The sequence below is a fragment of the Marmota flaviventris genome, chromosome 12, assembly GCF_047511675.1.
Source record: "Marmota flaviventris isolate mMarFla1 chromosome 12, mMarFla1.hap1, whole genome shotgun sequence".
Classification (NCBI taxonomy): domain Eukaryota; kingdom Metazoa; phylum Chordata; class Mammalia; order Rodentia; family Sciuridae; genus Marmota; species Marmota flaviventris.
The window spans coordinates 45,055,240-45,127,328 of NC_092509.1; positions in this window are offsets into that span (position 1 = coordinate 45,055,240).

The window sequence follows — 72,089 nt, forward strand, 5'->3', positions numbered from 1 at the left end:
CCCTTTATAAGCAGTCCCTCCCCTTAATATTATCACTGCATGCTACCATCACATTCACAAGTAATTGAATTGGGACTGCTTATAAAGGGCTGGAAAGAACTAGATAGTCCCCTTTTTACTTGTGAATGTGATGGTAGCATGCAGTGATAATATTAAGGGGAGGGACTGCTTATAAAGGGCTGGAAAGAACTAGATAGTCCCCTTTTGCTATTCAGTCCTTTTGGCCACATGAGGATTCAGAGTTCAAGATCCCATCTTGGAAGAAGAGATCCAGCCCTCACTAGGGACCAATCCTGCCAGCACCTTCATCTTGGACTTCCCAGTCCCTGGAAGTATGAGAAATACATTTCTATTATTTATAAATTACCCAGCTTCAGGCATTTTATTATTGCAGGACAAATGGACTAAAATAGAAGTAGAAGCAAAAGAAATAACATGTGAAAAAAATTATAACATATTGTTTATGAATAAAGGAACTTTATTCAGTATATAAGCCGAGATTGTTTAACCTTATGATATAGATGTGCCTTCATATAGGAAAAAACATAGAATAATATACATGAAATTGTTAGTTTTGTTATTTGGCATGTAAAATTCTGGAGTATTTCACTTTTATTTTCTATGTGTCATTATTTGAGTTATTTTACTCTGAATATATATTATTTTACTCTATTTATTTTGTGGTACTGGGGATTGAGCCCAGGGCCTTGTGCATCCTAGGCAAGGCCTCTGCCACTGAACTACATCCCAAGCACCTGAACATATATTATTTTTATGGTCATGAAAAGGAAATTACAGTCATAATTAAAATTAAGACAGCTTCCTCAGACCGGAAATGTTTCTTTTGAGTGTCAGTCTCCTTTCTCCCTCCCTCTCATTTTTCCTTCCATCTTTTTCTTTCTATTCTCTCTCTCTAGAAATTCCTGTACCACCACCACTGTTGGGCCATCTTGTGACAATTATGGTTGTATCATCAGTGAAGGCTGGAGCCTTATCTTACAGTTGTACTGAATTAGCCTCAGTTAGTACTTAATGATTAAGAAGTTGACCAAGTGGCACTTGCTAACATATCTGCTTTCGACTACTCCATTGTGTGACTAATGACACTTGTTCTGGGCCTATGAAGAGCTTAAGAAACCTGAATGCTCAAAATAAATTTGTTGAAGGGCCCACAAGAAAATGCAGGGTATCTTAGACCTGTATTTGGTCATCTATTTGCCTGGTGCTCGGCATGGAAGTCACATTGTACACAGTCAATAAATATTGGATAAATGAATAAATGAAAAAACTGAATAAATATCAACATATCTTGCAAAACATTTGCAGTTCCTGAAATACATTTGATAATACCATAAAATAGACTTTGCTACTTAAAAGTGATGTCTGAGGACTAGCATCCTTGACATTGTGTGGGAGCTCCTTAGAAATATAGACTCTTGCCACCTGCCTGGTGAATCAAATCTGCATTTATACGTGATCCACAGTAATTCGTATGCACATTAAAACTTGAAAAACACTGCTTCAGAGGGAAAGTATTTGGCTGCTGTTTGTTGTTGTTGTTGTTGTTGCTTGTTTTTTTAGTGTCTAGGTTTAATGTTCTTCCTATCTCTTAGTACCTGATTATGGGATTTAAAGGTTGTGCTTGAGAATGAACTAGAAGAGATACCTGCAAACTTTTGCCAGCCAGGAGAGATTTTTTTAGAGGGATATTTTTTTCTTAATCAAGTATAAAATAGCTGAGTTCCCATGTTGTAGCTGGTCTTCCACTTTGCCTCAGCTTAGCTTGGTTCTAGCTTCTCCTGGGATGGCCAGGATTAAGGCAAGAAGGCTCCCTGTTTAGGTGGGCTCAGCATGCTGACTGTGTACTCTCCACAGCCTGTGCCTGAACCAAAGCTGGGTGGTCTTAAGAAGCTACCTGTGGGAGTTGGGGGAAGTCCATCTGGGAAGTAGCTCAGAGTCCAGTTCAACTTTTCCAGGGACCAAAAAAAAAAAAAAACAAGGCTGCAGTCTGGACCTTATCCCTGCTGGCCCACACTATTAAAGCCCCATGAAATCGGTCCCTGCCAGCCAACTCTTCTCAGACAGGCCAGGGCAGCCTCTGCAAGGGTGTCCAGGATTATGATTGAGGGCTCCTGGCAGGGAGGAGTGGAAAACAAGGTCTTGATTCCAAGCCCAAGCTTTTGCCACTTTCAGACAGAGCACTAATGCAAGCTGTCCTCAGCCAGGGTTCTGAGCCTGGTCTTCTGACCCTCCCAGCAAGTCCCAGGGCAGCATCTGCTCAGGTGGCACCCTTACCCTACAGGGAGGTAGGTTGCTCTGGTTAAAGGGCAGGTCCATAATGAATCACAGGGACACAGGCTCTATGTGTTGAGAAGCTCAGGAAGTAGACCAGCTTCTTCCCCAACTCCCTTCCTCCAGCCTATCCTTCAACTCCTGTCTTTCTGACCCTTTAGTCTAAAACAGAGCTGAGCTAGGCTATGATTATTCTGTCTAGCTGCAGAAACTGGATTTTGTGACTGGTATAGAAAGTGTTGTCAGAATAAGGTTTCAAAGAGATGGCTTCTCTACCATCTTGAATTTGTCCAGTGGACTTCTGCCAGTATGTCTGGAATAACAGAGATAAGTATAATCCCATTTTAATTGTATCCAAGGTCACTGGCTAAAGTTGGAATTTGATATCAAAAGAGGCAAAATAGTATTGCAACATGGGAAAATTTCTGAAGGTTCAGGAGCGCATTATAAATACATTATATGCAAATTCTAGCTGCTTTTTTGAACAAAGGGCCCAACCAAGTGTAGACACATAAAATCAAATCCAAACCAACATAGACTCATAGTCCCATCAGCTAGTGACTTGAGCTGCTAATAATTCAGCTTGTGGTCTGTCACTCATTTATTTGCTGGAGAACCTTGAACACTGGCAAAAACTGAATTCAATAGTTCTCTAAAGAGCAAAGCAAATATTATTCTGCCATTCACTGTTGAGAAGGCAGTTCTGATTAGAAGCAATAATCATTCTGTTTTTCCTTTGGAAATAAGGAAGCAAGGTGTTTTTCATGTGATCTCTAGGCAAAGAGAAAGAGATGCCCACCTACAGGAAGGCAGGTGTGCTGAGAGGCACATAGGCTTAGGAGAGAGAGATGAATGAGCATTTTAACTTTGCTTTTATAAGCTGTGAGATCTGGTGTAGAAGTCATCCTTTTTGAGTTTCAGCTTCCTTAATTGTGAAATGGGAATAACTGTGTGTTAGTCGGTTGTTACTATGTAAAACACACCTGAGAGGATCAGTGTTTAAGAAGGTGCAGTGCATCCTAGTGGGAGCTCATGATGGAGGAGGCCTGTTCACCTCACGGTAGCCACAAAGTGAAAGAGAGGAAAGGAGGGACCTGGGTCCTAATATACCCTTCAAAGGCACACCCCCCAAAGACCTAACTTCCTTCCAGTAGGCTCCACCTCCTAAGGGTTCCCCACCTCCCAATAGTAACACAGGCCAAGGAGTAAGCCTTCAACACATGGGCCTTCAGAGAACACCTCAGATCCAAACATTGCACCATGCCTATTGCAAAAATTTATTTAAAAGAGGAAACATTCTTATGGCACCTAATTCCGTGTCTGCCACACTGTTTTTCCTAGAAAATATTAGTCCTCTTTACTGACATTCTCCATGGAGGTTCTCCATGGAGATGTGTAAAGTGGGGGCTTTACAATGACTTTTTAAAAGTCTGCTTACCTCTATCCCTCCAACTAACCAAATGCCTCCAGCCAAGTATTCAAGTATAATTCCCTAGTCCCTCATCTAGGTCCTTGAAAATCATGACAGGCATCACCAACCTCTCTAATGGGAATAGGCCTATTTCAAAAGTGTGAATTCTTCCCTTGAGGAGAAGCATGGTGAGTTCCCAGAACTACAGAATGGATGAATGTTTTGGATATGTTTTTCTGATCCCTGGAAGTGCTTTGTCTTCCAGAGAAGACTGAGTGGTGGTGGGAGAAAGTGCTGATGAGTAAAAGGAGCCAGGAAGGGAAAGATCAGAAAAGGGAACCCTGGGCGTCATAAAATTGACATAAGTTCTCTCTCTGATGCCAGAACATTTGTTTGGTAGATGATAAACTTGATGTTTTTATAGTGGAATCTCTTCCCACACTGGCCATTATATTTTGTAAAGATATCTTTAAGTGAACTCAGTAGAATTTTGTAGTTTTATAGGGAACCAAATTTTTACCACATAATGTTATCTCAAAAAACATCTCGGGGGGGTGGGGCTGGGGTTGTGGCTCAGCTGTAGAGCATGAGGCGCTGGGTTTAATCCTCAGCACCACATAAAAATAAATAAATAAAATAAAGGCATTGTGCCTGACTACAACTAAAAATATATTTAAAAAAATATCTACAGATTCCTGTATATAAATTTCAATACCACATTTTTCTTTCATATATAACAGAAATATTTAGAAAACATTTTAGAAATAATTTTTAGAAGCTTAAAAATTTTTGTCTTCCATCCTTAAAATTCATTAATTATTAAAAACACTAAAAATGGAATAAAGAATATTACAATGAATATACTCATCTTCTGATCAACCAGTTTAATTTTTTAGAGTTTACTGTGGTTTGGATCTTGAATGTCTCCAAAGGTCCCTATGTTAAAGGCTTGGTTCCCATTGTAGGCTATTGGGAGGTGACAGAGCCTTTAATAGGGAGGGTTTGTGGTCATTGGAGTATGTCTCAAAGGGGATGTGGGACCCTGGCCCCTTCCTATTCCTTCCTTTTTGCTTCTTGGCCATGAGGTAGGCAGTTTTGCTTGGCCACATATTCCCACCATGACATGCTGTCTCTCCACAGGCTTGAAGCCATGGAGCCAACTGAACATGGACTAGAACCTCCAAAACTGAGAGTCAGAATAAACGTTTTTCTCTTTGTAAGTTCATTATTTCAGGTATTTTGTTATAGTGAAGAAAAGATGACTAAGACATAGTTAAAAACAAAATATTAAAATAATTTCCTATAAGACACACTGATAAGGTAAAATATAAAAAGGAAAGCAAAAGAATAATGAAGACAGACTCCAGGGTGGTGGTTACTTTGTATGGAAAGGCAAGGAGTTAGGGCAAGACCACAGAGCTTGAGGGGATTGTCCAGATCTTAGCCTTCCCAGAAGGTGTCATGAACCAGTCTACTAAAAATGCTGCCATGAAAATTCTATGAAGGCATCCTCTAAAAGACTTATAGCCCAAGTCAGAGAAAATTCTCAATCTCAAATTTACAGATCAAAGGAAGAACTTGTATTCTTTGGGGTAATACTTCATTCAGTGACTATGAAATGTAGATTCATAAAACAATAGGCCAGTCTTAGAACTGGATATAGTGAAATGACTTAAATTTTCTGTACTTCAGCTTAGGTGTGCAAAACAGAGAATGCTTAAGTAGAGCTCTTCTATTTAGGCAACCAAAGAAGAGTTAAACAAACTATGCCAGGGGCATAAAATAAAGCTCACATGGGCAGCACACATGTAACTTTATATTATAGATCATTTCCCCATCTTTTCAAAGGAAAGGAATTTCCATAAAGTGAGTGTGTTTACTATACATCTGGAATCAGACCTATTCAAGATTGTTATAAAAAGATTATTTATAACTCAATAGCTACTCTTGTTTACTACATAGATTACATCATCATCCCATATTGTTACATTAAATCAGCGTTTCTCCACATTTATTGCATTTGTTATCAAGCCTGTGGCTAAGGCAAAAATGTCTTATAAAGGCAGTCCTAAGGTAATAAATAACATGAAATTCCAATCTGCCCTGGTTTTAAGTTTTTTTTCCAGCTGGGTGCACTCTCGGTCCAGAACAGAAGACCTTTTTTCAGTTCCCTTATGCACTCATCCCCTTAGCAGGAACATCTTTCTTAGAGGAGGGGGTGATACCATCATAGATACAGAGCCTTGCAAATATACAAAGTTGCTTGTGTTTGTTTTCCATTACTGTCATGAAATACCTGAGGCTAGATACTTTATAAAACAAAATAGTTTTATTTAGCTCATGGGTCCTGGAGGTTCAAGAGCATGGCACTAACCTCTGCTTGGCACTGGTGAAGGCCTTATGGCAGATGGAATCATAACGTCAGAATTATTTTTGAGAGGCAGAGATCACATGGAAAGAGAGGAAGCCAGTGGGATAGAAGTGGCCAGCTCCTTTTATAGCAGTCTTCCTCTAAGAACCAATCAAGGTCCCATAGGACTCCATTAATCTCTTCTGAGGGCAGCCCCACCACTGACTGAAGGACTTCTCACTGGGTCTTGCCTTTTAAATTCCCATCACCTCTTAACAGTGCCATACTTGGGACCAGCTGTCCAACACATGAACCTTGGAGGGATAAATCATATCCAAACCATAGTTCTCCTATGGAGCTTAGACAGTAAAAGATTCTGGACAGGCACTGGGCAGTGCTGAGGAGTGGGCATTTGCTGTTCTTGTGTTGCCAGCACTCATCCCACCTTCTTTGGTAACAACATCCCAATTTGGGGGAAGGAGGGTAGAATTCCTCCTCTTTATGAGGTAGGTTTTATGAGGCTGATATTTAACACACCATGACTTTCTCTAGTTAAGGGATGTTCATTTGGCACAGCTAGACCAAGTGAGCTCCTCAGGATCCAAGATCCTCTCTGTGATTTGAATTCCAATCATTCCTTGTGTAGGGGAAAGAACTGAACATGGACTAGACCTCCAAAACTGAGAGTCAGAATAAACATTTTTCTCTTTGTAAGTTCATTATTTCAGGTATTTTGTTATAGTGAAGGAACAGATTGAAGAAAAGATAGAAAGTCAGTCAGTAGAGTTTATTTATTTTAGTGGTACTACTTGGGTAGGACTGTCTCTAATTTCTAAAACCTTGAGAGTTCTGATTCCTCTTCTGTATAAGCCTTATTGTAAAATTCTACACATTTCTCTCAAACTCTTCCAGTGAATTCCCTTTATTGCTAACTGATCCTGAGTCTCTGTCTATTGATTGCCACCAGAGAACTTGTAGTTCAAACCCCAGGGCTGCCACCTCTTAACTGTGAGGTCTTGAACAACCTACTACACTTACCTGTAAAACAAATATGATACAACTGTCCTTTGGAGTCTATCACTTCATCTCCAACCAGGAAGTTTGCAAGTAATACAGAGTGAATTCACACTCCAGACACACTGCAAAACCTCCTCAGAGCTGTATATTGTATATAGAATCAATTTCAACTGCAAATGAATGCTGACTGCCTCTATCATCAGTTCAGTATTATGCATCTTTTCCCTCCCATTGGGAAAAAAACAGTCAGTTGTAACATTGTTCCCTCCTTCCAGTAAAGAAATTCTGAGGTGAATCCTGAGGTTGCCCTATAAACTTCCTCATATTGTTGTTTTCCTTCTCCTTCCCCATCCCACCCCTTTGAAAAAAACCACCAAGCTTCAAGCCATTTAATAGCAACAGGAAATCCATTGCCCATGTCTTTCATCTCCTGGCATCTCCAGGAAGCAACAACTAGAAAGGGAGTCTGCCTCAGGCTGGGCTGTGGCTCAGTGGCAGAGTGCTTGCCTAATATGTGTGAGGCACTGGGTTCCATTCTCAGCACCACATATCAATAAATAAAATAAAGGTCCATTGACAGCTAAAAAAAAAATATTAAAAAAAGAAAGGGAGTCTACCACCACTACTTCCTTCCAAACCTGGCTCAGGAATTTTCCAGGGCCAGGTTGCCTTCATGGAAGGTATTGAAGGACTGGAGAAATCAATGTTCTTATGAAAGCAAGACCCACCACAAGACTAGAGAAGCTGCCTTGGAGCTGGAGTTGCAGTGCCTCTTAGGAGCCCCTCCAGTATTCCTGCACCTTACTAGTCACTAGGGAAAGTCCTTATTCTTATTTTTTAACATTTATTTAACCAACAAAGTACTCTGTATTAATATGAATTGTAGGAAAGATGCTGAGACAACATCTCAGTTACTGATGCTGTGTGAAAAAGCACCCCCAGAAGGTTGTGGTATGACACATCTTTTGACATCATCTCATTGATAGGAATCATGGACTGGCCTTGGCCAGGGTGCCTTGTCCCTACTGAATTTTTATCCCAGGAACAATGAATTTCAAGCTTTTACAACTGTTTCTCTGAGTTAGACTTTTAACCTGCACTACTAGTTTCCTGACTGCCTGACTGCTGCATCGTCCCAAGTCTCTGATTAAGTCACACTAAACATTCTGCTATGACTAATTATCATTAAAACCTATAAAAAACAAACCACTCCTGTAACCAGTTTCCATTTTTCTTCCCAGAAAATGTGCTATTCCATTGCTACTTAATAAAGACAGCTTGCTGATGTGTTTGAGGTCTGCTCCTGTTTTGGTTATTTTTGCTTACAACTTCCACTATATACTATTAGTGGGCACAGTCAGGCTGGCCCTGATTCAGGAGAGGGGTGGAATCCCCACCTCAGAGGAAGAGTATCAGGGAATTTGGACTACGTTTTTAAACTGCCAGAGGCTAGTGAGTGATTTTCTGGATTACTTGTAGATGAAGGCAGGAGAACAGGACTTCCCTCATAGAATGAGGGAGAATGGAGAAGCCTGGATTCTATCATTATAAGCATTCACACACAGACCCCTAATCTGGGCTCCAGGTATAACTCCAAACACTTTTCTGTAGTTCCCTTTAGCCTGCCATGTTGGAATGCAACAACCTGGTTAGCCATATGTTACCCAGCTTGACAAGGATCACAGGGCCCCAAAAGGATGCCATCCTATATTTTTTCAGCACTGGGGGAAGCCTCAGTGGGGAGGGATGCCGAGGGGCTGATCCTAGCCAAGTATGAAATGGGAGAGGACAATTTTTATTGCCTTTGTACCTTATCTCTCCAACCCCTACTGCTATCTGACTCTAATTTGCATGATCTCACAGAAGTTCAGAACATGGGACCCTGGTGACTTCTGCCTGCTGAATGTACAACTCTGGTAATCTGTAGACCTTGTCACTCAAACCACATAGTCTGGACCCATTCCCCATCTTTAGCTGGGAAGTTCCAGAATGAGTGAAGTCTTCAGAGGATGGGTTTGTGAGAATATGGGGGACTCTGTGAAAGGCTGAGAACTGAGCAGCGATGGGACTGCTGCCACCTGTCTGCACACTGGCACTAAGCACTGAATGTACATGAGGACCATGGTTTCATCTTGCCAGATCCATTGGTGGCATGGCAGGTTGACATGAAACTTTAAATAGAAAAGCAAGAAAGGAGTAATGCATATGGAAAGGGTAGGGAAAATGTTAAAATCGGAGCTTTTAAAAAATAATTTAAAAACCTGCTCCTAAGAATGAAGTTCCAAAGTGTTGGTCAGATTAAAAAGTAGAGGATATTAGTGTCAAGGAAGAGGGCCTCACAGAACACAGAGAAGTTTACAGTCAGCACCTGCTCACCCCAGCCACTTGCAGAAGTACCCCTTGAAGCCAGACAGATGGGGCCATCTCTCAGGACTCTCTCCCTTCTGGGTTGCATAGGGTGCTGTCAGTCCATTTGTCCCTAAGTATGACTGTCCCTAGAGCCAGCTCTATGCTCTTTGCAACTTCCCTCATAGAATGAGCCTTGTGAAAGGCCATGGCCTGGCTTATTGCACTGATATTTCCCATAGGCCCAATTGTGCAACAAGATAAAAACACAAGTATAGAATTGTAACACTTCAGGAAGTTTATGTTACATAATACTATTGAGGGCTCCAAGATAGAGCTCAGGGTTCCTCCTATTGGGTGGGTAACTCTTGTCTATTCAGCCTGCTGAGACTCCATCACATCTTGTTTATCCATTCACCCATTGAGGGACAATTGGGCTGCTTCCACCTTTTAGTTATTGCAAGTAATTCTGCTAAGAACATGGTTGTTCAAAAGGCTGATTCTCCTTAGCTATGATGTATTCAGGTGGTAGACAAATGCCACAAGCTGTGTTTTAGAAGATGATCAAAGGGAAAATGGACAAACCATGACATTTCCCTTCTGTCAGGATGGAAGTGAAGGAGAAGCATAAGAGAATAAGTGCCTCAGCACTTGAACAACTTTTTTCAAAAAATTTCTCATTTCTAACCTGACACCTCTTAAGCCTTTGGTTGGTTTATAGCTAAGCATTACAGAAAGTTTTCAGTCTCTTCCTTTGAAAATTCTGCATAGGTAGTCCTGTCAATCATCTCCAAACTTGGTCTTTATCATTTCCCTTTCTCCTGGGACATGCATCCTGCTCCACTTGTGAAGAAGTGGAGGCTATTCCTGCCATGACCCTTCAAACCTGGGATGGCCCTGTGGTTCACAGTGACTAATAGGACTTGCAGATGCTGTGCCATTGAGAGGGCTATTCCTTATGTGACCTGGCCTATTCAGCTTCCTTTCCAGGGGCACTCGCAGCCATATAAGAAGACTGTCAACCTGGACCACCATACTGCAACAAAGTCAAAGGCAGCCATGTGGAGAACATAGGCAAAGGAGAATTGAGGAACCAAATAGACAGAAGAATCAAGCTCTAGTCAGATGACCCAGTGGAGCCATCTCATCCATCCCCCTATTGTGTGGCCTTCCAGCTGAGACCCTGCATATCCATGGAGACAAACTATTTCCTCTGTACCTTATACAAATTTACAAGCCAAAGAAATTTTGAGGAAATAAGAATTGTTTTACACTGTTAAGTTTTGGTCTGTTCTTGTTATGCAGCAGTAGATAACCTGAAGCAGTGGTCTAGCACTTCAGTTTAAATGGAGGTATAGTCAGTGTTTACTGTCTTATTGTTATTTTTTTTAATCTCAGGAGAAAATAGACAAAGTGACATTTTAACATCCTAGTATATAATTTCAAAATAGTCTGAGAAAATGTAGATGTGATGCTTTGTTAATCTTTAACAGCTTCTCTTAAAATATACTATCATCAGGTAGGAGCCTTTAAAAGCAAAATTCTTACAATCAACAACAGGCTGTATCCTGAAATTTCAGGACCCAAGGCAGGAGTACAAATAGAGACACACACATACCACACGTCTAGATACTTAAAGGCTATAAATCAGATTAACAACCCATTAAATAAAATGAAATATGTTCTAGCTTGTTTTGCAAGAAGAAACAAAAAGAAAAAATGAAAACTTCATAATAACCTCAAAGTCCAAGTTCAATGTTAGGATTCTGAACCCTTGGGAATTCTGTGTAGGAATACAGTAGTATTGAGAGAGCTGGACCTGGTTCCTGGCCTTTGTTCCATAGCTTGCTCCTTTGTCCTCTCTTTTATTGTCACACTCATGTGGACATCCCAGAACTCACACCCAACTCCACTCACCCACCCAACCAGGAGTGTGATCCAGGAGGGTGAAAAGTGTGTCATCTAGCTGGGTACTTTTTATTTTAGGGGGAGAAGCAAAACTGGAGACAAGAGCCAGTATTTACCCTGCTAAATGAGGGGGCTACAGAAGAGTCTGGCAAATTGCAAAGACTGCAGAAAAGTCCCACAGGATTGTCCTTCAGATAACACAAGTTCAGCTGTACCTTGGACCATGAACTTTTGAGGAATAAACATATACAAACCATAGCAAGTTATTCTGCAGTCCTTGATGGACAGACCACTTCTGGAGGACTCTGCCTAGCATTTGGTTTCATATTTTAACCATCAGGTTCAGAGGGGGGTAGTTCAAATGATGATGACTCTGGAAATTACATAATTTAGAATTGATGGAAGAAACTCAGGGTTTTCAGTCTGAAAAGAGGTTTGGAGGAGACTTGCTAGATGTCTCCTAAAATTTGAGGGCCATCATGGAGAAAAGGTATACATTTATTCTATGATGCTCTAGGGATGAGATTAGGATGCATGAATGGAAATTACAGGAAGGGATTCAACTCAATACAGGAAAGACTTTTCCAAAATTAATGCCTTATATAGTAGTTAGCTTTCCATGCCTGGAAATGTCCACCCAGGAATATTACAGAGAAGCTTTTTGGAATGCAGGGAGATACAATATCTGAACACAATGGACAATCCCTAATGGTGGAAATTTTAAGCACCACAGCAGACTGCAATCCTCATCAAATTAGACCATGAAGGCAGCTGTCTACTTCCCCACCAGTAACTAAGCGATGGCTCTGGTCCCAGAATTAGATTACTTTCCCCCTTTAGTTTTGAAGGTTTGTAATAAATCAATAGCTCTGTGAGCCTGGACTGAGGTTCTGGCTTTTCACATTGGCAACAACAGCCTCTCATTTGACTGTAGTGCAACTGGAATAAAATTAACTCACTTTCCATATGGTCAGGTGTGCAGAAAGTCCACGTCCTTATTCACTTTTCCTGAATTGTGATTCTTTGTATGTCTCAAACATCTGCACTGCTCAAGGTCTCCCATTTATAGTTGATGAGATGTTGAGATGGCCCAGGGGCTGACTTCTTATACTCATTCCTCCATAAAGCTCCCAGCGGCTGTAAAAACTGGCTATTTTCTAGAAATTGTACCTCTATTATTTTTCATATATACAGTGTGACACCTGCAAAGATATATCTGTGCTGACCTTGTAAAAGTTTGCCTTGGCTTTTCTTTTCACTTACAAAGAGTACATTTGATGAAAATCAGATGGAGTTTGAGGTCATAAGTGGTAGTTTGCCAATGGAGTTGTGCTCAAGGGATGGGAAAATAACAATAGATGCACATGTCTTCAGTCTAAGACACTAATTATTATGAAATGGACATTTTCTGAGGCAATATGAAAATTTACAAATTTGCATAAATTTAAGAATTCTCTTGAGTATTTTGGAGTCTGCAGAGGTGGATAAAAAAATTCTCAAATAATTACAAGACTGACTTTCCTGAGACTGTGACTTGATTTCTCTGTATATTTACCCATGTCACGATGGCTCAGATGGACATATGCTACAGCAAATGCTCAGAGATGATCATGAAAAAAAATAATAATAGTGGATGATCATGCTGATAATGCTATTTCCAGCCTCAGAGCATGCTCTCTTCATTAGCTAATATCAGTGCATCAAAATGAAGCTTATTATGTTTGGCAATACAATAAATTATAATTGCATTTACTTTCATTCCCCCATCAACCTTTTTTTTCCTACATTTAAAATGGCTTTTCAAAGTTTTTAGAATTTCTAAAAGTCTGAGAAAAAAAAAAGAAACTTCTTGATGCCACATGCAGTGTTTTACCTTATTGATGAGCTGTGGGTAAGTACTAATCAGAAAGGATACTCAATATTCTCAAAAAGTTAATCAAGAATTTACCTCATACCCTTGCCCCCATCTTTTTCCTTTAAGCCCTTAGAGGGACAAGAATGACAGCATTGAAATACCGTTGGAAGTTGTGACAGGACATCATGGAAACATCCAGCTCTCTGCAGGCAGAGTCCAGCTGCATGCAGATGCATGTGCGTACACAGGTGTGCACCTGTGAAAGCCAGAGGTATGTGTAGGTGGACTGGGTAGCTCTATTCTGGCAGTAAAAATTGGCCAAATACAAGTATTCTTGGCTCCAGACTCTGAATTTAGAACTAAAAAGGGACTTAGAAAAAATCTTGCTACAGTTGATTTCTGCTGGAGAGTTTGAAAAAACCTCTACCATTGCTTGGGCTGTAAACCAGACCACTTAAATAGGAATTTCTGGGGGAAAGGCCCAGACATCTGTATTTTCTAAACTTCACTGGTAATTCTGATGTACATTAAGATCAAAGAACCACTGATCCTGGTCCAATTCCATTATCTTACATACCAAGGTCACACAGTTAACTAGGACCAGAATTGAAGGTAGAATCCTTAGGTATGTTCTGAATTGAATTTTGGTTAAGCATCCCTTAATCAAAATGCTTAGACCAGAAGTGTTTTAGACTTAGGATTTTTTCCTTGGGTTTTGGAACATTTGCATATATATAATGAGATAACTTGAGGAGGGGATTCAAGCGTAAACAACAAATTCATGTTTCCTATATACCTTACACACACAGCCTGTAGTTAATTTTACATAATATTTTAGTGTACCTGCATTTTAGCTATAACCCATTCATGAGGACAGATGTGGAACTTTCCACTGTGGCATCATGTCAGTGCTCAAAATGTTTTAGATTTTAGAGAATTGCATATTTCAGATTAGCCTTTCTACTCTTACATATTTACTTTTTTTGTCATTTTCCTACTCCTATCATAATCTGTGCCCTCAAAGATCCTCCCCCTCTTGTTGCCCGTTAGTGTTTAGGAGTAACTCATTCAAAGTAATTGTGATTGGTGTGTGTTTACTAATAATGACTCCAAATATTTTCCTTCCCAGGTGGTATGCCTGTGAACACAATTCAAAGCTTGGGAAGTCACTTCATCTTTCTGGAATTTCAGTTTTATCACCTGTCAACAGAGTTTGAGGTTCAAGAATACAGTTCCCACAATGACACTGTAAGTATTAGCCAAAAGGCAGAGAAGGAATTCTCATTTGAGGCAGATACCTTCTGTAATCCTTGAAATCACACAGTTGGCCATGCAAGATTTGATGTGGACTGGCCCTGGAGTGTGCTCAATTTACAGCATGGATTTAGTATCTATTCTCTGCCACTGAGGAAGCTACATATGTATAGGTCCTGTCTTCAAGGACTCAGGCCATCCATCCTTCATGCTCTTCCACCAAAAAATGTTCTTTCATGCTTTTGTAGGAATGCATGGGTTAGCTCTGAGCCATCACAATGGAAAAAAAAATTCGCTGTAAATTTTTTTCTAAAGAAGAAAAATTGGTAATTATTATGCCAGAGAGAGAGAGAGAAGAGAAAAAGAGAGAAAGAGAATGAAAATTTAGAAAATTTATATAGCATAAATCTATGAAGAGCTAAAAGATTCTTTAAATGCTTTGACTTTTAAATATAATTGTACAACTTAATATTTTCTATAAGAATGTTTTATTTTTATAATAAGAAAACATTAACTGTTCTTTTGAAAGAGTTGGATCAGTACTTGAGGTTTGTGGGGCTTAGAGAATGAAGATCCAGGCTGCCTGGCTGGCCAGACCCCAGCCCACTTCTGTGATGTTAACATTTTAGCAGCAGGTATCCATTCTTTTCACTTGAACTTGCTTGTTGAAAGTACAGCTGCTCTTGGAAAGGAAATATGTCAAGCCTTATTAAGAGTTCATGCCTTAGTTTGGCAGAAGTTGTAAGATTCCTCCTGGGGAGCAATTTTGGTAGGTGGAAGGTGATAATTGGAAGAACCTGCTGCAGAAGCAGGAGGCCAGAGCCAGGCTAGGATGGGGACTCTCAGAGTCACTGGGTTCTGCTGCTCAGGTCTGGTTCACTTATATTTTCTCAGTCTCCATGAATTGTAACAATTGTTTGTAGACTTTGTAAACTCCCCTGCTCGTGGCATGAGGAAGTACAGTGAAGGGTCGACTCAGAGCAGCCCACTGGCCCCCAGAAGATGGTGGGAGACTATTGACTGCCTGATAGAATGAGCTAGAGAAATAACAGGGTAACTTTCTTCTTCTCTGTATGAATATAGGCCGTTCTATCTGTAGAAATAATTGGGAACATGAGATGTAGAGTAAGAGAATATGGCTCAAGGGTTATCTCAGTGCATAAGAAGTTAATTTAATAAATATTTATTGCAACTGCACTTAATATATGTGCATGTCCCAAAAGAAGCCGATGCTTCTTCCTCAAGGAGTTTGCATTTTAGCATAGGAGGTAGACAGACAACAGACCTAACAAATAAGGAAATGATATGGAATGTTAAAAGGTGCCAAGTGCTATGGAAAGGCAGTGGGGAAGGGGATCAGGAGGAGGGGAAGAAATAGATTCAGGCTCCAGGGGAGAAGTCCCTCCCTGAGTTTCCAATCCAGGTTTGGAATGAGAGGCAGCCAGTGGGTCTTTGGAGGAGGGCAAGCTCTCCAAGTGGGAGAAGGGGGTTAGTAGCGAACAGGGTTGGAGATGACCAGATCAGGAGTTTAGCTCTCTTGTGGACCAGTGAGCAGAAGAAAAAGGTTGACACCCTTCTGGGGCTGGATGACCTAATAAGGCTTCTTCCATCTTGCCTACTTAGAGCCTGGCCTGAGAGAGGACTCCCTGTTCTCCCTGGCAGGCACTGCAAAGCCCACAGTGTTTAGGATTTCTGAGCACCACTGAGTGTTCCAGCCAAAGACTCCATGTGACCTTGCTCTGAGCATGGGGGAGAGGTGCCTGAGGGTGGAGGACACAGGGTGCAGAGAAGAAGGGGGAGGGTACAAGGCAGAGCAAGTCAGGAGGAGAAGAGAGGGGGAGGGGGAGTATAGGTGAGGGGGGTGTGTGTAGGGAGGAAGGGGTGCAGTAGGGAGATGTGCGGAAGCAAGTTTCCCATTTCAGTCCCTGGCACTAGATTATCAGCTGAGACAAGGCAGACAGGAGGGTAGGGGGAGGGATAAGAAAAAATTCTAGGGCTCCTTCTGTATATGCCCAGCATTTCTAAAGTAGTTTAAGCTAAGAGAGAAGAGTAATTGAAAAGGTGAAGAAAATGAAAGACAGATGATTGAAGCAGGGATATTTGGGTATTTCTGTAATGTTTTCCTTTTAGTCAAAGCATTTAGACTTCAGGAACCCAGCAGCCCAGCAGCAGGGGTGGAGACTCATCAGGTCACACTTCTTTCCTTGCCTCAGAAGATAACAGGGAGAAGGGCTCCTCCGCCTGGGCAGAGGAGAACTGGCTTGTCTCTCCTGTCTGGTAGGCTCTTAGAATGCTGGAGCCTGGAGGGAGCTCTTCCTGATCCTCAGCCCTCCATTATGGCCTGGGTTGGGGCCTGGCTGAACGGCTCACAGGGTGAACCCAGGCCTCTGGTCTGTCAAAGCCCAGCCGTCACCAGTTTGACTTGCCATTTTTTGTGAGCTGTGTGTCTGAGCTGCTTCCTATAAATCAAAGACTGAAACCAAAGGCTTTATGCTTGGTTTTGTTTCATTTTACTACTGAAGAGTACATTTTGAAGAATAAAGGTTTATTGAGAGATAGGAAGTCAAGGCCAGTGAGAGCTTTGATTCCTGTGGTTTCTCTACATCTAAACTAGGACAGGGAATATGTGTGTTGGGGCATTCAATCCTGGAGTTCAGACTTTATATTAAAGCTGACTTAATAATAAACTACACATTTGGTGAGTAACCCTGGGGTGATCGTTAGCATGTATCCACTTGCCCAATAGCTGCCCCAAATCCTCTGGGCCAGGAGAGAGGCATTTTTTTTTTCATGCACTTGTCCTGGGCAGGTGTTTTTCAGTGTGGTGTGTTAATAAGCAGGTTTAGGTTGGTGATGGGCCACAGAGAGAACAGGACTCCTGAATCAGGATACTCACACTGTCCTAGGTTGATCGTTGACTTGCCCCGTGACCCTGGTGAGTTCCTTTGCTTCCCAGGCTCTTTGTTTACAGTCATTGCAATGAGGGCGTTAGGTTATACCAGCGTTTCTGGAACTGTGCTGGGTGGAGTCCAGAATATCCCTGAGAAGCCTGAGACCAGAGGCAGATAGTATACTCTACTATACTATATTAAATGAGAGAGAGGTCTGACTTGGTTAATAGCATGGCCAGCTTTTCAATAGAATGCTATATACTATAATGTACTGTACTATATGATACTCTACTATACTATATAATACTATATGATACTTTACTATACTATATAATACTATAATGTACTACACTATACCATAGGGTTCTATATTATACTGTATGATACTATACTATACCATACATGCTAGATAATACTGTTACTATAATATGTTACATGATACTCTATAATACTATATGATGTTATACCATAGTATATGATACTATACCGTTCCATAGGATGCTATATTATAACATATGATAGGATATTATACTATACTATACTCTATACCATAGAATACTACATTATACTATACTGTGATACTATATTATATCATAAGATGCTATATTATTTATCATACTATACTCTACTATACTATATTATATGATGCTTTGCTACATCATGGTACTATACTATATACTACATGCTACCATAACTATTCTATAATTTAATGGACTTCAGGCTAAGCTCATATTGTAAAGAAGGGCTCAACTGCTTAAAAAGTTTGACAACCCCTGTATCAAGTGACTTCTGGGGCTCCTCTTACCATCATGATCTGTGATTCTATTATTCATTAAACAGTTCTAAGCAGTACCAGAGAAGATGGGCAGTGTTGACTTTGCTTATTTAGAAGCCTAGAAAAAATGCCAAGAATTCACAGTCAGAAAAACACACTTCATCTCCTCATTTACCCAGAGAGCAGAACAAACTTACTTGAAGGTGGTACAGGTCTAATAACACACCCAGGTTGAAGAAACCGTTTCTAGGGTTCAAGGATATTTCTACCTGGTTCCATGCTCATGGTCACTGGGACATATCTAAAAAACAGGTGAAGCCAGAGCCAGCTGTGGCCTGGTAGGCAGAACCCCAGAAAACCTCTGAGAGCCACTGGCTTTTGTCCTCAGTGGATATAATATTTGTATTTCTCAATGTTTATGAGAAAACTTAAGACCTGTGACATGTGGTAACATGGAAAAATCACACCATACTATAAGTAAGGCTACAAAATTCAATCTCATGGAAGGAGGAGCTGCATGATTGGAGATTAAATGAAATGACCAAGTTGAGCCTGTGCAGCTGGTTGAGGGAAGATGATGGGGCCCAGCCATCTGGACCAGGTCCCCTTTAGGCCAGCTGCTTTGTAGGACCAATAAATATGTCACCTTCCTCCCTGGCCTTCTGTCTGAAACAGATGGGGCAGAGGATGTGGCTCATTGGCCAGTCACATTATATTAAAATTACATTATTAAGAGACTTTACTATTAGGTCTTTGTAAAGAAAAATCTGAATTTCAAGCTAGAAGGTTCATGTGTGGGAGCAAGTTGCTTGGCTGGTTTAGCATTTGCATCTCATGGTGGCTTTATGGTTCCTTACTTCACTCCACAAATATTTATTACAAGTCTACCATGTGCCTGGCACTGTTCTAAGAACTTGGGTTATATCAGGGAGCAAAAGAGATGAAGACGGCTGCCTTAGAGGAGGCATGTTCTATGGGCCGCAGCCTTGTCCCTTGTCAGTACTCCTGTCCCCATGAGGGAGTGTGTGCCTTGGGTGTCTAGGGGGAAATTGCAGCTTGGAGGTTTCAGCTCGGGCACTGGTGGGAGACACTGTTTGGAGCCTTCATTCTCTCCTCAGGCGGGTCCTGTCTCCTTGTTATGTCTGTTTCCTCCTCATTAAAGGGGACAGTAATGGAACTTTCCTCACAGGGCTGCTGAGGATTAAGGAGGTCACCCACTCGGGTGCTTGGCACGCTGCCTGGCACAGCGAGTGGGAGGCCCATTGCTGCTAGTGCTCAGCCTTCGTTGCACAGTGGCTTTCCTGCTGTTTGCTCTCTGTTTGGTTGCCATGGGTATTGTATTTGAAGAGAACTTCCTAAGGATGGTACTGTAAGAAATTTGTATTTTCTTTGCCTGGTTATTGGCTAAGCAGGTGCTGCTGTCCAGGGAAGGGGATGGAGGTGTCAATCTCTCTTTTGCAGATTACTTTCAGTGCTGTCCAACTCAGAGCACTTTTCCTTTTTGGACCTGGAGGATGCCTCTTCTTTGTGAGATGACTCATGTTGAGCCCTCTTTCTCAGTCTTCCTGTTTCAGGCTCTCTGCTGTTTGACTGGTGTGTGGAGTCATAGTCTTGCCTCAAACTGGCTCTGTAATCTGAAGCTGATCACTTAGCTTCTCTGTGTCTCAGAGTCATCCATAGAAAGGAGATAACACTGCCCACTGCAGAGGGGTGCTGTGAGGGTCAGGTAAAAACAGGAATGTAGAGAGCTATATAAATGTAAGATTTGGTGCTTGTCTTCCTCCTCAACCCTATGGCTCGGCTCTAGTCTGCCAAATCTCTGTCTGCCAAGAACATCTGTTCTTGCCAGCTATCTTAAATTATTTGGGTTGCTATAACAAAATGCCATAAACTAGGTGACTTACAAATAACAGAAATTTATTCTCAGCATTCTAGAAACTGAGAAGTCTAAGATCAAGGTTCTGGCAGATTTGATGTTTTGAGAGGGCCTATTTCCTGGCTCATAGATGATCCTTGCTCATGTGTTCTCACATGGATATAAGGGCCAAGAGAGCTCCCTGAGACTTCTTTTCTAGACACTAATCCCATTCATTTGAGTTCTGCCCTTGTGACCTAATCACTTCCCAAAGGTCCCACATCCTAATACCATCACATTAGGGATTAGGGTTCCATGTGTGAATTTGGGGGCACAAACATTCAGACCATAGCACTGACTTTCAGTTCTTTCAATATTACCTTTTATTAGGCTTCACTGCAGTATGACCGTATAACATAGGGGACCTCTCTTGTGATCCTGGAGCCAGGTTTGACATGGGTAGCATATGAAACAGCCTAATCTAATGGACTCTCCAAGCTGGGGCCCAGCTGGATTCCTCTTTGTCACCTCTCCCTTCCTCTTCACAGTGCCTGGAAGAAGTGTTCAACGTGTGTCTCTTCTTATGTGCCTGAGTGCATGAACCAGAAGTGGACACCTCTCTCTGGAAGACCTGTTTATTTTGTGTCATGTAAGGGCATTGCTTCTGAAACCGGCTCAGAGATCTAAACCTAGACTTTCCTTCTGCTAGAAACCATGAAATGAGTTTGAAAGGTATGCTAGTCCTTTTTTCTCCATGGTTTTGCTTTCCATGGCTTTAGTTATGTATGGTCAACCACAGTCTGAAAATAATAAATGGAAAATTCTAGACATAAACAATCTGTAAGTTTTAAATTGCATGCCGTTCTGAGTAGTATAGTTAAATCTTGAGCTATCCTGCCCTATCCCACCCAGATATGAGTCATCTCTTTGTCCAGTGTATATACACTGTGTACACTGTCTGCCTGTTACTCACTTAGTAGTTGCCTTGATGATTAGATTGACTGTCCCAATGTCACAGTGCTTGTGTTCAAGTAACCTTTATTTTACTTAATAGTGGCTCCAAAGCACAGTAGTAGTAATGCTGGCAAGAGAAGCCATAGAGTGCTTCCTTTAAGTGAAAAGATGAGAGTTTTTATTTTAATAAGAAAAAAAAATTATATACAAAGTTGCTAAGATGTATGGTAAGAATGAATTTTCTATGCGTGAAATTGTAAGGAAAGGATAAAGAAAATCATGCTTGTTTTGCAGTCACACCTCAGACTGAAAAAGTTATGTCCCCAGTGCATGAAGGGTGCTTAGTTAAGGCATGAAATTTGTGAGTGGAAGGCATGAACAGAAAATGTGTTCTGACTAGCAGCGACCTGTTATATCAGAAAATGTATAGTTCCGAGCTGGGCACAGTGGCGCATACCTATAATCCCAGTGGCTCGGGAGGCTAAGTCTGAGGATCATGAGTTCAAAGCCAGCCTCCGCGACTTAGAGAGCCCTAAGGAACTCAGTGAGACCCTGTCTTTAAATAAAAAAATATTTTTAAAAGGCTTGTAATGTAACTCAATGGGTTAAGCACCCCTGGGTTCAATCCCTAGTATCAAAAAAATAATAATAATAAGTATAATCTGTACTAGCCCAGTTTCAGGCATTTACTGGGGTCTTGGAACATACCCCTTGGATAAGGGGGTACCACAGTGTTATATCCTCATGGCTCACCTTGCCTTCTATTTTTTCTTTTATTTATTTATGTACTGATATATGACAGCAGAATGCATTACAATTCTTATTACACATATAGAGCACGATTTTTCATATCTCTGGTTGTATACACAGAATATTCATACCAATTTCACCTTGTCTTCTTGATCTCTCAGAGGCCCAGCCACGTAGCCAAATCTGGGGTAGTTTGGGCTCAGAGTCCTGGAGAACATTCTGGTTGAGCACCTGTTTTTGTCACCCGGGATGCTTGGAGGGGCTGGCCCCACTATGATCTCAGAGCCTGGCCTGGAATCCCTCTCACTGAGCATTCCCCGTGCCATCTGTCCTGCCCTCTTTTGGCCAGCTCCTGGTGCTTTTCTTAAGGACTACTGATGACCTTCACAGTGGCTCAAAAGAGCTCTGTCTACCAGGAAATTGCAAACCACACATGGTCCACTGGTAATAACAGGCAGGTGAGCCAGGCTACTAAAGCCAAAGGGAGAATGAAATCTACCCTAGGATATTCTATCTAAAGCTCCAGCTTTCACCTGATGATTGGAGTAATAAAATGAAAGTATTAATACCTTATACAGGAAATGGCCTGTCCAAGGGATCAAGTTAATTGCTTTTTAATCCTCCATTCCCTATGAGGATCTGGTTATAATCAATCATGTAATGAGAGTCTCCAGAGTAATCTGGGCAAGGAAGAGTAAAATGACAAGTGTAGAGACAGTCGGTGCTAATGAGAAAATAGAGAGCCAATGTCATGAGGATTTAATGAGACTGAGTCTGTGGGTCACAGAGGAAACTCATCTCATCACACTGGTTTTCCATTGACCACCATGTATCATCATTCTAAAACTGGTGAAGCTCAACTCTTCTTCTGTGACAGCAGAGCTGTAGGATACATTTGTATAATGGCATGTTCAACTCTTGTGTTGATACAATAAGGTCGGCACCTTCAATTAACCAGGGCTTCTAGTATTCAGGCTCTTGGGTAGTCCCTTCATCCTGAATCTGAACTGGTCCTGTGATTCATTTTAACTAATAAACTGAAACTGTTCCAATTCTGGGTTTTAGCCTTAAGTAGGTCTTAAAGCAGATGCTTTTGTGCGTTTGGGTACCCTGGGCTTCTATGTAAGAAGTTCAGCCACCTGGCAAGACCCCATGGAGAGATCAGTGGAGTGGGTATTGGGCAAGAAGGAGACCCTGAGACTAGTTGAGGACAAAAAGTCCTACTGTCTTTGCATGTCAGCTGAGGCCAGCCACCAGCAGACCGGACAGTTGAATGTACCATACAAATGACATCTGGAAAGAAAAGCGGAACAACCAGTTAGCTGAGCCCAGCCCAGGCTGAATGGTCATGAGAAACAGTAGCATTGTTCAAGTATAAGTGTAGGTGTGGCCTATTGTGCAGCAATAATAACCAAAACAACTCGGTTCTCAGGACAAATATAATTTCACCTATAATGGGGAGTCTGGAATAAATTACCACCTGTATTAGCCAGAGTTCACAGAGAAATAGAAACAATAAGATAACTATCTAAACAGATAGATAAATAGATAGATAGATAGATAGATAGATAGATAGATAGATAGATAGATTGACTGACTTATTTTATTTAATTGGTTCACATAATCATGAAGGCTTGGTGAGTCCAAAATTAGATCAGGGAGATCAACGGGCTGGATACTCCATAGAGTTGCAGTCAAGTTCAAAGACCATCTGCTGGCAACCCAGAAAGAGCCAATGTTTTAGATGAAGTCTGACAGCAGTCTGTTGGAGAATAATTATTTTTTGCTTGAGGAAGGTCAACCTTTTGTTCTATTCAGGCCTTCGACTGGTTGGATGAGGCCCACCCACATTGTAGAGGAAAGTCTTGGCTTTACTCAAAGTCCACTGATTTAAATATATATCACATCCAAAAACACCCTCACAGAAACATCCAGAAAGGTGTTTGACCACATATTTGGTCACTACTGCCTATCCAAATTGACATATAATATAAACATCCCACCACCTATTGTCATAAAATGGGTTTCTTTAATTTTGTCAAAAGGATGGTATGTACATTTTGGAGAGAGAGCCAGGCAAGGAAATAAAGAGACTTGAATTTTAATGAAATTGCTTCTACAAACATCATCATCAGCTAATCTTAATTTCTATAAGTCTCACTTAGAGGGTTAATTTTATTATCTATCACTTATCATCTCTTAGAGGCAACTTTAGCAAGTTGGGATTTTTTTTTTTTAGGTCAAAAGACCAGGAGCTCTGTTGTTCTGTGCCACAGACCAAAGGAAATTAATTCAGAATGGTCATTGGATCAGATAGTTTTAAAAAAATTTCTCAACAGTAAGTACTTCCATGATTTACTGTGTGATTATGATTTTCACATCTTAAGAGACATCCTCAAATAGTATAATTTATGAACACTTAGAGGAAGAAATTCTCACCTAGAAAGAACATCAGTTGCTTTGGTTGAAGAATAGTAATGGAACCTTGGATGCAGTCTCCACCTTGACAAAGATTAATTCCATCTCTCCCACTCTGGATGAAGCCACTGTTGAGTTTGGTGAACTGACCCCATCTATGCTCCATTAGGGTCTCACTGATCTGATGCCAGTCAAAGTAATCCTATCTATGAGCTCAGGATGAGACATATGGTTTGAGTAGTTCAAATAGACAGAAACTCAGAAATCTTTTTTAGTGCTTGGAGTGGAAAAGGTTACCCTTCTTCTCTGTGGTGTTGATGTGAGGCCTAGGTTAATGGGAGTCATTCCTTAGAATAGAAACCTACCGGCTCTATCAACAAGGGAATTGAAGAAAAATGGAGCCAGAGCCCCAATCAATACAAATCTGAAAGCTATTTCCCCTTTGCACTTCTATTTATGAGATCCAAAACTTCTTTTGGTTTTCTAGGGCATTTCGAATTAGACCTACTTCCAAATGAAAGCATCCAGATACCCAATATTCCCCATCTGCCTTTCAAGAAGAGTTAAAACTGCTGACTTTTCAACCTCCATTCCCTCCTTAACAAAGAGCACTCTTTCAGTGAAATCGCCCTGGGGCACAGTTGCAACCAGAGGTTCTATACCTGTCTGGCTGAGAGCTACACCTTCAAGAAGTTTCTAAGACAGCAAGAAAAGCAATTTGTTTAAAAACAAATTTGAGGAAAGTCAGAATAAGATTGTTCATAAATAAATACGTTGAGTAGAAATCTGCTTCCTGTAGTGTGTATGCATTTTTTCTATTCATTCTTTGGGCTACAATGAACATGTCCAATCTCTCTTCTGCCAGACAATCTTATTTTTTTGCCAAACCAATCATTGGCTGCATGGTCAGAGGGCTCCTTTCTATGTCATTTTTAAAGGATCAAGAGTATTGAAGCATAATTCATATACAATAAAACGTACCCATTCTAAATGTATAGTACAATGTGTTTTGACAAATGTATACACCTATGTAACCACTACAACAGTCAAAATGGAGATCATTTTCATCACCCCCAAATTCCCATATGTCCCTTTGCAATCTCCTCCCACACCAATATTGGCCCTAGGCAACACTTTTCTGCTCTCTGTCTCTTTAGATGAGCTTTGCCGATTCAACAATTTCATATAAATGGAATCAGATGTCATATTTTCAGTCACTATAAAATAAATGGAAAATCCAGAGAAACCTCATCAACCAGAATGGGGATCACGAATATGGATTTGCTAGGCCAGTTTTTCTTGGCACTGACTAAACTGGAGACAGCCCATCTCTCAACCCAGAGTCTTGCTCTTCTTTCTCTCATGATCTCACGCTCTCTCTGTCTTCTCTACCCTTTTCCTCCCCCCACTCCCCTTGGAGCTCTATTTCTCTTCTTGGCATACATCTGCCAATTAGAAAAGTAAACTAAAAGTGAAACCCCAGAAAAAGCATCTTTGCTGAAGAATCTGCTAATCTTTGGGGAGAACGGGACAGGAAGTGAGTCCACTCTGTTCTTACTGACATCCCAGATAATGTAAACTCCCCATTTCCTCTACAGCTGGCTCAGGAATCAGCCCCTCTGACACAGTGAGGCAAGTTTCAGTTTTTCATTATTTAACAGCTGGACACCCTCTTGTTCTCCTGGCCCCTGGTTCTATCTTTCCATCTCTTGTCAAGAGTTTTGTTTTCTTTCTTCATCTTGTTCACCTCCAGAGTGTGAGAGGGAAGGATGGGATCGTCTTTTAATCATTTCCTCTTACCCCTAAACCTGTCTGGTTCTTCATCCATGTGCAGAACATTTTTTATAACAAAGTAGACAGAAACAGGCTTCTGGAGTCCAGCTCTCACTTGACATATTGTTGTTATTCTTCCCAGTAAAAACACTTCCACAAAAGAGCAACTGGTGGTAACTGAGTATTTCTACAAAAAAAAGATAAAATTAATATGGAGTATGTATATGCCTAAGAACATTCACCCTCCTCTGTTTTCCTGGCACAGACCAGTGCGAGCACAGAGAAATTTTGCGTCTTCCACAGTGTGAGGCTACAGTAGTGGTTCTCAAAACATGGTCCTCAGACCAATGTCATCAGTGTCACTTGCTGCATTTCTATTGCTGGATAACAAGCTACCCTCTAACCTAGTGACTCTTGACATCAATAAACATTTATTATTTATACTTTTCTATGGGTCAGAAATTTGGGGACAATTTAACTGGGAGATCATGGTTTGGGGACTCATAAGGCTGAAGTTGAGATGTTTTCCAGAGCTGCAATCATCCAAAGGCTCCACTGGGGCTGGTTCACCCAGAGCTGGCAAATTTGTTCTAGGTGCTGGCAGGAAGGCTCATATCCCCTGGATATGAGGACTGGTCTTCCCCAAACTGTGTGATGCAAGGAATAGAGCACAGAAACTACCATGCTTTTTTAGCGTATCACTAGAAATGCATCACTAGATTTAGCCCATACTCATGGGAAGAAAATGAGTCTTCATCCTTCAAAGGGCAGAGTGTCGGAGAATTAATGGATGAATTTTAAAATATCACACTGGATCAAGAAATGCAATTTCTTGGGCCCTACTGTAGACCTTCTGAATCATAAACTTGGGGTTTCAGTCTACAAGAACTTTGCTGATTCAACAATTTCATTGTGATTTTAATGTCAACTATATTTGGAGAACCATCAGGTTAGACTAAAAAACACTGAGAAAACTTCAACTCACTTATTTACCAACCAAGGCTACCTTTTAGAAGCTAAGTTTTGATTTACCAAAAGGCAACAAACTTACTTCAAGTTAATCTACAACAAAAGCATGGTAGGCAGAATTTTGGCCTCCCAAAGATAGCCACATCCCAATCCAGTAAAGGGATTTTGAAACACAATAAAGGGATTTTTCAGATGGGATTAAGTAAGGGTTAAATAAGGATCTTGAGATAGGAGATTTTCTTGGATTATGGGTCCAGTGTAATCACAAGGATCCTTCTAGAAGATCATTATAGAGGGAGGCAGAAGGGTCAGAGAAGGAGATGTGATGGTAGAAGCAAAGGTAGAAAGAGATTTGAAGATGCTACATTATTGGCTTTGAAAATGAAGAAGGGACCATAAGCCAAGGATTGTGACCAACCTCTAGTAGCTGGAAAAGTAAAAAAAAAAAAAAAAAAAACAGTTTCCCCCCTAGAGTCTAGAAAAAAGGCAGCCTTGCTGACCTATTCTGGACTTCTTAGCTCCTGAACGGTAAGATTATATTGTTCTAAGCTACTAAGTCTGTGGCAATTTGTTCCAGTACCTACAGGAAATTAGTACAAATGGGTACTTATTTGAAACTTCCTTTTGGTAGAATAGGAAGAGAAATAGGAAGAGGAGTTATCTGCTTCCTTAGATGGTTCCACAAGGAGGAAGATGCTATAGTTTGGATTTTGGATATCTACAAAAGGCCCATGTGTAAAAGGCTTGATCCCTAGAGTGGTCATATTAAAGAGTGGGTAGAACCCTTAAGAGATGGGGCCCAGTGGGAGGACGTTAGAAATGACCTTAAAGGGGATATTGGGACCCCAGCCCCTTTCTCTCTTTTACTTCCTGGCCACCATGAGGTGAGTAGCTTGCTCTATTATATGCTCCCACCAAGATGTACTGCCTCACCATAGGCCCCAAAGCAACAGGATCAATGGACTGTGACCTGAACTTCTAAAACAATGATCCCAAAGACTTCAGATGATTATCTCAGGTATTTTGTTACAGAAGTGGAAAGCCAACCAAAACAGGTGGACATGTAGTTCATTGCAAATTCTATATTGTATTTTTACTTGCAGAAGAGAAATACTTTAGAACTATACTGTCCAGTATAATAGCCAATAGCTTTATGTAGCCATTTAAATTTATATTCAAGTCAATTAAAATTTTGTAAAATTCACAATTCCATTCCCTGTCCTGTTAGCTGCATTTCAAGGGTTCAGAATCTAATATGGCTGGTGGCCAATTTATTTGACAGCACAGAAATAGAACATTTCCATCACTGCACAAAGTTCTATGAGATGGTACTGCTCAATGGTCTTTGACCATTCCCATCTTAGAATCTAAGTTTTTGTAAAATTCTCATTCTACACCTTGCATAGTTATGATTATAAGTTGGTATTTTTCTTAGCTTTCTCTCACTACAACAAATGCCTGAGATAATCAACTTATAAAGAGACAAGGTTTATTTTGGCTCACAGCTTTAGAGATTTTAGTCCATGATTGGTTAGCCTTGTTACTTTGAACCTATGTTGAAGCAGCACATCATGGAAGGAGGTTGTAGTAGAGCAAAATTGCTCACTTCCCAACTAGAAAGTGAAAGAGGGAAAGCAGAGGAGACTGGGATCCCATATTTCCCTTTAAGGACACATCCCAATGACCTAGGACCTCCCACAAGGGCCCATGTCTACCACCTCTCAAAAGACCTAGCCTTTAACACATGGGCTTTGGGAGACACTTAGGATCCACTATAGGATCCAATAGCACTCCTTGGGTTCCAAAGCTTGTATTTATTTGTGGTGCTTGATAACTATGTTTTTAAAAACTGTACTTCAAGGATTCTTAGGAACTGAGAGATATTACAGGGACCAGCATGTTGTTGGAGGGGCACTACGTATTCATAGTAAGGAGGAAGTGGGGGAGCAAAGCTGTGGTCACCCCTGCTTTGCCTCTTTGGGTTTTTGTCTATAAAGCTCATTTCATCCCCCTCTAGAGTCTTCTCAAAGTCATTTGGGAAGATTCCTCCTCAATCAAAACCATGAATAGAAGCTGGAAATCATTTGCATTTAAATATTAGCAAGGAATAATCAACTGGAGTATTTTTGATGATTTCTTCAAAAACTGGATCCAAAAATTATTTTAAAGGGTACAGTTAATTCCAAAAGTTAATTCTTTTCTTCCTAGGAAAGCTCAAATGTTTTGTAGTTCTTTTTCCAAGACATATTCTTTTCTAATTAAGCATACATGAACACACACACATGTGCGCACGTGCATACACACACACACACACATACACACTTGTGCTTTGTGGAACACACTGTACTTGTCTATTGCAATGAAGTTTTATGATGTTTCTGACCCAAAATAAATTTGGATAAAAAGGGAGGATATTTGGTAGTTTTTTCCAACTATATAATTCTCAGCCCTCAAAGGGCTTCTTAACAGAACCAACAGTCCCATTGTTTCAAGAAAGCTGGCTGGCTGGGTGACAGGAGGCTCACATTTGACAGGTGAAGTTGCTAAACTTATATCGAGTGTTAGAAGTGTTGAATGCATTGAGATCACACTTCTTTCCTCTGATAATCATTTCACTTTATCTGATACTGTCTTGCATTAAATATATATAAATTCCCCAACTTCAGCAAAATTCCCTGGGAACAGAGGACATGCTTGTGCATCTTGCTCTCCTGGGAAGTGTTAAGTGCTCAATAAATGCAGGCCCTGGTGATTGTCCATTGCTGTTCTATGGACAAGAGCCTTTGTCTTCCTGAGACACATAGCTGCTCTAGGTTTCCCTTTTCTCATTCCCCAAAACCCAGGTTTTTAGTTAGAGGAGCTCTGTGTCTTTCTAGCTCTGAAGTTGTTTGATTATGAGATGGTATAAATAATCAAAATTGAAGAATGTTGTGGTTTGGATATTAAGTGTCCCCCAAAACTTGTGTGTGAGAAAATGCAAGAAGGCTTTCAGGTGTAACGATTGGGTAATGAGAGCCTTAACCCAATCAGTGAATTTATTCCCTGGTAGGGTTGAGTGGTAACTACAGGCTAGTAGCATGTGGCTGGAGGAGGTCACTGGGGGCATGCATTGGGATTATATATTTGGTTAACTGAGCTTAATCTCTCTCTCTCTGCTTCTTGGTGCAATGCTCTGAGCCACCTTCCTCTACTGCACCATCTGCTATAATGTCCTGCCTTACTTGAGCCCCCAGAAATGGAGTCAAGCATTTGAAACCATGAGCCCCCAAATAAACTTTTGCTCCTTTAATTGTTCTTATCATGTTTTCTGTTCACTCCGGTGAAAAAGTTGACTAAAACAAAGAATTATCAATTTTCAGGTCAAAAGGGAAATATATCATGTATGATACCAATCATAAAATTATTAGGCTGTATTTAACAGTAATCATTATTTCCATTTCAACAATAATGTGTGTGTAGTCATTTGTAAATGAGAATGGCATGTCTCATTTTAAGGTAGCATTGAGCAAGATAGGTCCTAGGTGGTAGAATTAATGTGCAGTCAGTGAAGCTAAGACTAAGATGCCTGTCATTGTAATGGTCCCTTCTGACAAGGGCCTTAGCAGTATAATTGCATGTTCATTTATTTCATTTCATAGCCTTTGAATGTGCATCTTTTATGTAATCCATTGAATGTCATCTCCTTCGTGATTGCTGTTGTTGTTTAGATATGAGGTGTCCCCCTCCCCCCAAACTCATGAGACAAGGCAAGAAAGTTCAAAGGTGAAATGATTGGATTATGAGAGCCTTAAAGTAATCAATGCATTAATCTGATTGAATGGATTGACTGGTGGTAACCATAGGCAGGTGGGGTGTGGCTGGAGGAGGTGGGTCATTGAGGGCATGCCTTTGCAGTACATATTTTGTCTCTGGTGAGTTGAGCAGTCTGTCTCTGCTTCCTGGTGCAATGTTCTGAGTTGCTTTCCTCTGCCACACCCTTCTCTCCATGATATTCTGCCTCATCTCAAAGCACTATCTATGGATTGAGACTTCTGAAAGCCCTCAAAAAACTTTTCCTCCTCTAAAATGTTCTTATCAGGTCTTTTGGTTACAGTGGCAAAAAAAGCTGACTAAAAGTGTTCCCTTGCTCTGGAGGGGTGTTGGGTGACCTTGGGCATCTTTGGAGATTCAGCTTAAAAAAATAATAAATTAGTTGGCGATGCATTTACTTTGTGTGTAGCAGGTCATATTTATGTGGTTCACTTAGAGAATTCTAGAAAATCAGTAAGAGTTTAGGGTTTTCCCATTTCTGTGAAAATTCTGGTATAGGGGTTAATGAACCAATTAAGAATTTGGAAAATAGGGAAAAAGAGGAAGATGAAAAAGTCTGAATGGGCCCCAAATTGAGTAGGTAACCATTCAGTAAACAATCCTGTTTTATTTATCAGCAAGACTTTGGAATTGTGCATGTTTAGAACGGGACTTTGGAATCAAGTTAGTTCACATTTCAATGTGTGACTTTGGCTAAAATATTTTCCTTTGAATATGTTCCCTCACTCAGTAATGGGGATAAGAATATCACTTTCCATGGTTGCTGTGAACTTTAAATGCTGCAACATACATACACACATACTAGGCACTCTATAAACCACAGTTTTTTTTTTTTTTTTTTTAAATCATGCAGTGGGATGTTTTCTTGTTATGCATTTAATTTGAATACCAAAAGTTCCAGGTGAGAGAAAAGATCTTTAGAGATTTGGGATGATGTGAGGGATAGGACCAGGAGACATTGAAATGAGACAATCTTAGCTCTGCAAAGTCTGACTTCCACAAAGTTATGCCCTTAAAGAGTGTCAAGGCCAACCTTAGAAGCCATCTACCTTAACTTCAAGTACAGTCAGGACTGGTGGGCTTCTTCATATTTAAAGTAAATCCAGAAGTAAGTATGGCAGTGAAGACCACGTACAAAGCCCTCCTGATATCAGAAAAGAAAAGCAGTTTTATTAAAGCATTCTTAGGAACAGTACATATGTTATCTCAGTATAAACCTGACAACCTCCCACTGAGGTCATTGCATATAGCCCTATTTTACAAATGAAAAAACTGGGACTCAGAAAAGTTAAGAAATGGCTCAGGGTCATTTCTGATACAGAACTAAAAGTTAATCCTAGATCTGTATGATACTTTCTCCCCGTCTTCCATGTCCACAAAGTGGCTCTCTGCAGCTTTGTTCAAGTTGCCATTGCAAAGCCACTCATTGTTTTTCCACTTTCCCCTCTCTGCATCATTTGTGATGTCAACCAAGGCCACCATTTGTTAGTCTCCTGATGATTTGGATCTGGAATGTCCTCCAAAGGCTCATGTGTTGAAGGTTTAGTCCCCAGTGCAACAATGTTCAGAGGAGGGTTTTTTGGAAATGACTGGATCATGAGGGCTTTGATCTAATCAATGGATTAATCTATTGGTGGTTTCATAATTGAATGGACTATTGGGTGGTAGTGGAAGTAGATCACTGGAGGTATATTTTGTTCCTAGGTCTTTGCTCCACCCTTTCTCTTTGCTTCCTGGCTGCCATAAAGCAAGCAGCCTCCTCTGCCACAAGCTCCCATCACCATGATGTTCTGCCTAACCTCAGGCCCAAAGCAATGGAGCTGGCTGATTTTGGACTGAAAACTCTGAATCCATTTGTGAAAACAAACCTTTCCTCCTCTAAGTTTTTTTTAAATTTATTTGTTCTAATTAGTTATACATTATAGTGGAATGCCCTTTGATACATCATATATAGATGGAGTATAATTTCTTTTTCTTCTGTTTGTCCATGATGTAGAAGCCCACCAGTGGAATAGTTATATATGTACATAGGGTAATAATGTCTGATTCATTCTACTGTCCTTCCTACCCCCATACTCCCTCCCTTCACTCTACTCTCCTTAAAGAGTAACTATTCTTCCTTAGCCCCACACCTTATTGTGAATTAGCATCTGCATTTCAGAGAAAACATTTGGCCTTTCGTTTTTTGGGTTTGGCTTATTTTGCTTAGCATGATATTTTCCAGCTCCATCCATTTGCTGGAAAATTCCATAATTTCATTCTTCCTTAAGGTTCAGTAATATTCCATCATATATACATATAAATATGTATAAATATATATGTATATATTACAATTTTTTAATCCATTTATGTGTTGAAGGGCGCCTAGGTTGGTTCCATAGTTTATCTATTGTAAGTAGAGCTGCTATAAACATTGATGTGGCTGCATCACTGTAGTATGGTAATTTAAGTCCTTTGGGTATAGACAGAAAAGCAGGATAGCTGGGTCAAATGGTGGTTCCATTCCAAGTTTTCTGAGGAGTTTACATACTGCTTTCCAAGTTTTTCTCAGGTATTTTGTCACAGTGACAGAAAGCTGACTAACACACAGGAACACTACTGAAAGGACAAGTCTTAGATATTTTCATGATTTACTTTCAGAGGTTTATAAACTGTTACAGTTTTCTTTGTAGTATTTTTCATAAAGTCAAAGAATTGAGGGCAAATCTCAAGAATTAGCCAGGTAATTCTCTGAGCAGACATACACCTGAACCCAACCAAACTTCTGCAAAATTCTTCTACTTATAACATCCTCTGGCTGACATTAGAACCACCTGGGAAACTTTAAGATGGCACCATGCTCAGGCCCCCCGTGAGACCAATAGAGACCAATAGACCAAAGCTAACCAAATGAGGCTAGAGCATAATCACTGAAGCTGGATAAAGATTAGATGGCCTTCAGCAATAATGTTTCCTAGTGCTGAATTTCTGATAACTCTCAGAAAAAAAATTTTTTCCTCTTTTTTTTTTTTTTTGGTATTGGGGATTTGACTCAGGGGCACTTAACTACTGAGCCACATCCCCAGCCCTATTTTGTATTTTATTTAGACACAGGGTCTCATGAATTGTTTAGTGCCTTGCTTTTGCTCAGGCTGGCTTTGAACTCACAATTCTCCTGCCTCAGCCTCCTGAGCCACTGGGATTACAGGTATGCGCCACCACTCCCAGCCTTCCTCATTCTTAACCAAGGTGTCTTTTATAGAAGACAAGCCTCCCTGATGATTTTACACCATAATGAGTGTTAATTAGTATAGTTTTCTAAGGACATATTACAAGTATAATAATAAATATAGTAATCAAAAGCTTTAAAAACTATATATTCCTTCACCTAGTATTTTAATTTCTAGGACTTAATTCCAGAGGAGATTTGAGAGGTGTCTGTACAAAAGTTCACTAAAGCATTATTTATGGCAGCAAAACTTGCATAAAACCTTGGGGTCTTCTCCCTGGTTATTACTGTGTGTTCATCTGAGAGAATACAACCATTAATTTACACTCAGGTTCATGTTAACTAGCACAGGAGATACAATGGTAGGAATAGTAAGAGTTGATTTCTGGTTAAAAGTGCATGCATTTTAATATGGGTAGGAAACTATAGGGACAAAATATACTTTCAAACATATTAAGCAATCTGTAATTTATCTCTGCGTTATATCTTCAGCCTTGTGACTGACTTTTGTGTTCTAAAACATTCTTTTGTGTTTTCCATATTTTCTGTTTTAAGTGTTATTGTAATTTATTTAGAAACAAATTATGATTGTTTAATTAGAATTAAATAAGATAGTGGTCTGAAGAAATTTCTAATTCAGGATTCAATCTAGACGTGCCTTATTTACCTGTCAGGCAGTATTTTTCATGTAACTATCATTTGCTGGAACAATTGTCCTGCTATCTCCAGAAAAGAACATTCTTCCTTTTTGTTGTTAAACTTAGCTATCTTCAAGGACAGATTAAGACAATTTCTCTTTTATAAAACTACACAGATCTTCCTTGACTAGAATTAACAGCTAGATCAGACGTGAGCTCTCAGGCATGTCTCAGCTGGAGGCGTAGAGAAGGGAAACTTCCATATGGAAAATTCATCAGGCAGCATTGAGGCTGGCTCTGGAAATATAACCTGAGTTTGTTGAATTAATTTATTAAGAATATGTTTATTAATATTTCTAGTAGAAGAATAAATAGAAAAAATCATGTTCGTGCCTTTAAGAAGAAAGAACAAGGAATATTTTTTTTCTTTTAAGTAACTGCAATAGAGGTTGAAAAAATTATCATATTCATCAGAGAAAATGGTGGTGAGGTGACAGGTCAGTAGAGCAGGTGGCCTGAACAAGTGTAGACAGATATCACTGTGGATTCTAAGAAAAAGACGGTTCCGTGTCAGAGTAACACATCCCGTTACAGTTCATGAACAGGATGTGTTTAAAGAATTTTTTAAAGCTTGGATACTGGAGTCAGAGCCTGGAGTTAACAGGTTGTATGAGCAGATGCTGCAAGAATTAATGTGATGCGAAGTTCAGCCAAATCTGAGTGTGTTCCCGACACACTCCCTGGCAGGAATGTGGTTTGTGAGCCCCATCTATGACCAGGGAAGCTGACCTGGACAGGCAGGGTCGCAATCAGAGTTGGGCTCCAGGGTGCTGCATGCATGGTTGAACAGCTGCTCCATAGCTGCTTTAAATGCCAGAGAAAAGAAGTTAAAGAGGAGGGTGGCCTTCCAATTTATTTGTGTGAAGGAATTTCTATTTTAAGAGAAGCAAAGGTCCTGAGTCCACAGTGACACCTGCAGAGGTGTGGCTAGGCAGGGAGGAGAGGAGCCACTATCTGAACTAAGTAATAGGAGGCCCTTGGTCAATCTGAACCTAGTCACAACATTTCTGCTCGAAGAATTGTGGATATTGATCTGCTCAATGGAAACCAGGACTTACTTTGTCAAGAGTTTCTTTGGCTGATGCCAAGGATAGGAAGCCATTTCACATGATTTCTCAGTATCACAGGTGTTCCCCTTGATCCAACTGGTGTATAAGCTTCACAAGGATAAGTGGGGTCATGAGAATCAGCTCAGTTAATCATCAGTGTTGAAAACAATTTAAATGTGACCCAGTTGACTGCTAGCAAAGGAGACCAGAAGAGTCCCTGAGAGAAGGAAGAGCATGGGCTTTGGTGTCAGCCCATCTTGGGTTCAAATCCCAGTCAAAGCAGGCAGAGGACCCAAGAGGGCTGGAATTGGGGTCAGCCAAGTGAATCTGAGTCTTACAAGAACAAAGTTGAACCTTATCTTTATTTGGTGTATATGGATTCTTTTCAATCATTTAATTTTTTTTAAATATTGCATTAAGATATCCTCTATCCTGATTTCAGAAAATTTTTGGTTCCCTTTTACATTTTGTACCCAAATTGAGTGTTCACTGGCCTCAACCCAGCCCAGTCATTTACCAGCTTTGTGAGGTTGGGCAAGTCCCTTAAGTCTTGCTTCTATCATCTGAAAATAGGGTGATCCATAGAGCCTATTTTAGAGGATTTTGTTAAGTTAAACGTGATAATGCTTAATGAGATGTCCCTCCAAAGCTCATGTGAGACAATGCAATAAAGTTTAGAGGTAATTGATTGGGTTATGAGAGCCTTAACTGAATCAGTGAATTAATCCCTAATTAACTAAAGGCAGGTAGGGTGTGGCTGGAGGAGGTAGGTCTTGGGCCTTTCCTTAGGAGTTTATGTTTTGTTGTGGTGAGGAGCCCTCTAACTCCACTTCCTGGGTGCCACTTCTGGCTGCTTTTCTTTGCCACACCCTTCTGCTATGGTGTTCTGCCTCCTGTTGAGTCCTGAGGAATGGAATCAGCTGTCTATGGACTAAGACTTCTGAAACCTTGAACACCCAAATAAACTTTTCCTTCTAAGATTGTTCTTGTCAGGTCTTTTGGTCACAGTAGTGAAAAAGCTGATTAAAACAATGCTATTGAGGCTCTAAGTGCAGGACCTGAGCTTTAGATAGGTGCTTAATAAACTAGTTTTTACCTTTGGCATTTATGTCATCCTGTGGCAAAAAATTGGCATGTCACACACAATAGACTTCAATACTGCATGGAAGGAATCATTGGACAGAAGACAGAAACTGTGTCAGGACCCAAGGAAGCATGTTCTTGCCAATAGGAACCACATTTTGAAAGACAGAAAGTGACCCAGCAAGCCATTTCTGGACACTCACTGATATTACGTAGCCCATTTTGAACACAGAGCTAGACCATAACTCAAGCTGGACTCCAGGTTGAGAAAAACACAAGAAAATATGTAGCTCTCAGGGTAGAAGAAATGTCCTTTGCTGAGAAGCAACCAAAACTGCAGTGTGCTTTGGAAAGCTGCAGCAATTGCTTACATCTTGGACACCCTGGGATGAGGGATTTACCAGGCACAGGTAGCAACTAGAGTCCTGAGAAATAGACTCCACTAGTTGTGAATGTTCACATTGGCTAAGGCTGCTCTCTGCCCTAAAGTGCTCATAAACATACACTGTGAGTGAATTCAGGGTGAAAAGCTGTGTTAGGGGACACATTATACTAACTGCATCCATCCTTCCTCACATTCTAGAAAAGGACAGTTTATGCTTTCCATTAACATTTTGCTGTTTCAAAAGACCATTATTTAATGTCTTATATAAATATACAAGAGTGAAGCTGGACATATTTCATGTTTACCAGTAAAAGTAAAATAATTGCTTTGAAAATTGGAAAACTTTCAGCCACAGGATTCATTCTGGATTTGTGAAATTTGTGGAATCATTCCACATTTAAGACTTTTCGTATTAAAAACTTCTGCCTTGTTTCCTAAGGCTAAACTTAATGCTAAGAGGAATGACATTGAGAGAAATGATTGGTGAACTTTTAAGTTTCAAATCTCTTTTCTAGTTGGATTCCAGAAATAGCTTGTGATAGGCAGAGTATGGTCCCCTAAAGATGTCCATGTCCTAATGGGAGAATCTGTGAAAATGTTACCTTATTAAGGGACTTTACAGATATTATTAAGGATCTTGACATGGAAAGATTATTCTGTACTATTTGGGTGAATCACATGAGTCTTTCAAGTCAGAGAACCTTTCTCTGAAGTGTTTAGAGAAAGTTGTGACTGTTGAAAGAGTCAGAGATATGCAAATTTGCTGGCTTTGAAAATGGGGGTAAAGGCCATAAGCCAAAGAGTGTGGGCAGATTTGAAGCTTTTTCCGCAGGAAAAAAGATTTTCCCCTAGAATCTGCAGAAAAGAAGGTAGCTCTATTGACTCCTTAACTTGAGACCTGTGAGACCAATGTTGACTTCTAACTTACACAACTACAAGACAATAAATTTGTACTGTTCATCCATGAGGTTTTTAGTGCTTTGTTATAGCAGCATAGGAAATGGACACCCACCTGAAATTATATAACGATCCATGAGTTACTTTCATGATGTGGTATAGATGTCTTAGATTTTTAAAAGCAAATCTGAGCATACTATTTTTTTTTAATTTTAATGTTTTTGTTGATGTTAAAATCCTGGTCTCCTTGCTTCTCTCAGGATGGTATGGCCTACAGATTCTTATGGGTCTGAAATTTGAGAAAAACGAACCAGGATTATTCTCTAAAAGGCCTCCCTTCTCAAACCCAGCGGGGAGGAATGCTCTTGCACTCCAGGATATGACCAATGAGATTAAATGTTGTAAGCACGGGAACTGGGCCATGTAGAACAAGATGCAAATCCCTGAAATCATTTTTAATGAAACATAAACATTGAGTTAGAATGAGGGCCTACAGTTTCTGGGTGGTTGGTTAGAACTTTGGCAATAAGGATGTGGAGGGAAAATTCTCCAGTTTTAATGGCCTCCAGATGTTCTTCTGGTCCCAACTGATTTTTTTTTTCATCATTTATAGTTAATATTTTTGTCAGCAGCAGCATTTTATTGTAATATCTCCAAATTGGTGGTAGTGATCATTAGTCATCAAACAAATCCAAATAAGAGTTTAACCTAGGGGTCACTTTGAATATTCCATCATACTTTATTTAATTAATGATTTCTTATTAGTATAAGCTGTTGTATTTTTTAATCATATGATTCTGATGACAACTAATCAATGAACTCCCAGATAAAATGCGATGTCTTATTTTTAAATATAGCTGCATCATAGCCAGTATCTAAAAGGATAAAAATAAAAATGTCAGATGACAGTCCTCTTGGGTGAATAAGAGTCAAAAGGTTTATCACAAATTATAATGGACTTCATCATAGAATTTAGATTAAATGTTCATTCACATCAGTTGGGGAACATTGAAGCAGTTATTTTTTTATTTTAAAAAGATAATTTCTGTTTTTTAAAACCATAATACTATGACTGCCTGTACTTGATAGAAGGCTACTATGCTGAAGCCTGAAGCCGCTTGGTTTTAATTATGTAACATGATCTGAAAATAAATGAATTAATTACATTCATGCTTCAATTTTCTCTTTTTGGAGAATGAGAAGAACATGGTTTACCTTTCTAGAAGTCTCTTCTGAGACTTGCTGTCCACATGCCTTCTTGAATTCATAAGGAATTCATGCACAACAAAGTGCATGTGGTGGTTGAACTTAGTTATCACCTACTGGTTATACCACAGGAGCCTGGTGGAATCAGATATATTACAAAGGTGTTTGAGGAAGCTTTTGTTTTTCAGCTATTTATGAAGGTCTTGATTTATAACTTGCTAATAAGGTGTGTGGCTATTGTCCTGCAGATTTCATCAAGTATTTTTCACATATGTTATTACTCATTAGTATGACTAGATAATTTTAGAGTTTGACTCATCAGGGCATTTGGTTTCGTGGTTTGCCAGGGGCCTGGATTACAGGCCGCTCATGCCACTTAGCAACCGAATCATTTGTGTCTATTAAAACTTAATAGAATTTTTTGTACTTTTCTATAAAAATAGTAATAAATAAATTGACACTGCATTGTCTTCAATGACTTCCTTCATCACCCACCTAGCAGATTACATTAGGAGTTTCATTGTGCACAGAGGAAGGGTTCTTAGCTAGAATTGTTAGGACAAAGGAAAGATGCTAACATCGACTCTAAAATGCAAATTTTTCATTGGGGAAGACACCTTGTCTTCCCTGTGTAGTTCCCACCCTCCTCTTCATCTGGGGTCCAGCAGAGATGGCATCCATAGATGCTCTGACTGGAAAGGAGGCAAAGTTACAGTGTGTACAGCCCCACCTGGAATGATTGGCAGATGCACAGCTTGAATTGACAAGATTTTAAACAAAACATGTTTTGATTTTTACAAAGGCTTTCAGCTATTGGTAAGTACTTTTGAAAACCGTGGACTTATTCCCTTACCACATTTCCCAGTAGCTGTTCTCTGCACAGACACTCCTCCACATCCACAGGTTTTGCATCCCTGGATTCAACCAACCATGGATGGAGAATGTTCTTTTAAAAAGTTGCATCTGTGCTGACTATGAACAAACGTTTTTTCCTCAACATTACAAATGCTATGTAAGTAGTTGCTATATTGCTAAACAATGCAGTATAGCAACTACTTACATAGCATTTATATTGTATTAAGTATCTCAAGTAATCTAAAAATTACTCGAAATATACAGGAGGATATGCATATGTTACATCCAAATTCTATGATATTTTATATAAGAGACTTGAGCCACTGCAGATATTGGTATACACAGGGCCCTGGAACCAATCCCCAACAGTTATTGCATTTGTAATTAATTTGTAATTTTAGCACCTATAATCTCACAGAGGGCTATGTAATTACCAAAACAATGAGGGGTAAGGAGAAAGAAGTCCCATCCCAGATGATATGATGTATTGTTATACAATATAAGGAGAATGAGACAGAAGCCCTGTTCTTCTTCTAAATATCTCTTTGTCTTCTCCACCCTCCCAGATCACATTGTACAAACTAACTATAATAATAACCATCATAAAAACAGAGAACTAGCACTTAGAAGGCCTTTCCTAGGTGCCACATTCTCTGCTAAGCATGTTACATTAACTGTATGTTCTAATCTTCAGAACAACACGAGAGCCAGACACCATTAGCATGTTCATCCCTGTTTTATAGATGGACCTGGAATGACTAAGACATTTGCCTTTTAGGTTAAAAATTGTCTTCTTCCTTCCCTTGCTTTTAAACTGTATTCATTCATTCTTTGACAAAGATTTATTGAGTACTTCAAGTGTCTCAGGCCCTGTTTTAGTCTCTCTGTGCTCTTAGGGAAGATATGACAAACTCAACAAACCTCTTTGTTTTAAGAAAAGAAAGAAGGCTGTGTAAGAGCAGTGAGCTTGGGGGGGAACCAGGGAATGCAAACCCCAGGCTTTTCCAACTTTGCATACTTTCACCCTAAGGGGCAGCAATAAGCATTCAGTCTCTCCCTTTGAGATCTATTGCATTCACCTTTTCAACTGGGGGTGGAGAATGATATTTGGGGAATGTGAAGCATTCTTACTTCAGGTTTCCTGCAAAACCCAAAGGAGGAGGTTGGGCCTGAAATGACAGGGAATTCCCAGATCAGAGAAAACATTCATGGAATTGGAATTCCCGTGTCCCCATCTGAAAGGGCAGTCAGGGTCTTTGAGTATAGCCCTTAGACCAACCCTCAATCCAAAGCCAGGATGCTCTCTTTGTTAAGTAGTCAGATCATCTCTGCTTGAGTACTTTGGATGCTGGAGAACTCTGTCCCTTACAAAGTAGCCCATTCTGATGCTAAACAGATCACTTAACACTAAATCAGAAATCTACCTCCAAGTAACTTCTAATTGTTGCTCTCAGTTCTGTTCTCTAAGGGCATGAATACTAATCTAATCATGAATAATAAATTATGAATGAGAAACTTAAGTTTCTTGTTTTGTGACTCAGCCTTCTCTCATGTGTTATGATTCCTAAACTTAGCCTATGTGAGTTGGAGCAAGAGAAAGTAGAAATTAATGGGCGGGACACACTCAGGGAGGAGATATTATCAGTAAACACACTTAAGTTAAGAGGCAGTGAAGGCGGGGCTGGAGCATCTTCTTTGGCCATTAGGACTTGGACAAAGAGTCTTTAGAGTTTAAGAGGTCTGGGGGTCAGGGATCGTCTGGCTGGTATTTGAGCCCCTGAATAGTACTCAGGACACTGAGAATAGTCTTTATAAGGCCAGGCTTCTGAATCTGAAAAAGCGCTAGGGAAGCAAATCTAATTGCTCTAAGAGCAAACTTGCCTCAGGCAGTTTATGCAGCCATCTCTGGGGAGATTTTGATTTATTGGAAGAAAAGGGATGGGTGGAGTTAAAGCTTATGGTTTCTCTGATGGCTCTAAACTCTCATGGAAACATCTATAAATCCCAGTCCTTTCTACCTCACAAATTCTTTCCCCCTATATTTTGTAAAGATTTCATACTGAGAAAAAGCCACCGATGGCACCTGAGCAACACTCAATCCCTCCAATATTACCATCACACACTCACCTATACACCATCTTTGAGAGTGATTGAGGGCTGTAGTTTTAAGATAGTGTTTTAAAGTTAAACCCCAAAGACCTAAGTATATGGCAGTAGGCTACCCGCCAGTATCCATAATAAACCTTATTTTTAGTATTACCTTTATATGATGGTAAATTTTGTTATTTTGTCTCAACAATATTTTCACAGGGATTGTTGAGTACATTGAGCTTAATTACAAACTGACTTTGGAATCTCAAACTGCATTAATATAATGATGCCAATGTTGCTTTATCATAATTTCTTCTGCTTAACAGGATGACTTTTCTTCTTTTTTATTTGACTGCCTTAATTGCTGTACCTTGCTATTAGCTTTGATGAGGATGAGTTGTTTACAATATCTAGAGGGTAGTGTGGATAGGACCATCTTCATTTTACAGGTAAGGAAACTGAGATTGGGAAGCTGAGGCTGAGAAGAATTCAATGTCTTACACAGGGTTCTGTGGTTCAGAATAGTAATTGCCAAATAATATACCAGTCATCTGTCCAGTGCTGCTCACCTTGCAGCATTCTTCAGAACATACTCTAACCAACAAAGAAGCTTAAGAGTTACACTCACATAGGCACAATTGCATTCCAGACAAAAATGGAAAATATTCACGACATTTATTGTACTTATCAATTGAAGAATTAAATTGAAGAATTAAATAGAAAATAAAACTTATCTCCTAATAAAATCAGAAGAAAAAAACCCACAAGTCTACACATCTTTGAAAATCTTACCAAGGGTTTGATTTTAAGAGAGAATGCTTCCCTGCAGTGTGTAAGGCCTTTGGCGTACATTAAGCATTCAGTCATACTGGATTCTCTAGAGCTGTAAGGTTTTCCTTATCTAAGCAGCCTTTACGTGTCCGCTAAGAATAAGGCACATAAAGTGCTTTTATTAAAGAAAATATTTGCTAGTCAAAGATTAATATCACAGAGATGGAAAACAGGCCTGTTTCTGGGGTTTGGTGACTGTTGTGTCAAAACCATAGATCTGGATAATCTCAAACTGGTCTCAAATTAAAGAGTAGAATTTAAGGAGCATTCATCTAATTTTTTGGAGGTTTAAGATAAGGTCTTGTTGACTGGATACAGTAATCTATTTCTTTGGGGGTAACTAGAAATATTCTTTTTACTTTTATATAAGATATGTGTTAGTCTTGGCTCTAAGAGAGCAACTTTTATCCAACATTCTCGAGGAACTCTTCTTAGAATAATTCATTTTGGAGAAACAACTTTCCCACTTCCATTCTGTAAAGATTTAAATGAGTGTTGGAGGTTCATAGTTTGTTGTCCTCCTAATTGACATTCCTCCCTTTGATTTTGAAGAATGTTAAGAATGATAATTCGTGCCAATAGCATATATTTTAAATGTCAGTGCCATTTACACCATAGAGTTATCTGAATAACTGCTGGAGACAGTGTCCTCCATCTAACTATCTGTCACCCATTTTTCCAGCATCCCACATCTGTCCCTCCATCTACCATCCGTCCATCCATCCGTCTATCCATCCGTCCATCCGTCCAACACTGAGATAATGGTTAAATTCATGTCTTCTGAAGCCAGAGTGGATTGAATCCCAGCTCTCTTGCTTACCAGCTGTGTGACCTTATTAAAACTATTTAAATAACGTGCTCTGCCTTTTAAAATTTTTTATTATAAAAATCTTTATTTTATAAAATAAAGATCTTGATAGCATGTACCTCGCAATGTTATTGTGGTGATTAAGTGGATCAGTACGAACAAAGTGCTTAAAACAGAGCCTGGCACATATCTAGCACTATTCAAATGATTGCTTTTTACATTACCATTTTTATTGATTGATGAAACAACCCAGGCCCACCCAGAAAAGATGAGTGGAGGTATAAGAAAATGAATAAAGAGAGAATCTATTTTGATTGTTTGCTTCTTTTTCAGAGAAGGCATAGGAGGAGAGTCAGAATAGAGTTAGGGAGTGGGAAATAATTTTCAGAAGCCTAAATTATTTTGGTTTAATTTTGGTATAAGAATTGTGATCCAGAAGTGGGTATTTTTGTATTAGTTGTAAATCATTTCCAAAGCCTCCAAAAGGAAGTTGAGATGATTGGATTTACTTATCCGTTTGTTTAACCAACTAAGATCACAGATCCTTTTGGGAAGAATGATTTTTATTCCTGTCTGACACTCCAATGCCATAGATCCAGAACTCTGGGTTCTTGAGGTACTGAATAAAGTAGGATTAAGGGACAACTTTTGGAAAGAACAAAATGGGAAGGACTGTCTCATAATATGTAGTTGGCCCTGTTCTCTAAAACCTACTAAAACTTAGTCTCATTGAGCTTAGTTATTATTGATTTAAAGAGCAGAGAGGTGTATGCCCGTATTGGAAGCACTGAATTATATTTACTGAAATTTCCTTTGTCAAGATGTTCTCAGTCCATAACCTGGGTGTTATGAAAAGTTCACAGTGGGAAGCTCACTGTGTCATTTACTGTAAGGATACAGTTGAGGCTTAATTCATCACCTTCCACAGGCTTTCCCTCCTGAGGACCCATGTGGGATTTCATTCATGCTGTTGAGAGTTGTGACTCCTTTTGTCTTGGTTCTTCTTTGAGTTCATCCTGTAATTGGTATGGACCTTGGGTATGTGGAGTGAATTCTTAGTGATTCATCTTATTTTCCTCTTATATTTTCTTTTTTGCCCTAATTTTACCCTTTATTGTTTTACTTGTAATGTGAATATTTTCTGTTTAGTTATTTAGATACATAAATAGAATGAAATTAAGCTTTATTTGGGGCTGTAAATTACCTGAGTCATTTGACCTAATGAAGGTATAACGCTTGACTTCTTTGCATGTAGTAATCCCCCAGAGGTTCCCTCTATGAAAATAAACCTGGTCCATGACACTCTGTACAGGCTCCAAGAAGGACATACTCTTCGGGGAAATCTCTTTCAGTTCTTTTGTGTGGGCAGCAGGATGTTATTGAAGAGAGGCAGCAAGAACAGTATAATAGGAGCCTTCTACTGGGGCTCAAGCAGGAGGCATCTGTAGTGTACAGAGACAAGAAAGGGGAGTAACAGGTCAGGGGAATCAGTCAACAGAGGGCTTCTCTCTTCTCTAAGCCCAGGAGGTAATAGGATCTTCAAACAGAAGTGACTGTTTGGAGTCCAGGGCCCTAACAGCTCTTATCCAGCTTCCCAGGATTCCCATGACCATCTGTGCCCAAGCAGACCATGGAAACAGCTGAGAGAGCTGAGTCTAAGGAAGTAGCTACCTACGTGGACTGAGCCCTAGCCCATATCCAGCTTTTTGAGAATGCTGGCATGGATCAACTCTATCCCCAGAACCAGACCTGCCCTGATCCTGCCTATTCCCAACTACAACACCTTGACATACAGAAATCAGCCCTTCCCCAATACAGGAGAGGAAGTGACCCCAAATTTTTCTCTGAATAGGGGATTCAAAATAGACATAGAAAAACAGATTCCACTTTCTTCTCACTTGATATTTGAATTGAGATAAGTGCTTGCAGGTATTCATGATGATAATGGTGGCTATGACGGGGAAGATGATCACATATTCATGGAGTATGTATTATGTGTCTGCTTCTCTGATAAGCCCATGACATAGCTTAACTCATGAAATTTAGTACTAACAGATAGTCACTACTAAATCCATATTTTTGAGGACATTGAGGAACAGGGGCTTGAGTAACTTGCTCAAGTTCACCTAGGAAGATGTTCCCCTAGGTCATCCCGATGACCCTTAGCACATTTAGCAACATACTTCATGTTTTACAAACCAGATGCTCCACAATTCTTCCCTATTTTAAACTAAAGCCTTGGTGTGGGAATTTAAGCCATTTTGTTTCGTTGTTCTTAACAGAAAGAGCCAATAGTTACTCATGTGATCTTTACTTTTCTCCATTTCCTCTTTTTCAAGTCAAAATGACCTTGGTAGCCACAGACTCTCCTTAGAGTGTTGCAATCTGAGACTTTATTTAGTTACTTCTGATCTACCCTCTGCTTTGATTTCTGGGCTTGAATTGGACCAAGAGTTAATATGCAATGAGTATTCTAGGAAACCTGTATCTTTATGAATCACAAATTAATGCATTCTGGTATCAGGTTTAGCAATTTCTTTCAACAAGTAACACCCACTCCTGGGATTGTCCTTAATCCCAGGTCTGGGCCTCCTATGCTTTTGGAAAGATACTCCTGGTGGTCTTTTCCTTCAAGTCCTCCAAGAAATCAGCTATTTGACCATGTGGATCCTAGGTTGATTGCCAGACCTGTTTTCTGTCTATCTAAATTATGGTGGCAGAGAAGATAAAAATACAAAGACAGAAAAGTCATTTTTTTCCCCTCCCCAAACATCAAAATTCTTTGAGCTTTTCATTCTCTCCTTTTTTTTTTTTTTTTTTTTTTTTTTAAACTGATAACAATGAATAATGGTTTCTGCCACTGCTTTTATTGGCTTAGCATTTGGGGTCATACGAATGTAAATGTTTCCCTGAGGAAAAATACATTTTGAGGATTAACTAAGATTGTTTCTTTTGTTTTAAAAATTTTAGTTTTAAAAAAAGAATCTGCTAAACTAAACTAAGTCAAACAGGAAATAGAGATCAGAGACCCCCATTGATTTGAGTTAGAATCTCCTGGGATTCACATAGATCAATTCTAGGGGTCCCATTTTAGTTAACTTAGCTTTAAATAGTTCTATTATAAATCCAAGCACTGTTATATTTAAATATGTTTATATTTGGACCAGGTCAAGTAATCAGTAAAACTGGTTTTGTTCTGCATTTTCTTCCATTAACTGACCATTCCTACTCTCTTTTCATGACCAATTCTCACTGTGAACATATTGAACACACTGCTTTCCTTCTCACCCATTTTACCCCTAATCTCCTCTAATCTGTCATTTTCCCTTATCCTTCTTCTGATTCTGTGCTTTTTGAAATCATAAAAACTTCCCTTAGGCCAACTGAGCAAATTCTTTAGTGTTCTTTTCCATGGCCCTCCCAGAGACTTTTGGCACAGTTAGCGCCTCTCATCTCCTTCAACCCTTTTGAAGTAGTCCCTAGGCTCCTTCAATCCCCTGTGGCTGCTTCTTCTGTAGAGAGGTGCCCATCCTCTGGGGTGCTCTCCAAGGCTTGGCTCTAGTCTGCATCCTGAATTCTCTCCATATTAATCTTGGCTTATTCTCTTATCTTAAGCTGTCAACATTATTTATGTAATTTCCAAGTCCCCGTCTCCCACAACTGTCTCTATCCTAGCTCCCAGCTAGCATTTCCATCACCTTCTGAACAATTTTGTTTGTTGATTTGCTTCATTCTGAAATACAGCAGACCACCTGCCAAAGTCAATTTCCTACCTCCAAGTTCACCCCCGCTTCCAATGGCAGTATCAATTCATCTCTGAATTGTTGGCACTGGAAAATTCAGAGATGTCCAAGGATCATCTTTGACTCCTTCCCCTACACATTAAACTCCCAGAGAGCAGGGGTCATGTTCTTTTACTGCTATCTCCCTGGAGCTTGGCCCAGGGCTTGGAACATCCTACATGTTCCATGTGTATTTGCTGAATGACTGAGGAAGCTTTCTCTTTTGTTGCCTGTACTCTCTCAGTCATCAATCTAACTACAGTCTAACTAATCCATCAACCATATGTGTTTGAGGAGGCCAAGAGGAGGACCTGTTAAGACTGGAAGGAGAAGAGTTGTTGGTCAGATTTGGTCTTGGTTTGGCTGCTTCTTAGCTGGGTGACCTTGATCATGTTACTTAACCTCTCTGTACTCAATTTCTTGGTCTGTAAAATGGGTAATGCTAATACTCACCTTCATGTGTGATGCTAGCAGAGAAGAGACATGAACTGGGTCTATTGAGGTCTTAGAGACAGTGGGATGTTGGGAGGACATCATGTCTGGAAAAGCAACAACAGCTGGAGGTCAAGGTTCAATATATGTTTGGGGTTGAGGCTCCAGAACTCTGATGAACTTTAAAAGTAGCAGGAAAAGGCTGGACTGAAATTGAACTCATGGGAAGTGGGGTCCTAGATCTGCATGCAGCTTTGAGCAAGGCAGCTCTCCTTGGACCTGTTGGCCTCTTGGTTTCTGGGCAAGATCTCCTTGAAGTCCTGCTGCTTTAAAAAGGCATGAGTATCGCTGATACGGACCTAGAAGGCAAATAGAGAAGTCTGGGCTTTCCACAGCTGCCATGGGGAAACCACAGGGATTCTGATGGAATAACAAGACCTAAATGGCTCTTTGTTAGGACCCTTCTCCTTACACTGCATTTGGCCATGGTGTGTACAGTTAGCTGAAAAGAGGAACAAGAATATTCTCCAGACAAGAAGGGTCATGAAGAGACTGATTCTACCCACTGTCACCCGAGGAACGTTCTCTCAGCCAGGCTGGGGCTCTCCTGATATCCTGCTTGAATCATGGGCACAGCCCCCTAGCCCTCTGTCTTTAGACTCTGACTCTCTGTCAGTGCCAGTTCTCCAAAATACCAGTCTTGTAGTTCCATTTCACAAGCTGAAGCCTCCACTTGCTCTCCCTTAGTTGAGGGACAAAAAATTCACTTGCTGGCAACTGAAATTCAAGGTCATACATCATGACAAACTCTTTAAAATCCTATTAGTTGTAGTGTACCTAGCCAGCTAACCCTTCTTACAGAACCCGATACCCCCACATAGGACATGCATTTCCTTTTGTACATCTCATGCATCCCCTGGTCCTGGGTTGCAGCCCCGCTCCGCCCTCCCACCTGTACTCAGTTTACAATCCTAGTAGACTTCACAGAGATTCCACAGTCTTTTTGACCACGTTTGGTGCAGTCTATTGCTGTGGGAATGCTTCAAAGTAGCAGGAAAAGTTTGGACTGAAATTGATCTCATGGATAGTGATTTCCTAGGCCTTCATGCAGTTTTGAGCATAAATCCTTATGCAGGCAGTGATCAGCATTTTTTTTTAGTTGCAAGTGTCACCTAACATAGTGCTAGGCTCATTGCATGCCAGAAAATCCAAATAATTTTAATCTAACTGCACTTGGAACAGCCCAGATTCCTTACTCCCCAAACAGGAGCTTCCTCTCCTCTCTTGGCTGATCCTCGGCTGATCATTCCTAAAGGTCTAGTTAACATCCTTCCCAACCTCACTCCTGGACCTTTTGCAGATAATCCAGCCTGTAGGGATCTGCCTCCTCCCAACACCTCCAACACTTCCCCTGAGTGTCCCTAAACCACCCAGCAAGGCCAGAGGCCACAGGTGACCTGCCCATCCCTTCCCCTCGGTGCCTGGGCTCCCTAGCCCAGCTTGTGGACATCTTTTTAAGTCACAGGACAGGAGCACATAGGAGTTGCCTGTATTTTCAGATGTGGTTCTATTCCAGCCAGCGTTTCTTCCCCACTGGGACATTTTATGGTATGTTCTTTTGGTAGTTATCAGAGGGATTGAGATTTGCCATACTGTTTATGAAAGGAACAAAAGTCCTACAGCAGCAACCCAGAGCAGTGAGCTGGATTTTCCCCAAGGACATCAGCTGAGGAGTGTTCCCTACGAGACCATTAGGAGCCCATCTGACACAGTTGTGAATGTGCTTCTCCTGCCCATGGGCAAGAGTGGCCAGAACAATTTCACAACCTGTGGTGGAGGTGGAGTAAAAGGACTTCCTGTTCTTCACTCTGCCCTATTCATCAGTCCCTAACAACACCCATGTCAGTTTATGATATGTCTCACTGATGCCACAACTATAAAAAGCTTCCTCTGCCCTACAAGTGCCAAGCCTCCAGGGAGAGACAAAAAAGTCATAAACCTGTTCTGCTTGCTTCCTCTTTCAAGACACAGGGACTATGACATAGATGGCTTTGTTTTCATCACCAAATTCTCCCCAAGGACCTTTTTCAGTTTTGTGAGGTATAAGACATGCGAGGTATTAGGTGAGCTGATCCCAGTCCTTGGGGAGCTCCAAATTTACATGGGATGATGGGAGCTGCCAAAAATTAAAATAACATGAATAGTAAAATATGTTTCAAGCCATCTCAGGCTAACTGCCAGAGCAATTCAGGGGAATGTGTTGGGGGAGTTGGGAGGAGACAGATTTCTACAGGCTGGATTATCTGCAAAGGGTCCAAGAGTGAGGTTGGGAAGCATATGAACTAGACCTTTAGGAATGATCAGCCCAGGATCAGCCAAGAGAAGAGAGGAAGCTGGATTCCAATCTAGAAAACATGCCCCAAATTAGGACAGTGACTCAACTGGATTGAGACTCTTGGGAGTATGTAGAGAATTCCCTTTCAGCCTGCAGTGAAGTGTCAGGATTACAGAAGACAGGACCTGAGTGACCCACAAATAGGAAGCTCCAGGAAGAGCATAGGACTGTTTCAGGCTTATCCTGATGTCAACACACACCTTTGACATCTGGCCTCACCTATCCATGCTGTGAGGTTAGCCAGAATGTATTATATAATACAAAATAAGTCTAAATAATAAACATGTAAGTAGGTTGGACAATAACAATATGTGTGAATGGTTTTAAGAGTGACAAGTGAAATTCAAAGTCCTACACATGACAGATGGTGAGAAAAAGCTTCTGAGACTATAGTTGAGATATGACTACTATTACTTCTGCTGCCACAAGTTGGACAGTACAGGGGAGTCACAGAAGAAAATAGGGAAAAGCTATCAGGTTAATAGCTGCCTTTCCTGTTCACCTGCCTGCCAGAAACTTCCCCTCTTCTCCTTCACTGAAGGAATCTTCTCCATCACCTTTACTGCACCTCACCCCTCGCCTCCATTGCAGGAGGCTTCTCTCCATTCACTTCCCCTGCACAAATCCCACATTTTCTCAGGGCCCCTTCACATAGTCACTCCTCATATCTTCCACCATGTTGGCAAAGGAAAAACATAGAACAGTTCAATCCATAGAGAGTTTCCAATTCCAAATGTAGTTGTGATTTCCAACTTCCTCATAATATCTTTTCCTGGATGCATTATCCTATAGTAATATTATTCAACTTCTACATTTTCTTTTTGTCTTCAGTTACTGAGTTGGCAAACCTTGCACAAGTCAAATGGCACTCATTCTGGTGCAGAATGAGGATGTGCCTGCCTTGCGGGATAGGTGGTCTCTCCTATGCTAACAATTCATGATGTTCCCTAGAAAGCTCCATTCTCTTCTGTGTTCTTGGAGGAGGGGCAGTCACTGAGTGAGTGGCAGGATTGCCTGTAGCTTTGCCCACCACACTGGACAGATTTGGGTTGGGAGGCTGGGTCTTTTCTGTCTCTTTTTGAACTCAAAAGGGCTCCTTCTCTGGTAAAATTTCGGTTTTGTCAATGCATGTAAAATCCTTATCATAGTGCCTGGCTTAGAGAAGGCACTCATAATAGATTAAAGCAAATGAAAAATCAAGGTAAAAAGGAAATAATGGAAGGTGGGCTGGACCGACTAGGATTACATACGAGCCAGGTCTCCATGGATTCAGCATACAGATAATAATCTAATGGACTGGGGACAGGATGGGACCCACCTTCCATCTTAGCAATGTAACACTAAAAGAAAATCAGGAGAATGTCAACATCTTTATCAAAATAGAATCAGCCATAAAGACAGCATGAACCAGCATTAAGCTTTTCTGTTGTGGATACAGCTGTAAGGAGTGGCAAGTGTTTGCAGCATGTGCGGTGACCTCTGGGCCCAGGCTCCAGACCCTTTAGTACTGACCTAGTAAGTGGCCTGCATCTCTTTACTGCCTGAGGCTGGATGAGGGACAAGTGTGACCCACTCTTTAGATAAGGAGGAGACAGCAGGCAAATTGGTGTGGGAGGAAGGCATGAGACCTTTTTACTTTGCTGTAGGGAGAAGATTTTAATAGTAGAAAAGAAAGTTATCAATTACTTTGCATATTTTTAAGATCCTTTATCCCAAATTTTCCTACAAAATACTGAATCTGAGATCCCTTCCAGGTTACCTGTTTAGAGTTTTGTTTTTTCATTGTGAGAATTTTTATTGGTGTCTGAGTGCAGGGATTTTCCCATCAGCCCAGCAATGAATGGAAGCTGAAATGAACAGCTCATGCCCAGCAAGCCTGAGGCAGTCTGGCTCCTCCATGCTGAGCTCCCCATGGAAGTGGCCAGCCTGGCGCTCAGGACTGCTGGGAGAGAGACAGACCCACAAATCTCCTCCTCACATTGTGGGCACATCTGTTTCTCCACAAGCTGGCCTGGCCTCAGGGTTTCTTTTCAAAGCCTGCTTTTTTATTGGGGCTCCTTCCTATTTTATTGGGTGGCAGCTCAGCTTATCTATGAGTTGCCTGTCTCCCAGGCACAGTTTTCTGAAGCACATCTCCCTCGATAAGTGAGACTGTGTTGGTTGTTGGACATGTGCCTTTTTTTTTTTTTCTTCCACAAGGGGATAAGGAAGAGGCACAAATAAATTACAGTCATGAAGCCTTCAGTCGGATTTTCTTGTCCAACATGCTTTACAGCCAAAGGATGGAGTAGTCTGTTTTATCTTAGTAGCAATAAGTTGGGGAATGGGATTCTAGAGAACTTTAAAGGGAACCCAGTGAGTCTTGACATTCCTGCCAAAAGGAAACATTTTGCTTTGAAGTTTCAGTACACAAAAGGGATCTGATTTCTATGAACCTGACTCTAGTGGGAATATTTAGCCAAAGGGCAAAAGCCACTATGTAGATCAGACACAATTGTTAGTGATTAGAAAGTCTTGTCATTGGGAATATTTGCCACTTACATTTCCATTTTCTACTGCCTTGATATGGTGGCTCCATGATGAACTTCACTGGTTTCAATATAAAAATAATATGTATGGAGGGAAATATATACAGATGGTTACAAATCAAGAAAGTTGGAAGACTCATAATATTCCTTTGAGTTTTCCTGAAAATGAGGTTGGGTAGGAAAAAAATGGTTCATTCCCTGGGTTGGCCAGCTGCCCAGGTGAGCTCTGGGCCTTGTGAAGCATGAGCAACAGCTGCCCTGAGGCCATCTCAGCAATTCAGTTCCAGAAACTGCAGTGCCCAGGGAGCAGTTTTTTCTGTAAATGCACCAAGCCTGAGAGCTGGTCATCGGTGCTTCTATCATGCTACATTGAATTCAGGACCAACTTCTGGTCCAGGAAATTTCCACAGAATGTGATGTAATTGGAAAGGCATGTGTCTCCCCCACACTAAGGGTGGATCCGAGATTTGTCCGGGCAAAGCGTATTCAATTTGGGAACCAGGAAAAGAATACTCAATTTCAAATGCAAGGTCCAGGACAGGGTCTTAAAAGTCACCTGTGTAGGGTAGAGATTCTGACACTTAAGCTGTATTAACTTTACAGGAGTAAATGTTCTTTGCCCTTTAGAGGTTATCAACAAAGGACAGCCAGGCTATTCATAGCAAGCTTACCTTCTGTGAATGGAGTCACATCACACTTCAGGCAGGGACCATGGCTGTTGATGCACTGAGAGAGCATTGGTTCCCCTGATAACTAAGGCTCCTCTTGGAATTTCAGTTACCATGGATAATACAAAGAAGGCTTGTGTACCCATGACCTCCAACAACATGCAATCAATGCTCCTCAACCCTGGAGAATTTTTCTTACATGCTTGCTTCCCCCAGCTTCTGCCAGAGTGCCTAGGACCCTACATAGTCTAAGAAATGGTGAAGTGAAGAATTTAAAATAACAACAACAACAATTAAAAAGCAAACAACAATAACAAAAAACCCCACATCCCCCACTTGGAAATTTATAATTTCCATCAGTGTATCAAAATTTGAAGAGTTTCACACTTGAAAAATCAAACTGAAACAACTTTAACTTTGTCCAGCATTTTCCAAAGATACTTGGTCACAGGGCCATTGTTCGTGTAATGCCTGTGTGTGACAGGATGTGCCACAGGGAATGTGGGACAGAGTCAAAGGAGTACGCTCCTTGCTGGACAGAGGAAGGGGCAGGGCTGAAGTGGGCCTCTAGTTCATATGACTCTGCCCTGAGGTTCAAGATAGGAGTTTGGAGGAAATGTGGAGAGGGAGGTGGAAAAGAAACAGTAAAAAATCCTCAGGTAATTGCATATCTTTCCCGAGAAGGGAAATGGGGAAAACAGTGCCCCCTCTATGAAGTTAACGAAAGTTAGTCTATGGGGAGACTGAGAACCATGTGATTATGATAGGTATATTATGAAAGATGATATTATGACTTGGCATACTAATGACACACTTAAATTTTTATCATTACTATTTACTATATTATTACTATAAATGAATTCTTACATCTGTCTGATGTTTCATTACAATTACTTAGGTCTCCTTCCATTCTCAGAAAAACTCTGTGAAATGTATGGGCACCTTAATATTATTTACATTATGGATAAGATAATAAGAGTGACTTGTTCAAATTTACACTACTGTAAATGGGGGGAGCCAGGATACAAACCAGGGTGGCTGTCTCTCAAGTTTTTGGCTCTTTTGTGGGGAGAAGTTTTGTCAGCAGTTCTGTGGCTGCTCCTCCTTAGAGAAGACTAGAAGAAGAGGATTCTATATGGAAGGGCCAGAGGAAAGACCCACAACCATTGATTAAGTGCTCGGGCCTGCCATGTTGCCCAGAGCCTGAGCTAAGGAAGCCAGTGTGATTCATGTTCTGAGAGGTACCCCTAGCAGCCCACAGAGCTGGGGATAGCTGGGAGGGCGGGAGGAAAGCAGACAGCATTCCCTTCCACTCACATTTACCTCTTTGGTTCCTGTGAGGCCCGTAGAAACAGCTAAGAGAGATCTGGTCTGAGTTGGTTTTTCTAAAGATTTCAAAGGATAGGCACAATTACTTCTAATTATATTGCAATCTGTCCTAAAAATTGAAAAAGCAAACTGAGGAAACATGGATTCATAATAAGGATGTTTTGAGGTTCACTTAGGGTTGTTTTGGGATTCTGATAACATGTAGGGAGGAGGTGATGAAGGATGTAGCCCAGGACCTGAGATGCTTGTGGATATTGGGCAGATACAGGAGAATTGTCTGTGGTTTAATCCCACCCCAGCCTCGAATCATGTCAGGATTTTGAAACTGGCCTGGGGAAGCTATAGCTGCAAAGATGGTCTGGATATGGTCCAAATCCTGGATAACCCCAGGGAACAGTGGGTCTAATCCACAGGCCACCTGTTCTATAAATGATCTGAGATAGAGTCATAGAGCGAGGCCTTAGGACTCAGAGTTGAAGAACATTTAGAATATAGAGAAGCTGGAAGCAGAACTCTAAGGACAGAGAGATGCAGCCACACTGGGTGTCTCACTGAGAAGACATGGGGTGGGGTTATGCTGAGTAGAGTTAGTTTTTGTGGGAGGTACCCAAAGCCAAGAGACATTTGTATGTGTGTGTGGGGTGGGAACATAGCTGACCTTGCTCCAGAGAGGAAGAAACAGACTGAGCATTATTAGAAAGGGACAGACAAAGGCAAGGAGCTGTAGGTTGAGATGAGGGAGATAGTATTAGGCCAGTAGGCAGATGGTATGGTGATGGTGGTGAGGTGTGTAGACTGAGACGGGGTTGAGGGGCAGAGGGAAGTAGCATCCTGGGAACGATATGGGTGAATGTGAACTGCAGAGAATAGTAACCTAGTACTGGTTGGTGCCAGGTATCTTGCTGAAAATAGAGATGAGGACAAGAGCTTAGTATGCAATGAGAACTGCTGGGGACAGCTCCCTTTCAGGGTCATAGAGGCTCAGGGGTTCACCACCAAATGAACAAGGGTTTGGTATCCCTACACCATGAGCGATGGAATGAGCTGTTGTGAAAACAGTGTCTAGACCACGGACATAGTCCATTAGACATAGATCTATACCACCTGCTCAGACCAGACAGGAGGCTAGAATAAGAAAACTCTTCACGCAGTTTGGGGGCATCCTGACTCAGGAACTCTGTGCTCATCACCACAACCTTCTCTTTGTCAGCCCTGACAGCCCAACTCCTCTTCAGTGATTCCCTATTGTCCTTGGCCTCTCAGATCCCCTTCTCAGTATGAACTCTCATAAGAGGACACTGGTGTTAAGTCTGCATCTAGTTGGCCATCTTGCTTCTTTTAACATCTTGCTTTATTCCTCCTTCTTTCCCAGTTATACCATCTGCCTGTCTTGCAAGGAAAAGTTATCCAAAACATGTGAGTAAGGCAAACAGAGAAGTTCATGTCCTTACAGTGTCATGCTGGAGAATTGATTTGAAAGGCCTATCTAAATGCTGATCAATTTCCTGTGTCTTTGGTTGGGCTTACTATTTACTATTGATCTGAACCTGGATCTACTGCCATTGTTTGGAGATTTGTGCCAGATGAGTAGAGAAGCAAATTCTTTTTGTCTGGGAGAAGAAATAACTCCAAAGGGTATGGTTATGGCAGAACATAAACCAGCTTTTAACTTACAACCTAGTGATGGTGTAACTCTGCATTCATTCTTCAATGGCACAAACACTCATACTTCCAATGTTTTTAAACCAGATTATTCTACTATACCCTCATAACTGAGTTAAATAAATTATCAATAGATGTTTATTCTGTTGTTATATGTGTTCATGTTTTTGACACTTTTGAAAATTTAATGGTTTTAGAGATTGTCACACAGAAAGTTTTAAGTGGGAGTTGATTAAAGCATGTTGCCTAAGAAGAGCCCCACATGCTACATAAGCCTACACATAGCCTTTCTTTCCAAAATAAATCTCCAGCAGTGATAGGATGCTCTCTGGGTTTTTATTTGTTCTTTCAAATTCTGATCATAGGTTTTTGCTTTTGTTTCTGGTTTTATAATGGCATTATAGTTATACATAATATTGGGACTCATTTTGACATTATTATACAAGCATAGAATATAATTTGCTCCAGTTCAGTCCCTAGTATGTCCCTTTCTTCTCTTTTTCTTCCTTCCCCTACTCCTTTTTCTCTACTGGTCTTCCTTCTATTTATTTAGAGTTCTTTTTCTAAAAAAATTAGTGCTTTATAGATGTACATAAAGGTGGTCTATGTCACCTTTATATTACCTATAAAGGTGAAATTTGCTGTGATATATATGTTTAACCTATATAATAGTTTGTACATTACTCACATTGTCCATTCCTCACCCTCAATCCCTTCTACTGATCTATCTTCTGTTTTCTTGGGATTCTCCACCCCCTTTTCCTTATTTTGGTCTGATTTCCTATCTTGTAATAGGGGATTCTTTGGGGGAAGGGGGAGGGAGGGAGGGGGAGGGGGAGCAGAGAAAGAGGAAGGAAAACTGAAAGATAAGGTCTTTAGAGTAAAAGAACCTATTCAAAAAGCAATCTTGGATTCATTATGTAGTTTTCAGATCCATGTTAATTTTTTGACCATACTCAACAAGTTTAATTGGCACCTATTGTTGTTATTTATGTAAATTAAGCCAAAAACAGGTGATGTTTTTTGTTTGTTTGATTGCTTGTTTGTGGTTTGGTATGGTGATCAAAAGATTAATCTTGGAAATTATTTAAATCATCAACTCAATCTAAAACTTGGGCATGAGGCAAAGAAGGCTTCCACTGAGGCCTCTCTGACAGACCCACCTGCCACCACGCACTGAATGCTTATGTTTCCCCCAGTTCACATACTGAAACCTAATTCCCAAGGTGATGAGGTGGGGGCCTTTGGGGGATAAGGTGATGAGGGGTTAGTGTCCTTATAAAAGAGGACCTAGAAGTTCTCTTGTCCCTTTTATTATGTGAGGACATGTAAAAAGGCTGTCCACAGTTCAGGAAAGAGGCCCTCAGACACTGAATCTGCCAAACCCCTGATCTTGGACTTCTCGGCTCCAGAAAAACCATGAGAAATGAATTCCTGTTTTTTATAAGACAAACCAGTCTGGGGCTGGGGTTGTGGGTCAGTGGTACAGCTCCTGCCTAGCACTGGTGAGGCACTGGGTTCAATCCTCAGTACCACATAGAGATAAATAAATAAGGTATTGTATCCATCTACAACTAAAAAATGCCACTCAAGATAAGTACTTAATAATCTATGGGGTTTCTCTGCATTTGGCTCACTATTTACTATTAAGTTGGGTCCTAACTCTCCAAAGTTATGTATTAACTTATAGATCTTTACTGGATAAAGATATAAACTATTTCTATGTAATAGAAAACAATAACTTCAATTGTCATAATTTGATTTCCTGAGAGGACATTTATCATTTTTGAACCTAAATTAATAATCTAATTCCAAAAATTTCTCATTAGTTCTACAAATAGTTTTTCAAATAATCTTTGAACTAACTTTTTCTAGCTTATTGGTTTCCTCATCAATAAATTAAATAAAGCTTTGACACATATTTATTCTAAAATTTTGAAAAATTTATTTCCCCAACTCTTACTTCAGGTCTAAAAGCCATCTCTTCTTACCCCATCATTCTTTCAATTTGGACAGGCTTGTCTCATCTATAGTCTATGAACATGGTAGATTTCCTTTATCTGCCTGACCAGGGAATGTTTGCCTTTAGGTGGCTTGTACCAATTTCCAGATTCCTTTGTCGTTAACTTGTAAAACATCAGAGCGCAGTGGACTCCCCACTTCCTTCAGTTATAAGGCTGGAGGAGGACAAATGGTACTTATATGACATAAATATATGAATATATGAATATATAAGTATATAAGTATATGATATAAATATTGCAATTCACTGTCTGGACATAATCCCTCTTTGTATGTATCTTTTTTACATAGACAATATAAAAAAACCCTGCATCTTCCATTAAATTTTCAAGGCTATATTCACCATATGTATGACTTGTTTCCTTCTCCTTCTTGATGCTTCCCCAGAGCTGAATGGATGTCCTGTAAGTGCTTCTTGATGGGAATGAAACAAAAGAAGAAATGTTTTTGGAAGCAAATATTCTGGAAATTGCCAGAGGAATCTGTTCAGAGGTCAGAGGGTGACTCTTCCTCTGTCTGAAACAGCTTTAAAGAAATACCCCTCTCTGGGGGAATGACTCAGTACATCCCTGACTTTAAGCTCTAGCCAGATTCTTCCCTGAGGCTCTGCAAGGCAGAGTATTATCAATGTCACTACCTAGGAAGACTTTTGCTTGCAGCAACAATTTTTGTTACTTTTGGCAGATATATCTAGACAATGGCCAAGAAAGGATATGACATGAAGTCAGCAGTTTAATTCTGAAAACCCCGTGTTTTCAAGGCTGGTCATTTCTTATTAGAAAAGCTTTGTTTTTCCTCTTCGGTCATAATAATTGGACTTCCAGGGGATTATTTCTTCTTACAAATTAAGGAAATTTTCAGAGCCAAATTTTAGGTCTTTCCTGATATAAAAAAAACAAAACAATGAAAGGATAGTGGGCTTGGATTTGAATAGTAGCCAGAGGTACTACATAAAAGGACAACTATTATTACACTTCCTAATAAAGCTAAGCTATATTTGAAAAATAATTTATCTTTCTAATGGAGAAAATTTTAATACTCCTATAGAACATCTACTTAGAGATTCTTAAGAACATAAATTTTAACTTGTAGATGAGATAAGAATGGTAAGGGCCAGGGATTCAATTGCTTTCTAAAACAAATTTGGAACCAAAGCTAGTTATGCATGTATGAAGGTATCCTGACCCAGGGATCCCTGGGGAGGTCTCTCAGTGTGATGAACAGAGTACTGGGCTGAGCATCAGGAGCATGGCTTATTTCAGTTTAGGCCTTCGTGATCTAGGGGAATTTACCCCTTGAGCCTCAAATTCCTCAACTCCAGTGCCCTGAAGATACATAGGATTTCAAGAATAGCTAATATATATATTTTCTAGTATCAGGGATTCAATTCGGAAGCACTCAACCACTGAGCCATATCCAAAGCCCTATTTTGTATTTTATTTAGAGACAGGATCTCACTGAGTTGCTTAGCAGCTCACCATTGCTGAGGCTGGCTGCCTCAGCCACCGGAGCCATTCATTTGTCTTTAACTTGCAAAAACTTGACTGGGATCACAGGTATGCACCACTGCTCCAGGCAAGAATAGTTAATATTTAAAGAGATTCCCATGTGCCAGGTATTTTATTTGAGAATTTAATATGTATTCTATTATTTAATCCTCACAGAAACTTGTGATACAGGAATTATTTTTCTTCACCATTTTATAGTTAAGGAGACTAAGGCATAGAAAGGCTAAGTTACTTGGCCAAGGTTTCAGTTAGCAAAGTGATGGGGCCACTGGTCAAATCTGGGCAATGTGGCTTCAGGACACATGTTCCAAGTCATTATGCCATATCTGCCCCTGCCCAGATAATGCATGTAACATATTGCTTGGCCCATAAGAGATAGTCACTTAATTTTCACATTAGAATTTCCATTTACAACTGAAGTCTTAGGTGCTCAAAGACAGTCATATCTTTGCTATTAATAGTACTATGGTTAATTTGAGTTGTCAACTTGATTCGATGAGTTTAAGAGGTTTCTGGGTGTGTCAATGAGGGTGTGTCTAAGAATGCTTGACATGTAAGATATCTATCTGAACTGGACACCCTCCCTCAGCGTCCAATAGGATGGTGGCTCAGATTGGATAAAGTTGGAAGAATAAGGAAGCAACAGGAGCTGCAAGCTCCAGCCTCCTTGAATGGGTTCTAGATTGCTGCTGCCATCTCCTGAGGACATCAGACTCTTGCTCCTTTACTTTTCCACAGCTGACTCTGCCAGTGATTCTCCAGGGAGTTTCCAGAAGCCTCAGTCTGGGACTAGGGTAGCACGGTTGATCCCTCTTGTTCTGAGGCTTCAGCTTTGATTGTGCTGCTACTGGTTCCTCCAGCTCTCCAGCCTGCAGACAGCCTTTGTGGACTATACAGCTTCTGGTTGCGTAAGCCAATCTCTTCCCCTCCATTTTCAGAGACTCCTCCTCACCTGAGTAGATATCTGGTGTAGCTGGTCATTTACTCCTTTTGCAGCCCCTAAATTGAGACCCACAGCCCTCTGTAGGTTGATGTATTAACCTCTTCTGAGAAGATCTCATTGGCTCACTACATTATGGCCACATCAGGTCTCATTTTTTCCTGTCCCAACAAACTTTAGACAGGCAGGCTGATCCCAGAGGCTCACTTCTGTTTTCATCTGCCCATCAACATCTAGCAAGACTGTCACACTGATATTTCTCAGTAGAGTCAAATACCAGTTTAGTTTATTGTATTGCCTACCCTCCAATTCAAGGATATCTATCAAAATCCCTTAGTTTCCTGGAGCCACCTTATCTGGACTGGTGACATATCCCCTGCCTTTCCTGCTTCATGAAGAATGACTTCTAGCACAAGCATTGTCTTCACAAATTCTTTCTCTTCAAATTCATTCTTGACTTATTTTATGGCCTCAATGTGGGGAAAGGACCTGGGAGACCTGTAATCGTCTTAGTTCTTTCTGCAAGTCCTATAGGATGTCATTTGGAGGGTAATGTTCACTATATCTTGGTGCCTCTGTTGAAAGTCCCAATTTAACATACTATCCAATTAGACTGAAGGCATTTTGACCAAATAAGACATAGAAGAATTAATATGAGTTTGGATCCAGGTCTGATTCATGTTTCTAAGATAAAGGAGAGAAGTAAGGAAAAAGGGGGAAAGGCACAGAAGGGAAATAAATAGCAAGATATCTGGAGTTAAAAAATCAGAAATCAGTGGAAATTTCTGGAAGAGTTAGAGGTCTAGATAGAAAGGTGCTGGTTGTGAAAGGAATTTACCTTCTGGAAAGCAGCTCCATGTGAATAGGCAAGGTGTTTCATTCATCCAAATATACTGCATCCAACAAAATACCTACTGATTCCAGAGATGAACAGGGCCTTCTACTTGTCCCGAAGCTGCTTCAAGACTATTGGAAGAGCCAGCTAGGAAGATCATAGGTTACTAAAGCATGTAAGATAGAGGTATGTACTGGCTCTTCATGGAATGAGGAGGACCACCCATCCGACCACCCACCACCTGTGTCAGTGGGAAGTGAGGTGGTGACTGGAGAGGGGATTCTCTGCAGAAAGCTGAGTCTTGAAGGATAAGCAGTCCTTAGCCAAATAAAGAAACAAAGTAATCCTTAACCAAGTAAAGAAAGGTTCTAGAAGGAAGAAATAAAATTTGAAAACAAACAAATCACAAAACTAACCAAACAACAATGGTGTCAGGAAACAACATCACATGTTCAGTAAAATACAAGTGGTTGAGTGGTCACAACTCAGGAAGCACATGGGGACATATAAGGACCTGCAGTGGGATAGTGAGTCTACAAGCTATTTATACTTTATATTTTAGTAAAGAAAGGAAAAAATGTGACTTATACCAACTATATGGTAAGTCACTTCTGCTTACAAGGTAAGACTACTTCTGCTTCTACTTGGGGTCACACATGTTGTATAAGGCAGAGGATGAAATACCTGTAGTGAGGATAGAATGGTGCTTAAGAACTTGATCTGAAACTGGGAAAGGCCATTGATTTCAAACTTTCAGTTCTGTGTGCTATTAAAGGGCAAAGTCTCAAAATAAGTGACTGCATAGAAAACCTCTTATTGTGTTTTGGAGCACTGAAAGTTAGGCCTAAGGTATTAGTTCAACAGGTAGAGAGGAAAACCTTTCTGTGTAAAATATATGCAAAAATTTTATTATTGGAAGTCATCTGCTAGTGGAAAGGGGAAGAGTTCCCATAAAATACTGGGAGGCTGGAGGCCAAGGAGAGCCACACTAGTGAAAAGGATTCCCAGTAGTGGGAATGGTGGAGACTTATAGGTACAGACACACTTCAAATCTAAACTCATTTGCCTCAAGTAACATCATCCACATCCATTACCTAAACTTTCAGGAAAACTCTAATACTCCCAATACTGTCTGCTGGAGTACTTGGGGGAAATCAAAGACATAGGGTAAGCTCTCTGTCTAGGTTGGTGTAGGGAGTGGGAGGAAGAAGAGATGTCTGCAGAGGTACAAATGAAATTGAGACTTCAGTTGAAGTAAGAAATCAGAACAATTGGTGACCAAGATAAATATTACAGTTCTGAGAAATACTGGAGAGAAGAATGTTAAGTCTTAGTCCACTGACTGTGAATACCAGGTTTCCATCACAGTCAGATGAGGGCTTGAGACAATTTTATTTATATACTAAAGGTCAAAGTGACTTAATTACTCCAGAATGTTTGGGAATATATGCCCAAAGGCAGTGACATTGCATTAGATCTTGAAGGAAGAATTTTAAGCCTGGGTGAAGCTACCAACAGATTTACATTTTTAATAGTTCATTTCTAATAGTGGCCATAGGATGAAGGATGGGTTGAAGGGATGAAGGCTGAAGACCATAAGAGGGTATTACAGCAGTATAAACAAGAAATCATGAAGAGGTAAATTACTAAATTTTCATTGGGAATAGGCACAAAAGGGCAGTTTTCAGAGCTGTTAAAAGGCATGATTCCTAGGAATTAATGAAAAATCAGATGCTGAAGTAGGAGAAACAGAGAGAAGTCAAAGGTGATCTTATGTTTTTTGGCTTGAACTACAGGGAGAATTCTAATTCTACCCACTGAAATATGTAAGAGCAGATTTGTAGAGAAAAGATACCTCTTTCTTTGATGGCGAAAGAGTAGGGCTAAGAGAATCAAGGCAGAAAAGAAATGTTGTGTGGATTGGACCAGGCTAACTGAACCAAAATATCCAGAAGGGAGGTCATGCTGAGTTAGCTCGAAGTCCTACATTGGAGTCTATTATGATTTTTCTTACCAACACACATTAGAATACAATAGCCAAATCTTCCCTGTAGAACACAAAATTTCTGTGGCTCTGTGAGAGTATTGCTAATTCTTTACTACTAATTCTCTAAGAAGGGGCCCTGATGGTAGAGTAGGGATAAATGACATTAAAAATTGCAGGTGAAGAGGTGTCATACTAATCCCGCTACCTGGAATTCTCTTCTTTGGCATTTCCTATTTTTCTTTTCATCTGAAAACTCATTCTCCCTTTTAGATCCAGCTTGCATTCTAGTTGATTTGGGAAACAGTAAACCACTAAGGTTTATTCCAAATACTCATTTACGAAAGGTAGGAATATGACTAGGACATCCTTTTAGAAGGTGCCATCCATCTTGTTCCCAGCAATTGGTTTAGGAATAAGTTTGTGTCCCAAGTAAGGTAGTAACTAGAGAGGAGTTTCTCTCTTTAATTGCACTATGGATTTGGAAGAGAGAAGCTGGTCTTGCTAAGCATTAAGGGGGGGAGTCTATGGTTGTGTGGTGCCATTTTGTCTCATCTGGTGAAAACTTGAAGCAAACTGTGCATCTCAATTTCCCAGTTACATTCGTCAATAAATTCCTTCTTCCCATCCTTTAATATTTTCTCAATATAGTTTGAGGGTTACTTTTTTTGCTTATAAGCGAGAGAGTTTTAATAAACTCACCTAGTATCCTCAGAAAAAATTGGTGGCCCTATCATTTATGCCTCACTGTTTTATTGTGGTGTGATTCAAATACCATACACTTCACTCTCCTAAGCACAGTTCACTGGTCTTGAGCACATTTGTGAAATTGTGCAAAAAATTATCATTCTCCAATTTTGTAACATTTTCAGTATCTCTTAAACCAACCTATTAGCAGTTATTCTTTATTACCTCCCATGACAACTACACACCTACAACTAACCTGCACACCTCTATGGGCTTGCCTATTCTGAATAGTTTATACAAATTGAATCATAAGATTTGTGGCCTTTGTGCCTTTGTGCCTGGCTTCTTTCACTTAGTAGGATGTTTTAAAGATTCGTTCATGTCCTAGCATGGATCTTTTCATCATTTCCTTTTGAGATCAGTAATATTCCCGATTTTCATTTTCTATCTATGAACATTTGGTTTTTTCCACATTTTGGTTATTTTTAATAATGCTGCTAAGAACATTTGTGTACAAGTTTTTGTATCTGCTTAGAAGAACCAACCTGTGATAGATAGTTTTCAACTTTATTTTGTATACACCTAGGAATGGAATTCATGGGTCATATAATAATTGTGTTTAACTGCAAGCTCTTTTCTAGATGATTTTATATTCCTGCCAGCAATGTCTCCACATTCTCACCAACATTTGGTATTATCGTCTTCTTAACCATGCCATCATAGTGGTGTGAAGTGGTATTTCATTGTGGTGTTGATTTGTATTTCCTTGATGGCTAATGATGTCAAGCAGCTTTTCATGTGCTTTTTGACCATTTGTAAGTCTTTTTTTTTTTTTTTGGAAAAATATCAATTTTAATCCTTTGCTTGTCTTTTACTTGAGCTGTATTTTTATTGGTATAACATATATTCTGGATATAAGTCTCTTATCAGATATATAATTTTCAAATATATATTTTCCTATCCTGTAGGTTTTTTTCCCTCCTGTTTTTCCTCATTTCTTTACAGTGTTTTGGAAAGTGCAAAATGTTTTAATTTTGATAATGCCAAAATTACCTATTTTCTTTTGTGACTTGTGCTTTTGGTGTTGTGTCTAAGAAACTATTATCTAATCTAAGATCACAAATATTTACACCTATGCATTTTTCTAAGAGTTTTATAATTTTAGGTTTGTGGTCCATTTTGCATCCCTTTTGGTACACTACTGCCTTTTACATCTGCTCTTTTTGCACTAGTCCAACTGCACTATGATTTCTAGTATACATGCATCCTAAGTATATTTGTGATTATCCTAATAAATATGTAACCTCCAAACTATCCTTAGTTCAAGTCAATTTGTGAAAGTCTCAATAGTAAATTCTCCTTTTGAAATTCATAGTACACAGATGCCCATCAAAAGCTCTAAGTAAATAACAGTACAGAAAACTGTTTTATTTAATTTAATCTAATGCTTACAAATATCACTGTCTGATGGATGCTGTGAGGTAGCTCCCAGATACTGTTTTAGGAATGCAGGGATCATTTGCCTCCAGCTTCTCAGTAGTGCTCCTGGTAATCACCACTCAGCTCTCTCAACCCATTCAAAAATTGACTCCTCTGAACAGAGCCACCTTACTCAAAGTCAAGGTCATGACCCCTTCCTGGGATGGACCACATCCAGTAACTGATTGACATGAAGATATAGAGACCTGGCCATGTTGCTCCAATTCAGAACAGTGTGGAAAGGTCATTTTGTCTTCAGAGCTCCTTCTCTGTCAGCTGAGGCTTCTATTTAGACTGCATACCAACTCAAGTTCCTCTCTGACTAATCCTGCTTTTTTCTCCATGTTCTGATATTAAAAGCATGTCCTAAAGACCCATGCAAAATTGCATCTCAGTATCTGCTTCTAGAAGTATTAACCTGTGATAGAAAATATTGAATTCAGAAAAATTTCCTTTTCTTCAAATTATTTGAAATTTAGAATAATTGGTGTTAGTTCTTCTTTTAATGTTTAGTACAATTCAGAGTGAAACCCTCAGGTCCTGATCTTTTCTTTGATGGTAGAGTTTCTATTACAAGTCCAATCTCTTTATTCATTGTTGGTCTGTTCAGATTTCTTATTTCTTCATTGTTCAATCTGGTAAGTTACAGGAAGTAACCATTTCTTTGTTATTCAATTTGTTGTTGCATCATTGTTCATAATAATATAATGATCCTTTGTTAAAAAAATAAAAAGAAAGTATTTCCCAAATATATCATATGGAATGTTAATTTTTATGAAACATCTACCTCGGAAAAGTAGTCATAGAGCACCAGTTTGGGAGGTAAATATAGCAGAGTAAGCCTTGCAACCAGAGAACTGATATGAATGCTATCTTGCCTACTGGCTGAGCTATTTGATCTTTTTTTTTTCATTATTTTTTTATTGATTAAAAAAAATGATAGCGGAATGCATTATAATTCTTATTACACATATACAGCACATTTTTTCATATCTCTGGTTGTATATAAATTATGTTGACACCAATTCATACATGTACTTTGAATAATGATGTCTATCACATTCCACCATCCTTGCTAACCCCCTGTCCCCTCCCTTTCCCTCCCACCCCTCTACCCTACCTAGAGTTCGTCTATTCCTCCCATGCTCCCTCTCCCTACCCCACTATGAATCAGCTTCCTTATATCAAAGAAAACATTTGGCATTTATTTTTGGGGGGATTGGCTAACTTCACTTAGCATTATCTTCTCCAATGCCATCCATTTACCTGCAAATGCCATGATTTTATTCCCTTTTACTGTGAGTAAAATTCCATTGTGTATATATGCCATATTTTTTTATCCATTCATCTACTGAAGGGCATCTAGGTTGAATGCACAGTTTAGCTATTGTGAATTGTGCTACTATAAACTTTGATGTGACTGTGTCCCTGTAGTATGCTGTTTTTAAGTCCTTTCGGTATAGACCGAGGAGAGGGATAGCTGGGTCAAATGGTGGTTCCCTTCCCAGATTTCCAAGGAGTCTCCATACTGTTTTCCATATGGTAAGCTATTTGATTTTGATAAGAGCTTCCTATTCAATCCAAACTTTGTTTTTTTCCAATAAAATTAGCACAATAAAATGCTCCTTACAGGAATGTGAACATACCAGCACAGTGCTCAGGTGATAAGAAAGGTCCACAAAGACAGAGATTTGTGTCTGCTTTACATCCTATTGTATTTCTAATGCCTAGAATTATGTCTGACACACAGTAAGCACTCTACAAATAATTTTTAATTAAGTAAGTACTAGAACACACCAAATTCTTGAAAGTTGTCTTTGACTTATGTCTGCAATTCATATGACTGAATATGAAATATATTTATGTGTGAAAGAAAATAAGTGACAATTACTTTCAATGCAAGTTATGAAAGATCTATATGTTAATTTTTCCATACTGATTGAGCAGTCATAAAATTATTGTCCCTATTACTGTTGAGATTTCTTGATCAAGGCTTACATACATTTAAAGGTAGCCACTGATTTATTTTGTTGACCTTTCCTGTAACTTTTGGTGTAGATCATGCTCATAAGAACATAATCTAAAAAGTCACTTACAATGGTTATTTTGTTAGTTTTAGGCAAGCTTCATAAAAATCACAGTAAAATTATTTTGGCAATTTTATTCATTTAAATTGTAAGATAGCTTAAGCCTATTGGGAGGAATCAAAATGCATCCCATATTTTAGCATGAAAGGACAAAAAAATCAACTTAGTTTAGTACATCCCAAGATTAATGGTGTTAGAAGGCATTTTCTACTGGTGATAACACTGACGGGTTAAGAGTTAGCAGAATTCCCCCAAAACTGCCTTGTGTTGAGGTTACACATAATCCTGCTGAAAGACGTAGTTTCTTCCCACATGAGAATTTCAGCCACGAGGCTGCAACAAGAACACTAGCACCTTGTAGACTCGGCACAGGTTAGGGACGTTGTTCCTGCCTCTCACCTATAATCCAGTGGGAACGAACGTGCCATCACAAACCCTAAGAAGAGCAGGAGCTGTGTGGAGAGATTCAGTCAAGTAGAGGAGGAACGCAGAAGGATGCTCCTGACTGCAGCTGAAGCTTAGAGGGAGAGTGTGGAAGGACCTGGAGAATGTCTCACCTTGGCTGTACCTTGTTTGTTCCAGCCTTTGGAGGTTTAATGGACAAAATTGTAGGTTTAAGGTATATTGATTGAACAGGCCTACACCTGTGAAATGATTACCATAGTCAAATTAACACATCTGTCACCTCACATAGTTAACTACTTCCTTCCTTCCTTCTCTACTTTCTTGCTTCCATGTTTTTTTAGATTTTGGTGTGAAAACTTAAAATCTCCTCTCAGTAAATTTCAAGTACATAACACAGTAGTATTAACTATAGTCACCATGCTGTATGTTGATCCTCAGAACTGATTCATCTTATAGCTCAAAGTTTGTACATTTTCACCAACATTTCCCCATTTTCCCTACCACTCACCCACCTCTAGCAACCATCATTTTCTGTTCCACTCTGAGTTTCTTTGATTTTTTTTTTTTGATTCCACACATAAATTTGATCTGCACTATTTGCCTTTCTCTGTCTGGTTTATTTCATTGAAGATAATGTCCTCCATGTTCATCTGCGTTGTTGCAAATAACAAGATTTCCTTCTTTTTAATGTCCGAGTGATATTCCATTTTGTGTGCGTGCTTGTGTGTGCTTACGTGTGCATGCATGCATGTGTCACATCTTTTTAAATCCATTTATCCCTCAACAGACTCTTAGGCTCTTTCTACTTCTTAGCTATTGTGAACAGCGCTGCGATGAGTATGGGAGTACAGATAGCTCCTTGAGGTACTGGTTTCATTTCCTTTGGATATATACCTTTTAGGAGGGGGATTGCTGAATCATATGGTTGCTCATTTTTTGAGGAGCTTCTATACTGTTTTCCATATTGACCTAACCACCTAAATTGTGTATGGAAGACTAAGTATAATTTCAGTAAACAGGAAAGTGTGGAAGGACTCTGCAAGACAGAAACATTAGCGCTTGGAAACTGGGAGAGGTGGATATAAAGTGATGGACATTGAGGACAAAAACAGGTTGGAATTAAATACTTACCAACATGTTATTATGTCCAATTGATCACTGAGTTACAAATTATCTTCTATGATTCTCCCATTGTATTTCATGCCCGAAATCCTCAACAATATTTTTAATCCTTGAAGGTTAATACAAAAACACAAAAATTTGAAAGTTTGATTTCTAGCAAACTTCCCATCTGGAATAAAACCTTAAATGTCAAAATAAATAAGAAAGAGAAAAGAGACAGTGGGAGTAGGTGAGAAGAAGGCAGGCAGAAAAGGCTGTGTGGATCAGGAAAACCCTAGTAGAAAGCGTGGACTTAGGAGACAACCTAGGTTTGAATTCTGACTCTGTCACTCATTAGCTATGGGGCCCATTAAGCCCCTATTTCCTCATGTGCAAAATGGGCCTCATAGCAAGGCCTGCCCTAAATAGGCGCTGGATAAAATGGGCAGGAAGCACTCAGTGTGTGGCCCAGTTCACAAGAGAACATGCCTGTCTTCATGGGTGGAGCAGATACTTGCCAGTGCTGTTATGAATGTTCATGGTTTTTCTCAAAAGACAGGTTCTTATTTTCCCACTGAGTATATAGGCTTTCTATTGTTATGAAACGTTTTAATTACTTTGCTTGTTTGGTTTTGGCATACTAAGGTAGGGATTTGGAGATTATCATAGGAAGTTCCAGAAATCATAAATGATTGTCAAGAGGCCAACATAGGGACAATAGAGACAACAAAGCAGACGTGTGTCTAAATAGGCTGAGCACACATGGCTGTATTTGAAAACATAAGCATGCAATGTGCATAAAAGTGGCCTTAAGTTGAAATGAAAAGGCAAGGCTTAATTCTTTCATTCAATTTGAGCATCTTCTGTATTCAAAGCAGTATGAAAGAAGTGGGGGTTGTGCAGATGAATAAAACACTGTTTTAAACAGACTTGCATCATGTTAGGTATTCTATAATAAAGCTTGGAAATTTTCCATTCAAAATACTTCAAACGAGCCAAGTTTAAATTTGAAAATACTCAAACTCATGACTTGTAAGAGGGAGTGAAGAATGCTTATTTCTCAGCAGTGTTTGATAATGAGGTTGTAGAATATGCCATGCTGAGCTCAGGGCAGGTGCTCCCAAAGCGCTTGCCAGCTGAATCGGTTTTGTTGTGCTTGCTTTTGTATAACAAAAAATTGTGAAACTACCATTCTTTCTCCACCATAACTGTCTTCTTCCCATAGAAATACTCCTCCTGGTCACCTCCTGTTCTACCTCCTGGAACCTACTTCCTCTGAATCCTTAGGCTGGAGATCTGGAACCATCTTTCAATCTTCCTTTTATCTCATTACCTACATAATCAATCTATAAATTCTTTTTCTGTAATATGGTGTATATTTGTCTTCCTTTTTTCATTCCTATTTCTCATTTCCCTTCTTCCATACTCACCAGTATACCCCAGATAGTAGCAACCCCATCATCCTGAGTCCTGGAGTGAGGATATTGTGCATCCTACAGCTGACCCATGAGGTTGATACACATGGATAAGCCAAGCTGGTTGGTTTTGAGTCATTGGGATTTTGTGGTTGTTAATTATAGTAGGCCCCTCCTGACTGGTAATGCAGTTGACCTACAGACTTCCTGATACTTGAGTCCAAACCCTTTAACACTGCATTGAAGGACCTGTGAGTCTAATCTGGATTTTCTGCCTGCTTGCCCAGGATGTACCTTAGCTCACACTGTACCTTAGCTAAATTGGATCAATCACATTTCCTGAGACTCTCTCCATGCCTCTACTTTCACAATACCCTTTTCTTAAATACCTTTTGCAAAGTCTCCACATCTCTAGTCAAAATCTAACCATCCCCTAATACTGCCCTTTATGGTTTATATATAAGATATCCCCCAAAAGCTCATGTGTGAGACAATGCAAGAGAGTTAAGAGGTGAAATGTTGGGGTTATGAAAGTGTTAACCTAATCAGTGCATTAATCTCCTGAGAGAGATTAACTAGGTACATGCGAGCAGGTAGGGTGTGACTAGAGGAGTGGGACCCCAGGAGTGTGACTGTGAGGTTTATATTTTGTTCTTGTTGAACAGAGCTCCCTCTCTACTTCCTGGAGCCATGTCTCTGGCTGCTTTCCTCTGCCACACCCTTCTGCATTGATGTTCTGCCTCACCTTGGGCCCTGATGAATGGAGGTAGCCATCTATGGATGGAGATCTCTGAAACTGTGAGCCCTCAAATAAACTTTTCCTCCCCTAAAATTGTTCTTAACAGATCTTTTGTCACAGAAATGAAAAAGCTGACTAAAACATGACCTCAAACATCATTATTTAGATAAATAATGATGTTCTCTCCCTCTCCCCACCCGCCTCTCTCTTTTCTTGGTGATTAAACCCAGGGCCTCAAGCATGCTAGGCAAGAATCTAGCACTGAGTTAAATCCCCAGCCCATTTAATCTTATTTTTTTGAGATAGTTCTCATTAAGTTGCCCAGGCTGACCTTAGACTTGCAATTCTCCTA